This window comes from Mirounga angustirostris, unplaced genomic scaffold, assembly GCF_029215605.1.
Source record: "Mirounga angustirostris isolate CCGP_5_RB_7025 unplaced genomic scaffold, mMirAng1.0.hap1 SCAF_10, whole genome shotgun sequence".
NCBI lineage: Eukaryota > Metazoa > Chordata > Mammalia > Carnivora > Phocidae > Mirounga > Mirounga angustirostris.
This window is the reverse complement of record NW_026991718.1, coordinates 70119066-70191154: the sequence shown is the minus strand read 5'-3', so window position 1 is coordinate 70191154 and position 72089 is coordinate 70119066.

The following is a 72089-nucleotide window of genomic DNA, read 5'->3' as shown; positions in this document are numbered from 1 at the left end:
CTTCCATGCTTTTTTCAAGCCCAGCTAATATCTTTATAATCATCATTCTGAACTCTAATTCCAACATCTTACTAATGTCCATATTGATTAGGTCCCTGGAAGTTGGTACTGCCTCTTGTTCTTTTTTTTGAGGTGATTTTTTCTGCTTTGCCATTTTGTCCAGAGGTGAATAGAGGAATGAGAGAACAAAATGCTAACAGATAACAACGACCCCAGAAAAATATACACTAAACAAATCAGAAGAGACCTGAAACCGGAGGAATAGAAAGGGAAAGAAAGAAAAAAGAAAAAAAAAAGATTAAAAAAAAAAGAATAAGATCAAATATGATCAGGCTGGTGAATAGATCAGTGCCACACACTAGATTTTGGGTGTATTTTGGTCTGTTAGAAGAAACTGCCTCTCAAAATTTTAAAGAAAGAAAAGTTTATGTATGTTTAAAAATAAGGGTAAATAAGAAGGGATGGAATATGACTGTAAAGGTGAAAATTATAAGAGATTTTATAAAAGGAATTGATAAGAAGTTGGTTGAAAAAAGACAGAGGATTAAAAAAAAAAGGGAGAACATGTGATCAGGCAAGAGACTAGGACAAAGCCATACACTAGAGATTTAGGGTATATTTTGGTGTGTTAGAAGAAACTGTATCCCAAAATTTTAGAGAGAACAACTTGTATATATACCAAATAAGGTTAACTGTTATGAAGGGATAGAATATGACTCTAAAAATGAAAAATGAAAAAGATTTTTTAAAAAAGTGATTGATTAGATGTTGATTGAAAAAGTGAAAAATTAAAAAAAAATAGAAAAAGAATAAAATGAAAATTAAAAAAAAAATAACTTTGAAAGACTAAAGAATCGGGGAAAAAAGCCATGAATTCTATATGCAGTATTCCCCTAGCGCTGGAGTTCTGTCGTTCTTGTTGATCGGTAAACTCGGTCTTGGCTGGCTGTTCTTGCTGATCTTTTGGGGGAGGGGCCTGTTGCCATGTTTCCCAGATGTCTTTGCTGGAGGTGGAATTGCCCCACCCTTGCCGGGTCCGGGCTAAGTAATCTGCTCGGGTTTGCTCTCGGGAGCTTTTGTTCCCTGCAAGCTTTCCGTACAGCTTTGGAGGATGAGAGTGAAAATGGCGGCCTCCCAATCTCCACCCCGGAGGAGCTGAGAACTTGGGGCCCCACTCCTCAGTGAACCCCCAGAGAAAGGCAGTCACTCACTCCTGTCTCCCCGATGTCCGGCCGCACTCCGTGCTCACCCCGTCGCCTGTGACCGAGCGTTTCTATCTCTGGCACCCGACCCCAGGTGGAGTCTCCAGACCCAGCAGATCCCTGTGGTGAGCTCTCGTGCCGCTTCTCCTGGGGGAAGAAGGGGGGTATCCCCACATCTGCCGCTTGTTGGGTCCCTGCTAGAGGAGCAGTGGCCCGACTGTGCTGCGGATCACGGTTTATGGCAACCCCGAGCTGAGAGCCCGCGCCTTGGCTCCGTCTCTGTAGTTGGCTTCCCCGCACTGATACCTGGGAGCTCTGCCACACTCAGGCACCTCCGGTCTTTCTGTGACCCCGAGGGTATTGAGACCACACTGTCCCGTGAGGGTTCCACCCCCCACTTAGCCCCTGGAGCAACGTCCCTCAGCGGAGCAGACTTTTAAAAGTTCTGATTTTGTGCTCCTCTGCTCTATCACTTGCCAGAAACGGAGGCCCCCTCCCCCATGATCTATCTTCCTGAATATCACCTCGGATTCACTTCTCCGAACATCCTACCTTCCAGAAAGTGGTCGCTTTTCTGTTCAGAGAGTTGCTGCTATTCTTTTCTTTGATGTCCTGTTGAGTTCGTACGTGTTCAGAGTGGTTTGATCCCTATCTAGCTGAATTCCTGGGACAAGATGAAATTTAGGTCTTCTACTTCTGCGCCATCTTGCTCCTCCTCCTCATTTATGTATTTTGAAATATATATATACCATGGATCTTTTGATATAGTAGACTGTTGTATGAAATGTTACTTTGAACTAATGACCTAGTCCAAATACTCTCCTTCCTCACATTCACTACCAAACAGAGAGTTGATTGAGATGATTTGTGTGAAGTGTACATAATTAAATGACAGCCATGCCTGGATATGGATATAGTGTCTGGTACAACATCAGATATTTTAGAGTAAATAATATTGATGATGATGATCCCTGAGATGAGCAAACTGCCAAAATTTCAGATGCCTCTAAAGGAGACTGAGGCCATGATTCAAAAATTTGTAATTAAATTTGATGTCCCCAACCGAGACACAGTGGGTCAGATAAATCATAGGTAGGTAATTATAGACCCTAGGTTATCCAATAGTTTTCTCTGTTACCCCACCATGTAGAAGAATAAGGAATTTGGGTTTCCTTTTTCTCCTTATTGTCTTTACAGCCTACTTCTGAACCTACAGTTATGTGTAAAAGTTAGTTATTAAATAGAAATGGTGAATAACACCCTCAAATCATAGAAATAAGTGATTCAGACTATAGAAAATGAGCTCCATTTTTTTTTTCTTTCTATTTTGCTTAAGGAAATAGGAGAAAAAGTTGATCAAGAAAAAGATAGAAATAAGAGTCCTCTATGCAGGACAGAAGAAATCTAAAAAGAATTTTGATCCCCACACAACTAGAACAATTGCTTAGTGACAATGTGGATATTGCTGTTTTGCAAACCAGATTACTTTTTCCTTTCATTTAAGCAACATAGTTGTCTTCATTTAAAAATGGAATTGAAAACTGGAGGAAGAGATTTTTAGTTCTGAATGTATAACAAATATCAACTGGAATATTTTTTTTATAGATTTTTTATTTGAGAGAGAGAGCAGAGCAAGCGAGAACATGAGTAGGGGGAGAGAGGAAGAGGGAGAAGCAGGCTCTTCACTGAGCAGGGAGCCTGATGTGGAGCTTGATCCCAGGACCCTAGGATCATGATCTGAGCTGAAGGCAGATGCTTAACTGACTGAGCCACCCAGGAGCCCCATCAACTGGAGTATTTTAATATCCCACCCATTATGTAGAAGAAAAATGACATAAGAAAAACCAGGTAACTTCAAGTATTTATAAAGACAAAAATGCTGGTCATCTTAGCCAATCTGCTCTCTGAACTACCTGAATCCTAATCATACCATTTTTATATTTACATTAGTGGTAGCAATAACTGATTTCACTCCATTCAGTAGCCATTTTCCTAAAAAGTAAGCTTTTTGCAAATGAATGCAATATTTTTGACCATCAGAACAACAACTTAAAACTCAGGTTTTAGGATTATTGTTCCTTTTAGCTTAGAAGAGTGTTATCTATCTTGCTTTTTTTTTAATTGTAAAAAAAACCTTATCCAGACTCTTCTGGAAATAACAGATGTCACAGACAAGGAGAAACTCTTTAAGTCATGTGTCACAGAAAGAGCAGGTATGCCCTCAAGGAAAAAAACAATCTTGTTTTCATGCAATTATCTTTTTAAATGAAAATAAATGAAGGAGAAAAACTTACAAGACCATATCAACATCAATATCTTCTCTTTTTTCCCCTCCCAAGCAATTTTCCCTGAAACTAAAGCGGCTCTTTAACCTCATCAATTCTTGAATCATCTACTAAGTAAGCACTCATCATGATAAGTACTGAAATCTGAAAAGAATCTTACTGATTGGATTTCAAAAGCAGCCATTCAACCTCACAAGAGTAACTAATTTTTAATTAAGAACTGAGCAGTAGGTAGATTACAAGAACATGGTAGAACAGATAAAGGAAGGCATTAGAAATGCAAAGAGAATCTTAGATAATAAATGTGAGAAGGCATTCAAAATACAGTGGCCCCAAATGTATTTTGTGCTATAAATTCAAGTGATCAGATGAGGAGAAAATTAGAACATTATAATCCAGAATAAAAAATTAAGATACTTGGATCAGAGAAGGGGCTGAAGTATTTCATAATTGCACTCTTGTTCCTTTTCTATAAGAAAGAACAATGGGAAGATTGCAGTGGTTTGGAGAAAAGTGTAAAAACAGCAGCTTTGGAAATAACATGGCTCATACTATGGGAAATTTAAGTGTCAAAACCTCAATGAATCTAACTGTCCATGAGTGGAGTGAGTGGTAAAGTGCTAAGAATTGCACTCTTCATTTTTTTTCTGTACATTTTAAATGGTTTTACCTTTGCTTATTTACTCTCCCATCAGGAATACTCATACCCCTCTCTGCAACACTTATTTATATTCTACTATTCTACACTTCCTATCTTGGATCTGAATACTACTGGTTTTCTCAGGCAATGGTGTCAAATGCAAAGAGAGGGACAATGACCAGGAATTCATTTCTCACTCATTGAATGAAACACTCAGGTAGGTGTTTTAGGTAAGCAAGCAAATGCTATTAGCCTGACCTGAAGACAAGCATAAATGTTCTTTTTAAGTGTAAGCATGCAAGTTTTAAATTGTTAAGTATTATAGAAGTCAGAAAAAAAGGGAGGGTGTCTAGAGTGATTAGGAAACACTAGTGAGAAAAGATGGGCTCGAGCTTTGCGCTTTGTTTTGAAGAGTAAGAAAGGCACATACAAGAAGAAGAGGGATGGAAGCGTGAATCAAATCAGCAGAAAGAAAAAGACCAAAGGCATAGTAACTGGGGTGTGAGGTATTCTTAGGCAGAAGATAAAACTTACCTTCGGAAACTATAAGTCAGATCATGGCCTCCTCTGCTTAAGACTTTCACTGGCTTCTCATCATAAGATGATGAAAATGTAAATTACCTCACAACTTTCAAAGCCTCATGTGACTTAGTTGCTATCTACTGTTCAGATATTACTTTGTATTGCTTTCTTTCTTGTTTATTCAAATTCATCCTCTAATGTTCTTTTATGTTCTGGGCCACACCAAGTTCTTTCCACTTTAAGCCTCTGTATTAGCTTTTTCTTCCAGCTGGAGTTCTCTTCCTTCTCCCTATCTTTGCATGGCTGGCTCCTTGATATCACTCAATCCTCAGCCCAAATATTACACCCTGTGGGAACCTTCTTCTAGATTTTCTCCATCCCATTAATTTTACTTTCTTCTTAGCAGTTGTTACTCTTGAAATGTACTGATGTGTTAACTTGGTCAGTGTTTCCTTCTCAACTCCAAGCTCAGGTAGGACATGAGCCATATTAGAGAACATACCTCTTCTGTCTTTTTCTGTGTTACATCTCTCTAAGATCTAGCACACGTTCTAACTTGGTGCTACACAGAGGAGCTGGTCTGTGAATTTTGCCAAAATGTGAACCAACATAGTGCTTCCTTCATCAAGAGAGGTTTTCTAACAACAACAACAACAACAATGAAGTCAACTAAACTATATGCCTAGTGACAGTTGATTTATATACTGGTACAAGCTTCCTGTCTGCTCATGGATCACTAACAGTTTGTGGACTGTGACAGTCTGTACACCATACTTTGAGTAGCACTGGTAGAGCTTGGAAGGTTTTTTTCCAGCAGAAGCTAGAAGATGACAAAATGTGAATCATTTACTAAAATATTTGATAGTTGTGGCAGATCATTCATGATTGTCTTGCAGGTATCATAATCAGTGATAATTTGTTTGTATGAAAGAAGTGGGAATTAGAGTGATGTCATCAGAAAAGTTGATGTGGCTCCACTAACAGGCATTAAAACCAGGAGAAACCAGAGCCTGGGAGAAAAGGACAATTCACTAGAGCAGTTTGGCCAAGCTTAATACCAGAAGTCATTAGGGATAGGATTCTCACTTAGTACACACAAAAGTTACTAGAAGGTAGAGAAGACATGGGAACATTCTAATGACATCTAGGGAGAGTGTTATTTTGTCTTCTTAAGAAAGATTTCCAAGTATGAATTAGAAATTGGACACTATACTCAAAGAAGTTAGGGTGCTTGGGAAACCTTTTCTACATTTCAATAATCAGAGGTGGTGAAGACTTGCAAAAAGGAAAATCAGAAGTTTAAGATTCCAATAAGTCTTTAAAATACAATCACTATAATTACATTTATGGAGTGCTATAAATCATTATAATTACATTTATGGAGTGCTTCTTATATATCAGATACTGTGGCAATCCATTACATCAATGACTCTTCTCAACGATCCTTGGTAGGTACTGCTGTTACCCATTTTAGCTGAGGCTTAAAGACATGGCAAGTGGCAAATCAGTATTTGAACACAGGAAGTCTTAAATGAGAGCTGATGCACTTAACATCTGTGCATACACCTTCCTCATATAAGAAGCTCAACAGAGAAGATATACACACACACACACACGAGAGAGAAGGGGACCAGAAAAATCCTAAATACTCAGATATCATTGGCCAGATAATGGATGAGGCATAAGATTGAATACATAGTGATAAATGATACAAAACGATTTTCCACCACACGACTGTCAAACTCTAAATGTCTACAATCAGGGATTCCTTTCTTTGGATCTTGAAAGCTTTTCAGATCACCAAGGTGTCAAAGTAAGAAGAGAGGGATAAAAACTTGCCAAACTTGAGTCATACTATATCAGACTCTCTGAGGTTGGGAATCTGCATTTTTTTTAAAGATCCTCAGGTGATCCCCAATGAACAGATAAGTTCAGAAATCATTGCCTCAAGCTAATCTCTTATTAAGAAGTAGTTGGAAACCTGTTCAATGCCAGACTGATTCTTAGTGTCAGAAAAGTGAGAGAAAAGTAAGGGAAAATGAAAACATTAGAAACATTTTTCTAATGTTGTAACCCTGTCAAGTAGAATTCTTAACACTGCCTTACCTCTTCTAAGGCTCAGTGGGGTCCAACTTGGTCCCTTGGAGGAAGGAATGTCTTGCGGTAGATAACCTGAATGAATACAACGAATACAATGAATTAGCCTTTGGACAGACTGTTGGAAGCCAACTGTAAGCATCATCACAATGTCACATTAAAGTGAATAGATGTCACCTCATCATTAAGTTCTTCATATCAAAATCACATGTATTAGTGATTTTTTTCTGATGATGAGTTGATATTCTGCCTGATATTTTGGCATGTCACAGTGACTCTTGCACTTGTAAAACAGAAAAATGGAACTTGAAATAGGAACCAATACTGAGAAAATCTCAGAAAGCAAGTAGATCTCAAGTCAAGGATCAGCTCTTCATGCTTTCTATTTGCACATTTGTTGCTTTGTACACAGCTTGATTTCATATCATCCTGTGTTCATGGGTCATATATATCTATTAAAATGTACCTATGCCATGAGAATCATGATACTTTATATAATATTATCAATATCCATTATCTTAAAGTATTGTTTTCAAGTTAATTTAAAAGAATTTAGGAGGAGCATCAAGACTATTTTAAGAAGTCAACATAATAATTGTAATATGATTTATTTCTTTATTTTTAGAACTGGATGCAATGCAGGACATCTTGGGTCATTTACACCAATAGATAAGGGTGATGCTGATAATAACCACTTCACATTTGATGAAAGTAAATCTTAAATGGAAGTATTAAAACAACAGTCCAGAATAGTTGTAGTTTCTACTGAGTTTAAGAGTATTTACACAAAAATTCCTCTGTTACTAACTCATGATTATAAAAAGTATAAATGAGAGGAGGCTGGTGCCAGATGTTTGCTTAGGGTTGGTGTATATTCATTGGAGGACTATGAGGCTTGCTTACAAGTCTATTATCTGTTTAGTGTTTTTTAATGGTAAGGGTCAGAAAAGTTTACTTGTCTCAGAAGATGTCAAAATCTTATTATGTGTACTATACATGCAAGGGAGCAAGAAGATTTAACTGTGAACAGTTGGTAAGAAAGGATAACATTAAGATACATACATATGGGGAAGGTGAATGAGGATATTTCCATGTAATAAATGTGCACACTATTATGTTGCATGATCCTGAATGTACAAAATGTGAGATTCATTATAATTAGTGTGAGTTAAATTCAGATATCGATACTCGGTGCCATTAAAGTTTGGATGCTTATCTAAAATTCATGTGCACAATCTGTGCTTCCTAATCAGCAAAATGGTGAGAAAAAACTCTAATCAGTTTCTTTTGGAACTGCTGATACATTTGCTTCACCACAGATGAGAAAGTAGAGGTAAAGTCATCTACCAAATGAGAGGAAAGATTGACAAAAAAATGGATAAACGTTTGTAAACTTGGCAAGTTTGTTTGGGGTTTGGTGGAAGTGAAAGACAGTTTAAGGTCATTTCTCATTTCATCCAAATAAATCCCCTTAGTCTGGGTTATACATTTTGGGGGACAGAATCTACAAAATGCTGCAAATCACTTAACTTTCTTTCACCTAGATGAATTTAGTGTGGCCAGGAGGCTCTGTTCAGGAAATGAAGGTTTCCAAATTGTGGCCAGCTTTATCAGAGGGTAAATCTTCCCTGAGAGAGGGGATTGGAGATGTGAGAAAAGGTTCTGGCCAGCAGCAATAGTCAACTCTGTGTCACAATGCTAGCAGTGGAAGGAGAATTGAAATCTAAAAATGAAATGTGCTTTTCACAGGATGCATCCCCTTTGTCTTTTTCCCAGATGCAGTCTGTTCACATTGGTTTAACATACTCCCTTGGCTTGGCTTCCCACAGCTTAACATACTCCCTTGGGTTGGCTTCCCTCTAGAAAGGAAAACTGAAATTTTGAGCTAGTTCATTAAATGTCTAATTATTAATGAGGCTCTTTGGGTCTTAGTGCTTTTTTCTTTTTATAGATTTATTTATTTACTTATTTTAGGGAGGGAGAGGCAGAGGGAGAGAATCTCAAGCAGACTCCCCACTGAGTGTCAAGCCTGACATGGATCCCATGACCCACGAGATCATGACTTGAGCCGGCAGCAAAAGTTGGATGCCCAACCAACTGAACCACCCAGGTGCCCCAGTTCTTAGTGCTTTATATAGGACTTCAAGGAAGATTTTGGAGACAATGGGTCTCTGTTCCTTGTATCTGAACTCACTGACTAAGCAAGCATTCCTCTCCAAACCTATTTGGGAGCAAGTGGAGAAATGGAGTCAAAGGTGAAAACTAGCATGAAAGTGATTTATTCTAGTAAAACCTGGGCTATGCATTCCAGTCACACTGTCAGCTGTCAAAATGCCACTGCCCCTTTAATCTGCTTGTTTCAGTACCTACTCATGGAAATCATCCGTCTTTTTTCTTAGGTTTTTTTTTTAATTTTTTATTGTTATGTTAATCACCATACATTACATCATTAGTTTTTGATGTAGTGTTCCATGAATCATTGTTTACTTATAACACCCAGTGCTCCATGCAGAACGTGCCCTCTTTAATACCCATCACCAGACTAACCCATCCTCCCACCCCTCTCTCCTCTAGAACCCTCAGTTCGTTTCTCAGAGTCCATTGTCTCTCATGGTTCGTCTCCCCCTCCGATTTCCCCCCTTCATTCTTCCCCCTCCTGCTATCTTCTTCTTCTTCTTTTTTTTTTCTTAACATAATTGCATTATTTGTTTCAGAGGTACAGATCTGTGATTCAACAGTCTTGCACAATTCACAGCGCTCACGATAGCACATACCCTCCCGTGTCTATCACCCAGCCACCCCATCCCTCCCACCCACCCCGCACTCCAGCAACCTTCAGTTTGTTTCCTGAGATTAAGAATTCCTCATATCAGTGAGGTCACATGATACATGTCTTTCTCTGATTGACTTATTTCGCTCAGCATAATACCCTCCAGTTCCATCCATGTAGTTGCAAATGGCAAGATTTCATTTTTATTGATGGCTGCATAATATTCCATTGTATATGTATACCACATCTTCTTTATCCATTCATCTGTTGATGGACATCTTGGCTCTTTCCACAGTTTGGCTATTGTGGACATTGCTGCTATAAACATCGGGGTGCACGTACCCCTTCAATTCCAGTTAGTTTACATACAGTGTAATATTGGTTTCAGATGTACAATTTAGTGATTTGACACTTCCATACAATACCCAAGCTCATCACAGCAAGTGCCCTCCTTAATCCCCATCACCCATTTCACCCATCCCCCTATCCACCTCCCCTCTGGTAATCATCAGTTCTCTATGGTTAGAAACCTGTTTCTTGGTGTGCCTCTCTCTCTCTCTTTTTCCCTTTTTCTCATTTGTTTATTTCTTAAATTCCACATATGAATGAAACCATATGATATTTGTCTTTCTTTGACTGACTTATTTCACTTAGCATAATACTCTCAAGCTCCATCCACAGAAATCATTAATCTTTGGAATTGGCACTTTAATTAAAATCAAAGGGAAGTGGTTGGCATAAATTTATGCGTGTGTGTAAGTGTGTATGTGTGCACTTGTTTAGATTTTGTGTGTGTGCATATATGTTAACATATGTAAGGTATATACAAGTGTCATTATATTTTATGCACTTTGGGTTTGCTTAAAGTCATATTTGTGGTTTTAGAAAAAACTTGTAATCACATGGAGACACTTCTGAAATTGTAATAGATGAGTGTATTTTTGAAAGGACACTTATTGCAAACCCTTTCAAAAACAAATATTTATTAAAAAAAGTGAATAATATACCTTTTTGTAAGTTTTGTAAAGCTTAGATGTTTATAGATTATATTTATTTTAAACAAGAAAACTGCAGATGATAGTACTGACTCTGGACAGGGAAAAGAGCAATTAGATCTGAGGATACTCTCAAATATACCAGTGCCTAGAAAACCAGTGTGTGTGTCTCTAGCTATCTGAGATATCTGGTTAAATTTTTCCACACAGGCCACCTCCTTCAGCAGGATGGTAATATTTCTCATTTCCCTCCCATTTTCCTTATCAGTGGCATTCTCCATCTTCAACCTGATTGCCTCTCTTCTGCTATCCCCTGGATAACTAGTCAGATCCCTCCCTTCTGGCATCCACTTGGACATGCCACCTTCTGAAAGGAGCTTCTTTCTATAAACTCCAAACCCCATTAGACATCTCCTTTCAAGGAACCATCTATAGTTAACTATCATGTTGGATAGTGTTAATCACTGCAAAGGTTAGATGAAGTATTTTAAGAGGAATTTCCTTTTAAGTAGGGCACAGGGCATGACTGCACAGATGATTGTCCAGTGAAATGTCAAGTTCCAGCAATATAGGGATACACATAAAGGAAAAAACTAAGCACTGTTTCTAGGGAGCTTGTACTCTTGTTGCGTTCTCTCCCAACAATGCAAAGAAGTATGTGATGTTTTCTACAACAGTGCAAAAAAAGCATGTGGTTGTAAAGATTGTGTTCTGATTTCATTAAGTTGAAAGGCCAAGTTGACTAGTTGTCCCCACTGTGCAGGGTTTATACCATGAAATTCATCCAGCAAACTCTCTTATGCCTGCTGTACGGGACCCTTTTTCAACAAGCCATAGTCACCTTCACATATGGGCAGAAGAAAGGGTGAATCTTGAGAGAAAATTTCCAGGCCAGTTTCTTGAGCCAGGAATAAATAAAGAGAGCTATTTATGATTGCCAAGAAAGGGATAATCTGCAATCAAGGTCTTTTGGACAGCAGAGTGTTACAAAGATAGGGATATGTGTTACTTGAGGAACATCAACAGAAAAGATAACTCAGAAGTAGCAATGAGAAGTGATAGACTGTTTTACTCTGTATTTCTAGGTTGAATGAGGAAAAATAAATATATGCTTGGTATAGTCCCTCAGTCTCTATTCTTTGTCTCTTAAAGATGGATCGTATTAGGTAAACTGTGGCATCTTGGCAGTCACCACCTTGCAAAAAGATGCAAATAGGTTGGTTTGGTGAAGACTGAGGAGTGGGGAATGTATCCCTGGCTGTGAGACTGGCTTGCATGAGAGTGAGAGATGACAAGTGAACATGGCACTTTTCAGTTAGAAGAAAGTGAGAGAAAAATCTCATAAAAAGCTTAGGAGGAGACTATTGTAGGGGCTCCACTATATTGGTTTGCTAGGGTTTCCCTAACAAAATGTCACAGACTGGATGGCTTAAACAACAGAGATTTATTTTCTCACAGTTCTGGATGCTGGAAGTTCAATATCAAGATGTTGGCATTTTTGGTTTCTTCGGAGGCCTCTCTCCATGGCTTCCCTCTTGCTGCCTATTCCCATGGTCATCCCTTTGTACACGCATGCCCCTGGTGTTTCTTTTTCCAAATTTCCTCTTTATGTAAGACATCAGTCAGATTGATTAGGGCCATTCTAATTGCCTCATTTTAAATGTATCACCCTTTTAAAGGGCCTATCTCTGAATATGGTCACATTCTGAGGTACTGAAGGTTAGGACTTCAGCCCATGAATTCTGGGAGGACACAGTTCAGCCCATAACACCCACGTTACTATATATTCCAAAGTGCTATTATCAAACCTAAAGCCTAGCTTGGTCTTGGCTATCTACACAGACTGTCAAAGCTCCATGGTTCATTTTTGTATTTCTCTCTTTCAGCATTTTTCTACTATTGCTTCTAAGATTTCTGGGATATTATTCCATGAATCTGCCATTTCCTCCCATTGTACTACCTCTACTTCCAGTTATATGAAGCAATTAATGATAACCATCTCTGGAGTATAGCTTTCCAGTCAAATTTGCATGTCCCTTTGCTACTTGGTTTAGAGCAGGAATCACAAATTAAATGCCTAAGAGGAATGAGTAGGCAACACAAATGATGAAGCTGGCCCAGCACAGGGTAACAGGAGCGTCAGAAACTTTGGTGAACTGGAAATCAGAAAGCACATGACTCTTTTAAAGGGGAATGTTGCTGGAGAGCTCGAGCTGATTGAAGCCATGTGAAAATCCCTGCAGTACCACGTTTTCTGATTTTCTTCAAAAGGCTGAGAATACAGATATTAATTGAATGCTTACAATTTTTAAATGTTGTGAACTGTTTCAAATAAAATACTATGTATTTCCCTATTCTATATGACCTCTTCAAGATTGTATCTTGCATCTATTAGAGATGCTATTTCAGAGCCGATGATAAAAATAGAAATTTTCATGGAGACCAGGAAAGACTAGAATAGGGTATTCACTCACGGAAGGAGATGGAGACATTTTTATTTTCCAGAATCCATCTTAGGTGATGTACTATGTGTGCCTCATTGAAAAATCCTGCTTAGAGTAAAAGGAAACCTACAAGGCATTCTCAAGCAATAAAAAAAAAATATTGCTAACCCATAAATCACAAGAGGAAGGAAAGTTAAGGGAGGAGGAGGGCAGGAGAAAGTAAGCAGAGACAAGTGAGCTAGTGAGATGGAGGGAGGATTGTGTTTCAGAAGTGGGGAAATGGTCTAAACAATTAGAAGCAATCAGAAAGGCCTCATGGAAGTAGGGGTATTTGAGCTGGGTTTAATAAACAAATAAACAACTTTTAATTTTAGGATGTGGTAAAAGTAGGAACAATATGTTGTTATATTTGAGACAGAGTAGGGATTCTTAATAATCTTAGAATGGAGGCCATCCTTCTGTAAAGTTAAATGAAATCATTTGGCATCTCTAGTTTGGTATTATTTCTGGTTGAGTTTCCTAACCTTAGGATCTTTGTGTAACTAAAAAGAGCAGGCAAGAGAAGAAAGGAAATAAACACCAAAAAAAAAAAAAAAGGCTTTTTTTCTAAAAAAGAGGTCCACAGTCTTTTTCTAAGGGTCATACCATCTCTAGGCAAGTACTAGGTCACTGCGTGAAAGCAGCCAAATACAAATCATAAACAAATGAGTTTGGCTGTGTCCTAATAAAACTTTATGTATAAAAAGAGGTGGCGGGCCACATTTAGTTGGCTGAGTCCTGACCTAGAGAGAAAAGCCACAGTACTGTATGCTAGGGGTAGGAGAGGAAGGAGGAAACTTCCAGAGAGGCACCCTAAATAGTGCAAAACACAATACTGGACACCCTCCAAATGATTAATACCTTGTTAAAACCCTATGGAAGTATAAGGAAGAAAGGAAGGAAACTGTGTGGGAAGGAAATGATGGATTGGTAATATTTTTAATGCAGATAGAAATATGTGGCACTATATAGGAAAATGAGTTCTAAATGAAATGTGAGACCACGCCTCTTTGAGAAGGCTAACCAAAGAAGAAAAGCCAGAGCATGAGGTCAAATCATTGAGAGAAGTATCAAACATCAGGGTAGAAAGGATCTAGTGGTGTAACAATAGGTGATGGTAGAAATTCACTGCAATAAAAGGGCTGGCAAAGGGGATTTGGGCTCTTAATTCTACTGAGGCTACTTCTTTGAACCAGGAGCCCCTCAGCCTCAGTAAGGTCTGATTTTTCTTTGAGGAACCATTCCAGATTTCTTGCTTTATCTCTAATCTCTTCCCCCAACCCTGAGAGGCAGATGAGAAAATGAGAAATGCTGAGGGAGAATGGGCCTCTACTGATATTTGCACACCCCTCCTCAGCACCAGGCCCAGTGGACGTGTTTCCTAATTTCTGAAAGCTCTGTCTATTCCCACGAGGTGTGGACAATCCCATAGGCACAGTGTGGTGTCTATAGAATGTCATGCCGTACAAATGTCATTAAGGCAACATTCCCAGCTGATAAAGTGAACGCAGCCAGCAGCAGACCCAGAGAATTGAGTTTATCAAGGGGATTATAGTACTCTTGTTATCTAGTTTAACAGTTTGGGGATCACCAAATCCCACATCACCATCATTCCCTTTCTGCCAGTGTTTTCCCCATCTCGTTCAAGACCTGCCACTGAATCATTTCACAGTGTGCTTTGATGACAGTGGATATGGGATTCACTGTGGTTTCATAATAAAGCTGCAGCTGCCAGGTTTCTCTAAAGAATTACAAGGTTTCTTTTCCAAGCACAGTGAAAAGGATATCACGTCAAAAATAACACCTAGGATTTAAAAATAAAGGTTACTTAGATACAGCTTACAAGAACCAAATTCTCTTTTAGTTTTTCTTCCGTAGAAATTCCTGAGCCCTGAGATGCCCTTTGAGTGAAGTAGAATGTGAGGAGAGGATCTGCTTAGGGTAGATCTAATTGTACCTGTGGCCTCCATCTTCACCAAAGCCATCTGGCCTCTTCCTCACATCCATGTGGAGCCAGTACCTGGTGCGATGCCTCAGCATAGGAGATGCTCTGTAACTGGGAGGCAGGTTGGACAGATGAGTAATTACAAATGTACTTTGTGCTCCTCAGGTCTTGGGAGGGAGCTAGCTGGTTAACATTCTCTGCTCTTATTTTGTCTTTACTTTGCAAATTACCATCAGGCTTGGGATGCATTCCAAAGAGGGATTTTTTATTGAGCAATATGAAAACTAGGCAACCTACTTTCTTGTTTTCAGTCAACTGTGAACCATTTTTGAGGAAGTATTTTGAATTGGTAGACAGCTGGATATTATTTCTGTAAACCAGCCTATGAACTGGAACCTTGAGTTATTTTTCCATCAGGCCTGTTAATGTCTATGCTGTGGCTGGTGTTAATCACATCTTTAATTACTTTATAATTACACAAGAACTACCATGTGGTTAAATGTTTTCTCACACTGAGAAGCACATGGGATCTTCATGATCATACCTTCTCTGTGCTCCTCCTTTGTCACCTCTCTGCTTTTTTCTCCAGGTAATTAAAATCTATGAAATTCGGAACTAACTCCAATAGTTAAATAATTTATTGTATAGTTAATAGACAAGCTGTACTCTTCACTTACTGAAAGTACAATTAAAAACACATAAACTTTAATTCATATAATGTTTAATTGGTAGGTTTGATGCCAATTATGGTACCAATGTATGTTTACCCCAATTTTAACTCCTATAGTATTTTTCATTAAAAATGTTAAATTAAAAGAAATTGTTACTAAGTATCAGGAAAGCTGTCACTGAACCTAGCAGGTGGTATCTGTTAGCAAAGCTAAGTTCACTTAGGGAAATGGTTCCAATGGAATTATTTCTTAACAAACACTGTCAGGCAACACACACACACACACCTGCAATATTCAATATTAAAATCTTACACAGATATCCAAGAGAGAACATTGGAAGGTAACAGAATATTTAAAAAAGTCCATAATGAAATAAACATGAGTTAACACAAGACAAGAAAATTTGTACTCTTAAACTAAGATAAAAATGCCCCCAAGACACAGGATTACTCAGCTTAAAATGTGTCTGGAAAAGAGTATGGAGGTTCCTCAAAAAGTTGAAAATAGAGCTACCCTACAACCCAGCAACTGCACTACTGGGTATTTACCCCAAAGATATAAATGTAGTGATCTGAAGGGGCATCTGCCCCCCCATGTTTATAGCAGCAATGTCCACAATAGCCAAACTGTGGAAAGAGCCTAGATGTCCATCAACAGATGAATCGATAAAGAAGATGTGGTGTATATATATATACAATGGAGTATTATGCAGCTATCAAAAAAATGAAATCTTGCCATTTGCAATGACATGGATGGAACTAGAGGGTATTATGCTAAGCAAAATAAGTGAATCAGAGAAAGACAATTATCATATGATCTCACTGATACGAGAAATTTGAGAAACAAGACAGAGGATCATAGGGGAAGGGAAGGAAAAATGAAACAAGATGAAACCAGAGAGGGAGACAAACAGTAAGAGACCCTTAACCTCAGGAAACAAACTGGGTGATGGACATTGGAGAGGGTGTGTGCAAAGGTGAGCACTGTGAATTGTGTAAGACTGATGAATCACAGACCTGTACTCCTGAAACAAATAATACATTGTATGTTAATAAAAAAAGAAAAAATAAATTAGACTACTCAAAATTAAACACTTTTGTGTGTCAAAGGGGATTATAAAAAAATGTGAAAATACAATTTAAGGAATGGGAGAAAATATTTACTAATCACATATTTTATAAGGGGATAATATCCAAAACACATAAAGAACTCTTAGGACTGAACTACAAAAGACAACCATATAAAAAAATGGGCAAAAAAAATCAGAATAGACATTTTTGCCAAGAAGATATACAAAGTGGCCAACAAGCACATGAAGATATTCATCATCTTTGGGCATTAAGGAAACTCAAAACCACACACTCGCTTCACACTCACTAGGATGGCTATAGTGATAATTTTTTTTTAATGGAAAATAACCAGCATTGGCAAGGACATGGAGAAAGAGTAACTCTTGCACATTGTGGTAGGAATGTAAAATGCAGCAACTTCTGTGGAAAACCGTTCAGCCCAAAGGTGTAAACAACCCAAATGTCCATCAGTGGATGAATGGATAAACAAACTGGTATATATCTACCATGGAATATTATTCAGCCTTAAAAAGCAATGAAGTTCTGGCCCAAATGAATGGATGAACTTCAAAAAATCATGCTAAGTGAAAGAAGCCAGGCACAAAAGGCCCTATATGGTCCTGTATTGTAGGATTCCTTTTATATGAAGTACCCCAAATAGACAAGCCTATAGATGCAGAACAGAGATTGCTAGGGAATGGGAGGAAGGGAAAATAAGTGAGTGACTGCTTACGGTACAATGCAATTTCTGGGGTGATAAAGAATTTTTGAAACTAGAGAGGTGGTTGCATAATATTGTGAATACACTAAAGCCACTAAGTTGTACTCTTCAAAATGATTAAATGTATGTTATATGAATTTCAACTCAGGTAAAAAAAAAAAAAAAAGCGGAAGGGGCACCTGGGTGGCTCAGCCATTAAGCGTCTGCCTTCAGCTCAGGTCATGATCCCAGGGTCCTGGGATCGAGCCCCCCATCAGGCTCCCTGCTCAGCAGGAAGCCTGCTTCTCCCTCTCCCACTCCCCCTGCTTGTGTTCCCTCTCTTGCTGTCTCTCTCTCTCTGTCAAAAAAAAAAAAAAAAGCTGAAAAAAAATTGTATATGCTTGCTGTCCCTATTCTTGGCCTTGCTTCCTTCCAAAGAAGTCTTTCACAGATAAGGAAAAGTTAAAAAAAAAAAAAAATCAAAGCTGTTGGTAAGTTTGAACCCCTTGCCTGAACCATAAAACTTCTCTCTGACCCTTTCAGTTTAAATATTTTACAGAAGGGGGCTGTAGTTACCATGTACAGTCTTAATCAAAGGAACTTTAAAAATTATAATCCCCCCTCGTTTTTGTTTTACTCCTTTTATCCAATTTCTTTACTTTCTATACTTCTTTAATTAAAGCCCCTGGAGAGTGAAGACTGTGCACAGCTGATGTAAAATGGGGTAGCAATCATGCTGTCCCAAGGAAAAAAATCAAACTTATCTCATCATGCTGTGGGCATCTATGGGACAGTGTTTTCTAATAATTTGTTGCTAATGGATCCAAGAGTTGTATTAGAACTTTATTGCATATGACTCAGTTCAACTCACCTTTCAGGGCTTCCTATCTCATCTTTCTTTGACGAGAGTTGCATGTTGCAAGGAACCCTAAGTATTTTACTTTATATTTCTTCCAAGGTGGAGATTGTCTCCCAACAGCCCTGAAACGTCATCATTTGACTTCTGTTTGAAAATTTCCAGGGAAAAAATGCTTGCTGTTCAGCAGGCATCACATTCCACTTAGAGACGTCTTCAATTTTAAGGAAGAGCTTCCCTGCAATTTCTAGCCCTCATCCTGGTTAGGGGTCTGGTTATGGAAATAGGGCCAAGGTTTTGTTATCCTGGGGTAGGGTTTCTCAATCCTTGCAGTACTGATGCTTTGGGTGGGATAATTCTTTGTTTGCAGGGATGTGCATTGCACCGTAGGAACCCTGGCCTTTTCCCACTAGATGCCAGTAATACATCTCCCCTTACCTGCTCACTCCCCTCATTATTTGTAACAATAAAAAATGTTCCTTTGGGTGGGGGAGGAAGTTACCTCTGGTTGAGGTCAACTGTCTAGAGAATGCGAACATAGCTAGTTTATAGCACACCTGGGCTTCTATTCTTATTTTTATTTCTGTACTCAGCATAATCATTTAAAAGAGATTACTTTAAATATATGAAGAGGACAGGGATTGGATTTTCTAAGTGGGTGTGTGTGGTACCATGTGGTATCACTCAGTGGGCCTATTTCTACATTTTCATGACATGAAGCGCTCCCCAGAGTAGTGAATTGGACTAAATCTATAAGAATCTCTTTTCACTAAAATTTTGTGAACTTAAGTATTACATAATGAAAAGATTTAAAGATGAAACATCACATCACCTCTGCCATGGCTTGGCGTGGCCCACTACTTCTCAGACACCTTGGATTCTGGCTTTTCATTGGACATTTTGCTCATTTCACACCCTGCTGTCCTATACCCCATCACTAACTTTTATTAGGATTTATACTGGTGTTTTTTGTGCTTTGATTAACCAATTTCCCTCAGTTTTGAGTAGTCATTCTCATTTTTCTCCATGAACACTATTACTTTTAATGATCAGTTTTGTGGAATGTAAGGCTTCTTGAGATTATAGATACTGTGTTACAGCTTTATGACTTACAGTTGTAAGAAGTCAAATAGTATCAAAAAACCTATAAAAATAGCCCTGAATTTCTGTCTCAAAACCTTTAGAACCTTTTCTTCATCCCTGGTGTTCCAAGATTTCAGAATGTGCCTTTCTGTGGGTCCTTTTTTCATTCATTTCATGGGGCACTCAGTGGGTACTTTTAATCTGGAGCTATATGCCTTTCACTTTGGAAAATTTTCTAGTATAATTTCTTTGATAATTCTTCACTCACCATTTTTTCTAGAACTTCTATTAATATAATGAAAGCAGAAGATTTAAATGAAACTTCCGCAGTTATATAATACAAACTATAAAAATAGAAGTGAAAGGAGGCTGATGCCAGGTGTTAGCCTAAGAGTTGGCATGTATTGTTGAAAGTTCATTGCAAGTAAGTCTTGATGTTATTTGTTTAAATTTTTCAAAAGCTAAAAGTCAGAATAGCAAAAAAAAAAAAAAAAAAACCCAAAAACCTTAGATCATTTCAAAAGCTTGTTATTTGCAATGTGTTTGAGCAAGAAGAAAGAAAGAGTACTAAGAGTTACTAGGAAATGATCAAATTACACTGCCTAATGAACATGAATAAGAACGGTGCATTAGGGTAGTATTCTCCTAACCAGCCAATGTGGCTATTCTCTAGTTGCTGGGGGTGCAGGCTAGTGAGTCACGGCATCCCCTTCTCTAGAGACTTGTCCTGGCCCACTAGGAGCTGCCTCTTCTGATGGCTATGCACCTACATCTCCAGGCTCAGACCTCAGACAATAACTGACTGACATGGGGGTAAAAAGGCTGGACTTGTGCTCCAAAGTCAGATTGATTTGGTGGTGCAACGTGTACTCTAGGTTTTTCATAATGGGACCAGACTGAAGGAAGTATGCAATTGAGACCAGGGTCTTGGGTATGTTTTGTGCCCTGTGCTATCCTGCTTTTCTACTCTCTCCTGAAAGCTTCCCCTCAATCTATCATTTGAACAGGATTTCCCATCTCAGGCTCTGGTTTTGGGGTACTCAACCTAAAATAGCAATTATGCCTTTAAATTAAAAGGGCTCTTTTTTCCCCCTCTGAGTATCCTGTTCTTGATACACGAATGTGACATTTTTCAAAGGCTTGTTCTGTTTTCTGCATCCTCTGTATTTTATCTGTTTGCATTGGTCTCTCCTTTATAATAAAGGCTTTCTTCAAATATCTGGGTAATTTTTGTCTATCCATTATTCTTTTAAGTAGGGACACCAAAAATTGGTTTGCAAGTTCTGTGTGCATGGTGGACTTGTCTCTGGTGGACATCATTTGGTAGAAAGCTTAATCGCCACTGGCTTATCATTAGATATGCCCAAATATTTTATCTTTTGCATGGTTCATTTTCTCTGGAGAATGGTTTCCTTCTCTCTGGCCTAGGTAATGTACATTTGATTGCATGGTAGGTATTCTTGAACAGTAGGCAAAAGCCTACAGAGTCATTTTTTAGTGAGAATCTTTCACTCTATCTCTGTGTTAAAATCCAGTGGCTCATTCTTGTCCATTTTTTTTTTAAATTTTTAATTCAATATGTTACCTAATAGAAAATAGCCAAATTGAAGCCAAGGCTAAAAAAGTGGGGGGGGGGGGTGAGTGGCAATAACAGAGTACCTAAAGCTTCAGCACCTTATAGAGGAGTACCCGGATAGCTTAGTTGGTTAAGCATCTGACTTGGTTTTGGCTCAGTCATGTCTCATGAATCGTGACATTGAGACCCCCCCCCCAAAAAAAATCAGGCTCTATGCTCAGCGTGGAGTCTGCTTGAAGATTCTTTCCTTCTGCCCCTTTCCCACTCATGCACACACACTCTCTTTCTCTAAAATAAATAAATAAATCTTAAAAAAATAACCCCAAACCCTCATTGAATGGGTTAACATGTTTGCTCCCAAAATTCTTCCATTGCCTTCACTTTTATTATTGAAGTATAGTTATATTAGTTTCAGGTGTATAACATAGTGATTCAACCATTTTACACCTTACTCAGTGCTCACTACTGTAAGTGTAGTCACCATCTGTCACCATATAATGTTATTACAATATTGACTATATTCCCTATGCGGTACTTTTCATCTGCATGATTTACTTATTTTATAACTGGAAGTTTGTACCTCTGAATCCCTTTCATTCATTTCACCCATCCCCCTGCTCCCTTTCCCTGTGGCAATCACCAGTTTGTTCTCTGATTTGAAGCTGTTCTGGTCTTTTGGTTTTAGATTCCACATATAAGGGAAATCATACGGTATTTGTCTTTCTTCATCGGACTTATTTCACTTAGTGTTGTAATATCCTCTAGATCCAACCATGTTGCAGATGGCAAGATCTCAATTTTTAAATACTTGAGTAATATTCTATTGTATGTATAAACACCACATCTTCTTTATCCATTCATCTATTGGTAGATACTTGGGTTGCTTCTACATCTTAGTTATTGTAAATAATGCTGCAATAAACATAGGGGTCCATATATCTTTTCAAATTAGTGTTTTTATTTTCTTTGGGTAAATACCTAGTAGTAAAATTGCTAGATCATATGTTATTTCTATTTTTAATTTTTTGAGGAAACTCTATCCAGTTTTCCACAGTAGTTGCAACAGTTTACATTCCGACCAACAGTGCAAGAAGGCTTCTTTTTTGCCACATCTTTGCCCACACCTGTTGTTTCTTGGGTTGTTGATTTTAGCCATTCTGACAGGTGTGAGGTCATACCTCATTTTGGTTTTGATTTGCATTTCCCTGAAGATTGAGGTTGAGTATCTTTTCATTTGTCTCTGGCTATCTGTATATCTTCTTTGGAATAAATGTCTATTCAGGTCCTCTGCCCATTTTTTAATCAAATCATTTGCTTTTTGGGTGGTTTTTCGGTAGTGAATTGTGTTTTTCATATATTTTGGATACTAACCCCTTATTGGATATGTCATTTGCAAATATCTTCTCCCAGTCAGTAGGTTGCCTTTTTGTTTTGTTGATGGCTTCATTTGCAGTGCAAACCTTTTTTATTTTTATTTATTTTTTTTAAATGTAGTCCCAACAGCTATTTTTGCTTTGGTTTCCCTTGCCTGAGGAGTCCTATCCACACATATGTTGCTAAGGCCAAGGTCCAAGAGATGATCGCCCATGTTTTTTTCTAGGGGTTTTATGGTTTCAGATTATATATTTAGGTCTTTAATTCATTTTGAGATTATTTTTGTTTATGGTTTCATTCTTTTGCATGTAGTTGTCTAATTTTCCCAACACCACATATTGAAGAGACTGTCTTTCCCTCATTGTATATTCTTGCCTCCTTTTTCATAAATTAATTGACCATGTATGTATGGGTTCATTTCTGGGCTTCCTAACCTGTTCCATTGATCTATGTGTCTATTTTTGTGCCAGTACCATACTGATTGATTATTGTAGCTTTGTAATATTTCTTGAAATCTGGGATGGCAATACCTCCACCTTTTTTCTTCTATCTCAAGATGGCTTTGATTATTCAGGGTCTTTCTTTTGTCATTCCACACAAATTTTAGGATTGTTTGTTCTAGCTCTGTGAAAAAAATGTTGTTAGTATTTTCACAGGGATTGCATTAAATGTGTAGATTTCTTTGGGTAATATAAACATTTGAATAATATTTGTTCTTCTAATCCATAAGCATGGACTGTCTTTCAATTTCTTTGTGTCGTCTTCAATTTCTTTCCTTAATGTTTTATAGTTTTCAGAGTACAGTTCTTTCACTCCTTTGGTTAGATTTATTCCTGGTATCTTACTATTTTTGGTGCAATTGCAAATGGCATTGTTTTCCTGATTTCTATTTCTGATGCTTCATGCTACAGTCTTTTGTTTTTTAAGTCTATTATTTTGTCTGATATAAGTATTACTAGCTTGGGTTTTTTGTTGTTTTTGTTCCATTTGCATGGAATATCTTTTGTCATCCCTTCGCTTTTAGTCTGTGTCTTTAGGTCTTAAGTGACTCTCCATAGGCAGCATATAGATGGGTCTTGTTTTTTTATCCATTGAGTCCCAGTATCTTTTGATTAGAGCATTTAGACCATTTATTATTTTCTAGTTGTTTTTGTGGTTCTTTTCTGTTCCTTCTTCTCTTGTAGGTCCCCTTGTAGTTTGATGGTTTTCTTTATGTTACGCTTGGTTTCCTTTCTCTTTATTTTTTTGTGTATTATAGGTTTTTCATTTGTGATTACCATGCTATTCATAATCTTATGTGTATAGCAATCTACACGTAGTTGGTAGTCACTTGAGTCTGAACACATTATAAAAGCACTAAATTTTACTTGCCCCTCCACATTTTATGTATACACCATATTTTTCATCTTTTGTGTATCCCTTGACAACTTTTGTAGATACAATGGATTTTACTACTTCTAAGTTTTAATCTCCATACTGGCTTTGTAAGTGATTAATCTACACTTAATATATGTTTGCTTTTACCAGTGAAATTTTTCCCTTTATTATTTTCTTCTTGTGGTGGCCTTACCTTTCCAGTGAAAGAAGTTCTTTTAACATTTCTTGTTAAGCTGGTTTAGTAACAATAAACTCTTTTAACTTTTGTTTGTCTGAGAAACTCTTTGACTTTCCTCCAATTCTAAATAATAACCTTGCTTGGTAGAGTATTTTTTAAGTACATCATGCCACTCCCTCTGGCCTACAAATTTTCTACAAAAAAAAAAAAAAAAATCAGCTGATAGCCTTGTGGGGTTTCCCTTGTATGTAACTGTCCGCTTTTCTCTTGTTGCTTTTAAGGTCCTTATCATTAATTTTTGCCAGTTAAAATACTATGTGTCTAAGTATTCATCTTGTTTGGGGTTCTCTGTACTTCCTGGACCTGTATGTACATTTCCTTCCCCAGATTAGAGAAGTTTTCTGCCCCTCCTACTAGGATCCCTAAAATGCAAATGTTATTAGGCTTGATGATGTCACAGAGGTCCCTTACCCTATTATCATTTTTTTACTATTCTTTTTGCTCTTCAGCTTGATTGCTTTTCTATTACCCCATCTTACAGATCGATCTTATGCATCCTCTAATCTGCTGCTGATTTCCTATAGTGTATTTTATATTTCAGTTATTGAATTCTTCAACTCTGAATTTTTTATATTTTCTATCTCCTTGTTGAAGTTCTCACTGAATCATCCACTCTTTTCTCAAGAGCAGTGAGTATCTTTATGATCATTACTTTGAACTCTTTGAGATTTTGTCTTGTTCTTTCATTTTGGACATATTCCTCTGTCTCCTCATTTTGTCTAACTCTGTTTCTATGTCATCTGTGTCTCCTGGTCTTGAAAGTAGTGGCTTTTTGTGGAAGATATCCTGTGGTGCCCTTTAGGGCAACCCTCCCTGGTCACCAGAATGAGGTACTCCAGGGACATCCCTTGTGTAGGCTGTGTGCACCCTCCTATGGTGACTGAGCTAGCTGAATGACCTGCTTCATCTGCTGCAGGTATACGGGGTAGGGTTTGCTCCTGGTGCTGTTGAGAGGCCTGGCTGTAGCCACCATGGGCTTGCTGGTGGTTCTCCCTCTCCCTGCTGTTTCCCTGCTTGTGCTCTCTCTCTGTCAAATAAACAAATAAAATCTTTAAGAAGAATCAGAGCCTACCTTTAAAGAGCCAACAGGTTAAATAACTCAACCTGAGACACAGCATGGAAGCAGCAGTTGAAAAAACACCTATAATATACTTGGACATTTCTTGACTAATTTTAGGACATGTGCCAGAGGGGCAGGGATCTGCAGATCTCTCCAGGAACAAGAATGCTGGTGAATACCATTTTTCTTGCCTTCCCACAGCAATGATAGCCAGACGCTTGATGGAGCAGGTTCTAACACTTACCCTGCTACCACCACGTGCCTGCCCCACTCAACCCACCTGCCTTAGCAGTCACCCCTTCAAAGCAGCTTCTGCCCTACCATACCTGGTAGGCAGCCCTGGTCAGGATGGGTATCCTTCCAAAGTGACTCCTGCCATAGGGAGAGAGGGAGATAACACCACATACCAGTGCACCCACAGGTCCTGTAATGAGGCCTTTTAGGTAGCTGCACAGTGAGCAAACCCTGCCCTTCCATAAGCCAGCAGTTGTCACAGAGGCTAATTATAGATAGCAGCCTGGGTGCTGGCCCCAAAAACCAGCAAGGAAAGACTTATTTTTTATTATACCCATCATTACACATTTTGTTTAGAATAGATCTTTCTACAATATTTTATTTGCTTGCCAAAAACTTAGGTGCTCCTTACTGTATGCTAGTGCAGGCCTAAGTCCTCTGCAAATAAAACTCATTTCAATAACACAACAATCCTATGAGGTAATATTACTATTCCCATTTTATGAACAAGGAAACTGAGCACAAAGTCATTTGCCCAAGTTATATAGCTACTAAATGGCAGTGCTAGATTTTGAATTTAGGCAATTTGGCCCCAAGGGTTTTGTTCTGAGCCACTATATGACTGTTGGCTCTGATGTTGGGTCACCTGTGGCCTGGGGTTATGAACAGCTGAGTTTTACTGAAGGTAGAATCTGTTTCCAATTTTGTTGTTTTGGGGTAAATTCCAAGAGGAGATAGCAAGGTTTTTTGAGTTCCTCCTATGGTTAAAGTTTTAGAGTGGACATAATTACTTTCCTTAAAGTCCTCACAACTGGTTAGAGGGACAATAGTATTAGAACATCATAACTTGGCAAAAATAGCATGCAGCCTTCTCAATGCATGTTTAGTTTCTGGGGATTTTGATATTCTCTAAGCAAGCCATCTGATACTTTTTAATAACTTTATTGAGTTATAGTTGTACTTAAGGTTACATAAGTAAATAAACTATATATTTAAAGAGTAGGATGTGATAACTTTTGACAGATAATGGTGAAACCATCATCAAAAATACCAATAGTTCTCTGCTCTCTTTTGCAATCTCTGCTCTGACACCTTCCCCAGGAAACTGATCTGCTTTCTGTCACTAGTGATTAGTGTGCATTTTTGAGATTTTATAAAAATAGAATCATGGAATCATAAAGTATGTCCCCTTTTATTTTTCTCATATATCAATAGTTTATTCCTTTTGTCGCTCAGCAGTGTTCCATTGTATGGATATACATTTGTTTATCCATTCACCTGTCACTGGATATTTGGTTAGTTTCTAGTTTTTACCTATTACAAATAAAGCTGCTTTGAACATTTGTATATAAGTATTTTTATGAACATCTTTTTATTTCACTTGGATAAACTCCCAGGAACAGAAGAGATGAAACATAGGATAGATACACACTTAAACTACCAAGTTGTTTTCCAAAGTAATGATGTCATTTTTCATTACCATCAGTAGTGTATGAGCATTTCACTTTCTCCATACCCTCATCAACATTGGTATGGTCAGTCTTTTAATACTAGACATTCTGACAGGTGTATTTCATTGTTTTACTTTTCCCTAATGACTTGAACACTTTTTAAAATGTGCTTTTTTACTATGTATCTTTTTTTTTTTGTGAAGCATTGGTTGAATTATTTTCCCCATTATTGAGATTTGAGAATTGTTCTTTGTAAATTCTGGATACAAATCTTTTATAACATACATGATTTGCTAATATATTTTTTCTCACCTCTTTTGATTACTGGACCTTTATACTACCTCAGGTGGTATAATACCTCAAAACTTTCGATGATAATTTGATTAAAATAGATTCTTTGCATTTCTGTGTAAGTTTTGAGGAAATCACACAAAGAACTTTCTTCTATCTAGTCCTAAGTCCCCTCTTGGGCCCTACTTGATAGTACTTTTTTTTCTTCCTTTTCTGTTGGCTTCAAGGACTCAACCCTCTTTCCTCTCTGGAAATTGCTAATGCCCCTCTACCTCTTTGAGTCTTTATCCTTGCAAGCCTGCCTGCAGAGTGAGAAGCTATATTTCTGCTTTCTTCTTTCTTAACGTCCTGAAGATAAGCACAGAGACCCTTTTTATTTTAAGAAGGTTAGTGCTAATCACTATGGGGAGACAGATGGTAATAGCAAAAATAGCATTACCAGGAAAGTTAAAAAGGTTCTAGAAATTTTACAAAATTCTTACAGTTGTATTCTCTGGTCCATGGTTCTTGGTTCCCCATAAAGGGATAACAATCAGCTGTTTGTTTACTATTTTTATTGTTTGTAGGTGGAGCTCCTTATCCACTTTAAGCAATCTTTCTAATCAGAGAATGCAATAAAACTGAAGATTCCATAAAGGCACTGTATTCCCTCAAGTGGGAAGTTTATATCTCTGTAGATACTCAAACTTGGTGATAGCTATAGTCTATCACCTGATTAGGGTATCTCACCACAAGGACTCTGGGGTTGCACAGGTGAATCCATACCAGGAAATCCTTGGAAATAAAATTCAGAATCACAGTTTCATTAGTGAGTTTCCCGAGGTTAGGAAAACAGACCAACTCTTAGAGTTCTCAGAAATTTGTGGATAGTTTTAGGGTCTCTGGGAGTTGAGTGATGGAGAGCAGGTGAGGAGTGGGAGCCATTCCAGGGTTAAGACAACCAGAAACAAAATGTCCTACATAGTAGACAGTGATGGCTGGAATTAGAAAGGAAATGTTGACTGGAATTAGATAAAAGCCAGTCTCAATGGTAGACTGAGTTGAATAGCAGTGAAGGCAGAAGTCATTTGGTGTCACTAATTGTAAAGAGTAGCATCAGAGAGCCATGCCAGCAGCATGGCACAGGGTCCTTGAAGGTTTTTGAGGTTTAGCTACATGTGGTTCTGACTTTTCTTTCACCGGGTCTTTCTTGAAGATGACCTCCTTTGTTAATTGTCTACTTCCTTACATGGCCTCAGCTCAGTTGAACCTGCTGTGTAAGTTCATAGACAGCTAGAGGTGGCATAAACACTGCGTGATCTTCAACCCCCTCATTTAACACATAATGAAAAAGATGAACATGAATTTTTTAAAAATATGAGACGTTGTGTCGGTCCATGAGGTATCAGGGAAGAGCACCCAAACAGATGCCGACAGACCTTGAGGCGATTCCTACTCAAGTCCTTTCTGCATTATGAATTTATCCTCTATGACACCCTGTCTCCTTGTGCAGTTGCATAGTTTCAATATCAAATGAGATGATGTTTGTGAAAGCTGTTGCAAATTGGGAGGACAGCAAAAAAATAAAGTCTGAGGCTCAAAGATGCATTAAAATCACAGACTGAGTGGTCCCAGGAACCAGAATTTGGAAAATTTGTGGAAGATTATATGTAGGCACACATAAGGAAAAAGAAATGTCTGGCAAATATCTGTAAGCTAGGGGAAATGGGACACAACTAAATATCAATAATAACAATTACCATTTGCTGCGCATATACTATATTCTTATCTCATTCTTACAGTGACCTGATTCCCTCTATTTTAAGAATGGGGTGATGGAGACTCTGAGAGGTTAGGTAATTACACTGTCCTACCTCCCTAATAAAAATAAATGTTCCTGGAAGATGTTTGGGCACACTATGTTGTAATGTGATAGCCAGCCTACCACAATAGGTCTGATTTTATTCCATATCAAGAGATTTCTGAGACGTGGGTAGGTACTTACCAAGGGTGATACCCTAGGAGAATGTGAGTATTCAAAGAAAAAAGTAGGCACTCCAGGGGAGATTTCAGTCAAGGGATGAACTAACTACCCAATTACCTGCCATCAACAAATTTAAGAGGAAGACTTCCTCTGACCTACTGTTTGGAAAATAGGGTATGAAATTGCCTCATTAAAAGGGGACAGTAGAGCCTTCTTTTTTACTGATAATGCATTTATGAGGGCTGCAGAGGCACTGGCCCCATTGTCAGTCCAGAGAGCTAATTCAGCTTAGAAACGGCCTTAATGGATTGAAGAAACAGAGAAAAATCTCTTCTCTTTCCTGAGCTCCTAACTCTTATGAAGGAATATCTCATTAACATCAGGGTTCTGATTATATAAGACCCAGGGATTTGCTGTCCAAGGGAAGGGAGGAACTATTTTGAGATTCCAGTGACAGTAAAGAGGAATGAAAAATTCCTGCAGGTGGGCCTAAGTCTGCAAACAGCAGAAGCTGGAATTAACAGATTTTTTGACAAAAACTGATTAAGACCCCATTACCAGATTTACTGAAAGGAGATTGAAATGAATCTTCTGGATGCCTGAAGAACCTAGCTTGGGGCTTGCACCTGGGGTTGGTTGTGAATATTGCGTGACTTAATGCAGGGATTCTAAACAAAGGGCTCTTTTGCCCTTCAGGGGGTGTTTAACAATGTCTCTAGACATTGTTTATTGTCACATTTTTACTGCCAGTAGAGTGCTGCTGGTATCTAGTGGATAGAGACCAATTAAACACCTTACAATACACAGGACGGCCACCCCCATGACACACACACGTATCCAGCCCCAAATGTGAACAGTGCTGAGATCGAGAAACCCTGCACCCTAGGACGGTACCTGGCACAGAGTGAGCTCTCAGTAAGGAACAGCTGTTGCTTTTATTCCTACAGAGCCAACACAGCGCAAAACTGCGCTGGCAAGGAAACTGAGTAGTTTCCTGCTGCCATGAAACAGCTGACTTTCCAGTGGTCCCAGCTGTCGAGCCAGGAACTCAGTCTGGCTGTAACTACTCCTGCTTCCAGAGACAGACTCCTACGAGGTTTCTGATTCTTGGCATCATTCACTCCTGGGTCAGCGTGGGTTGGTGTAAATGATTGATTGATGAAATATGGATCATGTCTGAGCTGCAAGGGAGGATGGAAAAGAGAGTATCCGAGATTTTCCTCTTCTGTCATGGGAGGTGGGACGTGCTGCCCACCAAGCTTCCTAAGATGGAGATGCCCCAAACAGAGGAAGGAATTCAGTCAGACAAAAATAAGAAATACCCATTACATTGCAGTATTGAAGTCTGATTCTGAGAAGGGTTAGAGATTCATCATCCTGAAAACAGTTATCTTCCTATGGTGTTTTACAACAGTAGAAAGTTTAAGGAGTACAACTAGAAGAGAAAGAGAAACTTCTCTTGTTCTTTCAATCCACTGTAATGATTAATACACAAGCCATTCTCAACACTCCAATGTCTTAGCAACATCAATGTAGCTTTTGACTCTCCCTGTTATTTAAAATTCTTTAGTCTTTTGATTTCTGCATTACTCTTGTTTATCTCTTTGGGTTCTCTTCTTCTGCCTCTCTCTTAAATCCTAAAGTTACCTAGGTTTTCATCCTTGTTTTTCTTTTTACTCTGCGCATTCAGTAGTTGATCTTGTCTGTGTCCGTGGATTCCGCTACCAGCTCAGGCTGAACGATATTTACACTTAATGCCTTGCCACAAGTCTCTCCCCCAAACACGGATCCATTTAGCCAACCACCTACTTATCATCTTCATTATCCCAAGGAATCTCAGCATCAGTCTCTCTAGGATGGACATTGTTCTGTATCTTTCTCCTCCACCTGTTTTTCCCCATATTTTCTATCCTATCCAGCATTGCCAATATTTGTCAAAACACCCAAGGAAGAAGGAAAACATTCTAGATTCCTCCTTTTTTACTACCCATATCCAATCAGCAATTAAGACCTTTTAACCTTCTCTCTGAAATATATCTGCCCCTTCCTCTCTAACCAAACTCTATGCCCAACATGGGGCTTGAACACATGACCTCAAGATCGAGTATGCTCTGACTGAGCCAGCCAGGTGCCCCTCCAACTAAAATTATTTGTTTACATGTATCATCAACCACATTAGACCATAATTTCCTTGAGATCAGGAATATGTCTTATTTATATGCATATATAAATTTATTCAAATTTATATATGTATAACTGAGAAGTGAGACCACCTGTCTGTATGACTTAACTATAAAACTCAAAATGTAAACTGATAAAAAATTGTTTCAGGAAATTTTGGCAAACCATTTTATTTAGGAAACCAATGTGCTCATCAGGGAAAACAGTTATTGGACAACATCCTTCTTACTTGGGCATATAACCCATTTACCAGACAACTGTTTTCTCATCAAGAACCTTAAATTTAGGGGTGCCTGGGTGGCCCAGTCAGTTAAGTGCCTGACTCTTGGTTTCGGCTCAGCTCATGATCTCAGGGTCATGAGACTGAGCCCCGTGTGGTACTCTGCGCTCAGCACAGAGTGTGCTTAGGACTCTCACTAACATAATAATAATAAAAAAAAGTAAAGATAGATGTATTTGCTCATTTATACTAAAGGGATTCTGTGTGACCTGGCAGAAGTATTTCATGGTTCTCATGTAATAAGGAAATGTTGATGCCATATTAGCAACAAGAAACCCAAGTGCTAAAGGTATTTGGCATTTCCTATTGCTCAAGCTGAAATAATTATAGACATGATTACTCAGTATTCCTGATTTTCACTTTTCCCTAGGCCAGACTGTAGCAAGCAAAATGAGTCCTTGTTGTTCTTAGGATTACATTTTCTACTTTATTCATCTGTCCATCCCTGTGCTGCTAAGAACCTAAACTTTTCACCTACAGCGAGGATTGAAAATTGTTCCAATAGGCTCATCTACACTACGGTATTACCTTTAATAGGTGTTTTTATGTTTGGAATGAATGAATCAATCAATAAGCTTTTTTGAATGAGCCAACAACGAGCTTTACAGAGGGTAGGGAAAGGGAGGTGGATAACTTATACATGGTTGATCCTTGATATTCTGAAAGGGCTTATCACGAGACCCTAAATCTCTGAATTCACAAATATAAGCAGGCCTTACTGTTCCCTCAAGGTAACAAATACCTGTCAAAGCAAATTCCCACTGGATTGCAGATGTGGGGAGTTGATGAGCAGTCAGCTTGACTAAATTACTAGCTACAAAATTAGTCTTCCACCCCACTCTCCATATACATCCCCAAACCCCATGCGTCAGCAAAATAACAAATTATGTTATAAATTTTTGAACACACAGTAACTATTGAAGCCTAAATATTAAATCTGGGAATGACATATTTTTAATGCATAGGACTTGCTCTCATTTACTCAATTACTTGATAATTTTTCTGAAATTAGAATCCTGAACTTAAAATGGTTTTATTTTCACCTTGACAGAAGGCATGATGCCGAACAGAGTAGGTGTTCAAGTGTTTACTGAAGACCTAAATTAGTTTCCCCTGGTGAAGTGAAATACAGAACAGAATAATAATTTGCCTTGGGTCATACAAAGAGTCACTGGTGGTCCCTGATATGGTGACTACACATTGATTTTCCCAGGGAAGCCCCTCTTTATACCCATTTTTCCAATCAGTTCTACTTAACATTTTCTGGAACAAAAGTATCCAAATTTGGATGGTAAATTATAAGATCACCCACAGTCTGACCCCGATCTTTTCTCTAAGTTTGAAACTTATTAATTGGTTGTTTTCTTTTTTGTTTGGAAAATATCTTTCCTGGAGTTTAAAAAGCAGTCTTGCGGCTGACTTTTTCCCTGTGAATAAGAAAGTATAGAGAACTAACTCATATTGGTCAAAGTTCTCTGAACTTAATCCAGTGGGTATTTGCCCTGCAATTCAGGAACTCAGTATGTCATACCCATGAAATACTAGAATATTTAATCTTGAAAACACACTCCCCCCCCCACACTTGCCAATCTTCCCTGCAGATGTTTAAAAAGATGATCTTCCTTTATTATCCGGTGAAGGGAATGGAACTGGCCCTTTAAGAATGTCCTGACATTCTTAAAGCTCAATGAGATGGTCAATCAGTATTGTGGACATATATGTGTGATTTCTGTAGGGTCTCACATAGAAGAAATATGAAATTACCTGATCTTGCAAGACATCAATGTTTTCTGTTTTAGAGGAATAGCTTCTTCTGAAATTTGAGTTTGTGCTGAGCCTCAAGATTTGCCTGCATGGGCCAACAGAAGATAAACATTTATTCATTCATACATGCAGTGAGTATCTATTGGGTATTTGCTGTGTAATAAGCACAATTCCAGTTTCCAGCAGACACTGAGATGGATAAAACATAGTATCAGTTTTCAAGTATCTTTTGATATACGGATAGGGCTGAAAAGCTAAAGTTTTATTTTCTCACAGAGAAGTAAATGAAAGGAAATAATATTTGAGAGCTATACAATTTTAAAAGGGCTTATGTTCCTAAGTTTTCAGATCATCTCCTGTTGACCTTCAGAGGTACCTACCGAAGGCAAAATCATCTTTCCTGGGAGGGTTCTCTTTACTTTTCACACAGATTTATATTATTCATAAATATTGTAGCTTAGAAATTAATGTAAATTGCACTTACGTTCAGAGGGGGGGAAAAACTGTTTCAAGGAGTAGAACGTCAAGTAATTCTTGAAGTGGAAAATAACTCTTCAGATATCATTTTGGCATAATTATGGCCTTCATCAAAGACTATATCCATCGAGCCAAATTATTAGCAACACTCTCCTGTGTGGTAAATCCTAAATGCCACTTGGTCACTTACTCCAGTGTAAACAGCTTTTAATAGCACTAAACTCCTTTTTCATGTGAATGGTAGGCCTGATTCTCTCGTTTCTGACTCCAAAAAGAGGGAGACAGTGTGACTGCTCTCCTAGGAAGAACAGTCTTAAGGCTTCTGCTAATGGAACCATTGGCACATTATTGAGGCTCATAAGACACTGAGTATACCTTAGGAAATAAAACATGCTTGAAACAGAAAAGGAACAACTTCAGGCTATATAAAAGCCAAAAGTGTGTCAAGGCAAAACAGTGTCATGAGAAGAGGGAGCCAGAACAAGGATCTTAGAGAAAATGAGACTGTTGTTAGGTAAAACAGTGTCATGAGAAGAGGGAGCCAGAACAAGGATCTTAGAGAAAATGAGACTGTTGTTAGGCACTGACGCACAGAGGAAAACTAGACAGAAAGGGGAAGTCAGGAAGTGGGCAGAGACGGTTTCCTATAAGGATGATTTTGTATGGCAGGATTTAACTGTAGGCTGCAAAAGATCCCTGTTAGGATTAAAAAAAAGATATTAAGTAGGAATAAGTAAAGATATTTCTTAAGTAATGAAGGTAAGAATAATACATTTAAGATAGAAAGACCAACCAAAATTACTTCTCATTACACCATCCCCTCCCAGCCACTATGGATATTTAATCTGGGTATTTTAAAAGCATGGTTTCAATCAAGTCTGTATCATGTGGATTTTTTAAATTTAACATTACAATAATAAGCATTTTCCACATTAATTATGCATTTATTTTAATTCATCAAGTACATCTACCATAGTTTCATTTAATAATTCATATATAATTAAACCTTTGAATAAGCTCACATTCATTATTATAAATCATTTTGCTATTAACATCTTTGTACTTAACACTACTTTTCCATCATATTGGCACTTAGAGGGGGAGGAGACAAAACACAGACTGTGGATGTGATAAGATTTCAAGTTCTGCCCCTTACAGCTTTTGATCCTAGGCAGTGTGTCTGACTCCTCTTGAGCCTTGGTTTCTTAAAATATAAAATGTGCATCACTATGATGACTTTGTAGTACTATTTTGAGAACTAGTAAGTATGAAGTGCTTAGAACAGTTGTTGCCACATAGTGGATGCTCAGTAAATTCTGGTTGTCGATATTGTGATCAGTATTAAGCTTGATATTATATGGCTCTTCTGGAGATAATGGGGACTCCTGAATAAAACTGTCTCTTGTAAGGTAGGGGAATCCTGTAAGGAAAACATGAGAAATAAGTTCAGATATGTTTGTTACCTGACTTAGGAAATTGGAAGATCTGTTCAAATTGACCCTAAACCTCTAGAGGTCCTCCTTTTCCAGGAGTTGTTTAGGATTCTGGAGCAAGAGCATTTAATTACTGATTTCCGCAAAATAGTGTTGTCATTAAGTCCTTTTTTTTTCTCCAGGTTAAATAACCTCTCCCTACCAGACCTAATGTTTCTCAGACTAATCCTTTAAATTCTCCCTGTCGCTTTCCATTTATATAGAAGTTCTTTTTAAGGCTGTGATGTGACCCCTGCCCCATCCCCACATAAATAACTCCTAATTTGGGACAGAAAATAAAAATCTGAAAAAAAAAACTTTAAAAAAGGAAAGAAAGAAAAATTTGAAAAACAGAAACTGTATAATTGAATCCTAATTCCAAACCTTTTTCTAGCACAATGCATTAAATGGCCAAGAGCTGAAGGGAGACCACATAAAAATACTTTGGTAGGTATTTTATGATGGAAATCTTAAGATATATATATATATATATATATATATATTTGCATTCCTGTAAGTCCTTCAAAGATTCTCTCAATTATCAATCAAAAGAACTCATAAAGGTAGAGCCAGTGGACCAGGCAGGATTAGAGCTGCCGGGGAAGACAGATGCATTTGCTACAGCATCTGAGCTTTAAACAACCTTACTCACTGCTCATTCCTGGACCAAGTGACAGCTGACAGAGTGGCTCATGATGAACGGTTTAGATTTTTTAAAAGCCACAGGCTCTGCTTCTTAGGCTTAATTAAGATTGAGACTAAATGGCTTGATTCCTAAGTCCTGTTTGTGAGAAACCCGCTTCCTTGAAAGAAAGAAAGAAAGAAACTAGCAAATTGAGTGCTTAAAAAGTTATTGGGATGTGTTTTCTTTCATTTTTTTTTTTCTGAAAAGTAACAAAGAAAGGACATGACCTTACTCAAATTTTGGCAACTTTGCTGCATTGTTACAACCTGCTTGGAATTGGATATTATTTTGCGTCCTTCCTAGGAATGAAGGGCAGTTGTGAAGAGGTTTTGAGTTGTGTAAAATTTTCGATGGAGATGTTGGAAGGCCTTATCCTCGCTGTATCGATTTGCTTTCCCATGGGCATATCACAACTGTCATTGACATAATTAAAATATTTACAATATTTTATTTACACATTAAAACTATTATTAGTTTAGGAAATTAATACAAAAGTGATATATAATACTTCATAAAAACAGAACTTCATCATTTTCTTCTCAAACTCATGTTCCATTGAAGGTGTGTCCTAAAACTTTAGATTTGTTTTCCTATTTTCCAGTTTATCCTACCATCTATCATTAATTATATGTAAACAAACATTTAATACAGTAAAAGAACTTCCATTTAAGGCATTCAGTATTGACTTCCTTTATAATGTTTAGCTTTAATAAAGAAAGTGAGGGAAAGGAACCAGGACCCAGGTTATGTAAGGTGAGTGAGGGAGGGGGCAGGTGTTGGTTTGGGGGTTTAAACTTGATGTTGAAAAGGAGCCATTGTTAGGGGCTGGAAATGCTGTGTGGGTTTTTCAACACCGTAGATATGCTGTATATCTGTTTTGCGCTATAAATATAAAAAGATTACAATTTTTTTTAACCTCCCTTTCTCGTTTACTCCCTTGGGGATGATGTATTGCTTCCATTGATAATCCACGTTCTGTGTGACGTTACTGTGGCATAAGAGGAATTGTGTATAAAGAATTGGCAGGAGTGCCAATTGCTACAAGAGTTCTTTGTTTTAGACCATACAGAGGAGGAAACTCCAGTGTTCTTTCAGCAGTGTGAGGGTGGGATTGAGTTCATCTCCTATCCACAGAGAATGGGATTTCCATTACTCATGAGCTTTTCCATGTTGGGGGTTAAGGTAGTGTTTATCACCTGGCTATGGAAAAGTTGACACTTTCTGTAAAATGAGAAGAAACATGTTGGGTATTGGTATTGTTAATATCGTTTTTCAAATTAGGCTTTTGTTGGTGTCTCTTCATATGATCCAGGTCAATTACGGCAGAGATCTTTTCAGTACTCTTATTCCAATTTCAAAAGTTAAACTTTTTCCAAATGGACGGTTCCTTAAAGAGTTAGAGGCTTGCTTCAGACCTGGTGTGTATTATGGGTTAAATTGGGCTCCCCCCTCCAATGATATGTTAGAGTCCTAACCCCCAAAATACTTCAGAAGGGAACATTATTTGGCTATAGAGTCTTTACAGTTAAAATGAGGGAATTAGGATAAGCGCTAGTCCACTACGACACTGGTGTCCTTATTACATAGGGAAATTTGGACACTCTATCAGTCTGCTGGGGCTACCATAATAAAATGTCAGAAACTGAGGAGCTTAAACAACTGAAATTTATCTTCTTACAAAGTTGAAGAAAAGGTGCCATCAGGGTTAGTGTCTGGTGAGACCTTTCTTCTCATTGTTCCTCACACAGGTTTTCTTTTGTACACATGCAGAGAATGATAGAGATCTCTCTCTCTCACTCTTCTTGTAAGGACACCATCCTATCAGATTAGGGCTCCACCCTTATGACCTCATTTAACCTTAATTACCACCCTTTAGGGCTTATCTCCAAAGATAGATAGTTACCCCCGTGGGTTAAAGTTTTAAACATAAGAATTAGTAGGGGGCACAATTCAATCCACAAGAGACACACATAAAAGAAGATATTAAGAGGGAGAAAGGAACACAGGAAGGAACCTACCCTCTCGACACCTCAATTTCAGATTTCTAGCCTCCAGGACTATGAGGCAATAAACTTCTGGTGTTTAAGGCAGCCCTAACAGAATAATCTTGCATGCCCTTCATGATCTTATAAAATAGAAATGATCTGTGTTAGCCTCATGATCATTACACTGAGATATTTGAGGCCTGCTCAAAGGAGCAAAAGAAAAGTAAATTAAGCCTGTCTTCTAAAACAAATTTTGGAAGCTTTTATATCTGGTACATCATTCTCTTTCAGGCAAATACATTTAGGCTTTGCTGTTATGTGAATAATTAGCCACCTTGCAGGCATTTTGAAGCACCTGCTCTGAGGGCAAAAAGAAATTGTGGAAACCTAAGTGAGCATCAACAAAGCCAGGGTGGATATTTCTGAGGGTCTAAGATGGTGATGTAGGAAGATCCTGAACTCAAGCCCTCCATGGAGACAAATATATACCTGTTTAAAGAGCACTTCCTCTTAAAGAAGAACTGAGGTATGACTCAACAGCTTCTGCACAACAAAAATAGACCGCAAGAGAGACATGGTACCAGAAGGAACCCAGCCTCTGACAGTGAGAACTGCAGGGGGCAGGGATGGTACAAAGAGATGATGAGCAAGTTCCTCTGCCAAGGGGCACAGAAAAAAAGCCATGATTTGTACGAGCAACTAGAATAGAACTCCACCAAATGGCAGGTGAGAGCTGGGAACTCCTTCCAGGTTGGTAAATGCCATAGTTTACATTTTACTGCCACCTTAATAGTGTAGAGGAGGTAGGCCTACTGCTTCAGTGAGCCCCAGACTCCTAGCACACACCAGTCCTAGCCACTCTACTGTGATGCACACTGGGAGACCCTTGGTCAGTACTTATTACTGCTCCAGTCATCTCACCAAGGTGACACAGGTACAAAGCACTCTGCAACACTCCAAGTCCATCTCACTTTGGTTCCAGATGACTTGCCAGGGCATTCCAGTAGAGAATACCCTGGAACTCCCCTAGTGTGTGCCCACTTCCGCTCCAGTCATCCAAAGTAACAAGGCACACATAAGACCATGAAAGAAGATAAAACCTCAGGAGAAGGAAAAAAAGAACATAAATGAAATGGAAATAAGCAATCTAGTTGATTAAAAGGGTCATAAAGATAATCACCAGACTGGAGAGAAAAGCAGATGAACTCTCAGAACTTTGCAACAGAGATGGAAAAATGCATGAGAGGGAATCAACAGTAGATTTGAGGTTGCAGAAGAATGGATCAGCATCTGGAAGATGGAGTGATGGAAAGCAAAAAAAGGAAAAAGAAATTTTAAAAAATGAAAGCAGGTTAAGGGATCTATCAATTAGACATCAAGCATGCAAACATTTGCATTATAGGGGTCCCAGAAAGAGAAAACAGAGATAAAGGGGCAGAAGAAATAATAGCTGAAAACTTGCCTAACATGCATAAGGAAATACACATCTAAGTTCGGGAAACAAAGAGAATGAGCCCAAAGGAAGGCCATACTATGACACATAATAATTAAAATGTCTGTCAGAAATCAAAGATTAAGAATTTTGAAAGCAGTAAGAGAAAACTAGTTACATACAAAGGGAACTCCCATAAGAGTATCAGCTTATTTTTCAGCAGAAACTATGCAGGCCTAAGGAGAGTGGCATGATATATTCAAAATGCTAAAAGGAAAAACCCTACAACCTCATTCGGAATTGAGGGAGAGATGAAGAGTTTTCTAGACAAGCAGAAGTTAAAGGAATTCATCACCATTAAACCAGCATTACAAGAAATATTAAAGGGACATTAAACTGAAAAGAAAAGGCCTTAATTAGAGAAGAAAGTTAGGAAAGGAAGACATTTCCTGAGTAAAAGCAACTGTGAAGATAGTAGAGCAATCCCCTATAAAGCCAGTATGAAGGTTAAAAAACAAAAGGAGTAAAATCAATTATATCTAGGTAAGGGGATTCAAATAATAAAAAGATGTAAAACATGACAACATATACATAGAACATGAAGAGGGGGAGTAAAAGTGAAGTTCTTTTAGAATTTGTTTGAACTTAATATAAACTGCTAAATACTTAGGATGTTATATGTGAACCTCATGGTAATGGAGAACCAATAATAGACACACAAAAAATAGAAAGCTAAGCATAATCATGATGAAAGAGAGCAGGATAATAAGAAAGGAGCACAGAAGAACTACAAAGACAACCAGAAAACTGAACAAAATGGTAATAAATACAAACTTATTGATAACTACCTAAGATATAAATGGACTAAACACTCCAATCAAAAGACATAGGTCTTTTTTTTTAATCCTGTCACCCTATCTATATGCTGCCTACAAGAGATTCACTTCAGACCTGAAGACACATATATACCAGTAGCCCAGGGTATCAATGCTGCATCTGACATAATAGACTTTAAAACAAAGACTATAATGAGACAAAGGACTTATGTAATGACAGAGGGATCAATCCAACAAGAGGATGTAATCTAAATATCTATGTACTCAACATTGGAGCACCTAAGTACATAAAGCAAATATTAACAAACATAAAGGCAGAATTGACAGTAATACAATAATAGTAGGGTACTTTCATGTCCCACTTACATGACTGGATAGATTGGCCAGACAAAATCAATGAGGAAACAGTGTGCTATGAATGATGCATTAGACCAAATAGACTTAACAGATCTATATAGAACATTCCATCCTAAAACAGAATACATATTCTTTTCAAGTGCACATGAAACACTCTCCAGGATAGACCACAGGAAGCCACAATATAAATCTCAATAAATTTAAGATGATTGAAACATCAAGCATCTTTTCTGGCCAGTAGTATGAAATTAAAAATCAATTACAAGAAAAAAACTGGAAAAAACACAAACACGTGGAGGCCAAACAACCAATGGGTCAATGAAGAAATTAAAGGTGAAATTTAAAAATACATGGAGAACAACGAAGATGGAAACATAATCTTTGGGATGCAGCAAAAGCATTCCTAAGAGGGATGTTTATAGCAATACATTCCTATCTCAGGAAACAAAATAACAAACAATCTAAACTTACACCTAAAGAACTAGAAAAATAAGAATAAACAAAGCCTAAAGTTATTGGAGGAAGAAAATAAAGTGGAAATAAATAAAATAGAGACAAGATCATGAAACCAAGAGCTTTTTAAAAAAATAAACAAAATTGATAAACCTTTAGCAAGACTCATCAAGGAAAAAAATAAAAGGACCCAAATCAATAAAATCTAACAATGGACACCACAGAAATACAAAGGATTATAAGGGTCTACTATGAAAAATTATATGCTAACAAATTGGACAACCTAGAAGAAATCAACAAATTCCTAGTAACATAATTTTCCAAAACTGAATCAGAAAGAAAGAAATAATCCAATCAGAAGGATTCTTAGTAACAAAATTGAATCAGTAATTAAAAAGCTTCCTACAAAGTACAGGACCACATGCCTTCACCTATGACTGCCACAAAACAGAGAGAAGAGTTAATAGTTATTCTTCTTAAGTTGCTATTCTCCTTAATAGCTATTCCTTTATTCCAGAAAATAGAAGATGAAGAAAAGCTTCCTAACACATTCTATGAGACCAGCCTTACCTGGATACCAAAACCAAACCAAAACCACTATAAAAAAGCCTACAGGCGAATATCCTCAATGAACAAAAAATAAAAATCCTCAACAAAGTATTAGCAAAGCACAATCAACAATGTATTAAAAGGATCATTCACTATACTCAAGTGGGATTTATTCTCAGGATGAAAGGATGGTATTTACCAAAAGAAAATCACTAATTTGAATAAATATATGCACCTCTATGTTTTTTACAGCATAATTTACAATAGCCAAGTTACAGAAGCAACCTAAGTATCCACTGATTGAAGAATGGAGAAAGAAGATGTGGTATACATATACAACAGAATATTAATCAGCCATAATAAAGAATGAAGATCTTACCATTTGTGACAACAGGAAGGATCTAGAGGCTATTATGCTAAACTAATTCAGAGAAAGACAAAGACCATATGACTTCACTTACATGTGGAACCTAAATAAACAAATCAGAAACAGACCCATAAATACCCTGAACAAACTGGTGGTTGCTGGGAGGCAGAGGGAGATACAGGCTTGCAGCCATGGGATGAATACATTATGGAGATGAAACGTACAGCATAGGGAGTATAGCCAACTGGTATTGTAATAGTGTTACATGGCGAGAGATGGAAGCTACACTGTGGTAAGCATAACATAATGTATACAGTTGTTGAATCACTATGTTGTACACCTGAAAATAACATTGTGTGTCAATTATACTTTAATAAAAAAAAACCCAACAAGTTGGAGAAGAAAGGATGGTACAAATAATGAGGCTACATGAACAGAGTGGGAATTGAAGATAAGGTTGACTTAAGATAAAGAACCTTTGGATGGAGAAATGAATGAGTCCTGACAAGTAGTGAATTACCTAAAAGGGTGGAAGTAAGAGGAAAATATTTTATTTGTAGAAAGTTTCCAGAGAGCATAGGGATCTGGTGGTGAGAAATGGGAAAATCAGAGATGAGCAAGTGAAACACCTGTTGAACATCCCCAATAAAGATTATTTATCTCTTTGAAGAGCCAAAATTCCTAGCTGCCCATGAGGCTAAATTACTGGGATTCTTAATCTCCCTTTAGCAAAGTGTCTGCTTTTGCACACTTTTTGGTTAAGCGACAACTTCTTTAATAATAAATCATGGAGGCAGAATTGACTGATGTGATAGTGTAGGATTAACAGAAACTGACATAATATCACATGGGTTCAAAGATTTAAAGAAGAAAGCAAATGACTTTTAGTCATCTTAATACAACTCATTTTTTGTAGTAATCTTTAGAGGTCTTTCAGAGGTCTCCTAATTCCATTTTTCTATGTCTGGTAGGAAATATGTCACTTTTTTTTTTTTTTAAACATTTTGCCAGAGATCCAGATGTCTGCATCTGATTGTGTTGTCAGACAGCAGGTTTTTAGCCTTCTATTTCAACATGTTCTATTTTCAACACTCAAAGTAGCTTTTTTTTTTTTTTCTTTTTATGATGGTTGTTGCATTAGGACATAATGGAACTTGTTTGCTTTTGTTAAAGTAAGAGAAAAAAAAATGGAGTGAAATGAACCCTGTTTTTTTTAATGCCAGTTGTTCCTATGAAGATTGTTACTGATGAGATGGCAGAAAACATATTGCTGTATTAACAAGGTCACTCAGTCACAAAATCCTATTAATGTGGAAAATGACAGAACCAAGCTATGTGATGACAGATAAGGCAAATTCTCACCTTGTATTCTTAAAATTCCTTGATCAAATTCAAATATATAGCAGGGAAGCTGAGAACAAATTCAGGAAATGTGCATGACTCTGTTAAAAAAAAAAGATAATTCATATATCTTCAGGATTGACTATCTTCTAACTTTAAAAAAAATGGTAGCAAATTAAATCAAGAAATATTTTCTAATTTGTTTATTTAAAAGATTTATCTACAGAAGTATAAAGGAAACTGCTGAGTAGAAAATTTCAAAATATACATATACATTCATAATATTCCTGACATGTTTACTTTTTTTGGAAGCACCAAATAGTCATTTGCATTTTGAACAATAGCAAACACATTTCAGATTTAGCTGTCAATTTAATGAAGCCTCAAATATTGATTTTAGCAGAACAGTAAAGTAGGAAATGAAAATAAAGAGGATCATTATAATGGTACCCCAGAGGGAATAACTATGGTCACTTCAGTCAATGATAAACTGATTCTAGTGGTATGGACTAGACAAATAAAAATAAAGATTGCCTTGACTTATCTTACACTGAAAAAAAAATCTTTCAGGTTTATGGCTTCATAAATTGTTCTGAATGTTTAACATCCCATGAAAAAGAAGCAAACAATGAAGATACTTCATTCAAGAATGCAAAACCAGTATACTCAGGCAAAGACTTGTAATTCAGATTTAGCATCTTATCTGTGTTTGCATTGCTGAAGGGCCTCCTTTGACTATGCTCAAAGTGTTTCCATGAACGCGTTACCAACAATTTTACTTTGGGTTTTATTTATTTTGTTTAAGTATATATATATTTCTTTTTTTAAAATTTTATTTTATTATGTTATGTTAATCACCATATATTACATTATTAGTTTTTGATGTAGTGTTCCATGATTCATTGTTTGTGTATAACACCCAGTGCCCCATTCAGTACGTGCCCTCTTTAATACCCATCACCAGGCTAACCCATCCCCCCACCTCCCTCCCCTCTAGAACCCTCAGTTTGTTTCTCAGAGTCCATAGTCTCTCATGGTTCATCTCCCATTCCGATTTCCCCCCCTTCCTACTATCCTTTTTTTTTTTCTTTTTAACATATATTATTTGTTTCAGAGGTACAGGTCTGTGATTCAACAGTCTTACACAACTGACAGGATAGGAGAAGATATTTGCAAATGACATATCAGATAAAGGGCTAGTATCCAAAATCTTTAAAGAACTTATCAAACTCAACACCCAAAGAACAAATAATCCAATCAAGAAATGGGCAGAAGACATGAACAGACATTTTTCCAAAGAAGACATCCAAATGGCCAACAGACACATGAAAAAGTGCTCAATGTCACTCGCCATCAGGGAAATCCAAATCAAAACCTCAATGAGATACCACCTCACACCAGTCAGAATGGCTAAAAATAACAAGTCAGGAAAGGACAGATGTTGGCGAGGATGCGGAGAAAGGGGAACCCTCCTACACTGTTGGTGGGAATGCAAGCTGGTGCAGCCACTCTGGAAAACAGTATGGAGGTTCCTCAAAAAGTTGAAAATAGAGCTGCCCTATGACCCAGCGGTTGCACTACTGGGTATTTACCCCAAAGATACAAATGTAGGGATCCGAAGGGGTACATGCACTCCAATGTTCATAGCAGCAATGTCCACAATAGCCAAAGTATGGAAAGAGTCAAGATGTCCATCGACAGATGAATGGATAAAGAAGATGTGGTGTATATATACAATGCAATATTATGCAGCCATCAAAAAACCCGAAATCTTGCCATTTGCAATGACGTGGATGGAACTAGAGGGTATTATGCTAAGCAAAATAAGTCAGAGAAAGACATGTATCATATGATCTCACTGATATGAGGAATTCTTAATCTCAGGACACAAACTGAGGGTAGTTGGAGTGGTGGGTGGTGGGAGGGATGGGGTGACTGGGTGATAGACATTAGGGAGGGTATGTGCTACTTTTAGTTTTAAACACCTGGCAGTCTGTCTGACTTTAGTATACTAGATTATTTCTTTTAATGCTTTATGACTTTTGGTTGATTATGGATAAATTGTACACATTTTGAGAATAAACTAGTCTTACATGTAGTGGTAACTTAACTGCTTGAGTCCATCAAACATTTCCATCTCATTGGACAACCCACAAAGTCCAGTTAGATGGTTATTAACTATGAGGCTGACATAAAACAGGATAGTGAGAAAACTAAGTTTTATATCTCTCTCCCAGTCAGTAATAAGCATGCTATGTATGGAAAGCTTCTCTTGAAACCTCAAAATGCTTCAATCCTGTCTTTATATTGAACTGGAAATTTCTCAATAAATGCATCATCATAATAGCCCCTATGTAGGTTAAGCCTGTTTCAACCCTGTTCTCTCTCCATATTTAAATAGAATTTATGGAAGGAGAAAGATGATGTTAGAGCTCTGGTTATTTTACCTATCTCATAACCTCAGTTACGGATTTACCCACTCTCGTTTGTCACATAAAATGTGTAGCACATCTTTTTTTTTTTCTTATATTTATGTTCAGTTAGCCACTTTATAGTACATCATTAGTTTTTGATGTAGTGTTCAATGATCCATTAGTTACATATAACACCCAGTACACATCACAACATGTGCCCTCCTTAATACCATCACCCTGTTACCCCCACCCCCCTCCCTTCTAGTACATCTTAATAGAACTCTTGTTATTGCACCTATCTGGAATATTCTTACCATGATAGTAAACTTACCTAAAAATATAACCTTCCCTAGAGATCCATGTGTACGTAAGTGACTCATGATACATTTTCTACTAGCAGGGCCAGCAATGACTTGCTCTATTTCCTTAGGCCACTTATATTTGCCCTTGATTTCTAGAGACCCCCTTGATTTCTAGCCTACCATATGTTCATTTCAACTTACATGTTCTTTTCCTCAAAGCAGCATACTCTACATACTCTTGACATCAAGCATTTCAACTTACATGTTCTTTTCCTCAAAGCAGCATACTCTACATACTCTTTTAATGAAGTATTTCAATTATTCTTAAATTTTTGCTTTAGTTATTGAGAGGCCCCAAACTAAATATCTCTCTTATATTTTATAAATATATATGGATTACCTTGCCTCTAAAATTCCAATCAATTTTTCCCCTGGATTTGTTTGATTTGTATTTTTCCTGATGTGACATTTTAACCTATTAAAAACATGTTATCTCTTTTTTAATCAAAAGATAGATGACTAAAGTATAAGATTAATATATGCTTGTCAATGGCTCATTTAAAAGCCTGTTGACTACTGTGCCAAGTTGTTACAGAAGTTGGTTCCTGTTTCTAATAAATTCAATTTACCAGAAGAAGCTAGATATATACAAAGGTCAGATTAAGAAACAGTATTATATATGAAAAAGTAAATGATTATACTAAATGGATTCAGCCTGAGAAGAATGGTTTCACTGGGTCATGTAAAATGGGCCATGAAGGAGTATGGGAATTTGCCTAGGTGAATTTTAGGGGGAGAATTTTTGAGATGGAATTAGCATAAATCAAGAAAAAGAGAAAAGATCCTATTTACAGTTTAATGAATTAGAACCATCCCCAAAGAACTGAGAATAAATAGGATTGGTTGAAACAGATATTATTTAAATAAAAATAGTTCAAATAAACCATAAAATTGATGAATAAATTTAGGAACTAGTTCTTTGAGAACAATACTGTAGATAAACATCTTAGATAACTGAAAAAAAGAGAAATTTGAAAAAAAAAATGCTAGAATGAGGAAGTGGATACAAAAGAGCTTATTTCAATGAAAATAAGATACCATCTGTTCAACTAGCAAATAAATAAAATGAAAAAGTTGCAATAATTAAATGGAGATAAGTTAGCACAGGAATAAACATATAGACTAACGAAACTGGGGAAAAGAGCCATTAGGAAGTCTATACACCATATAAATCTAATACATGATAAAGATGGCAGTTCAAATTAATTAGAAATAGAACAATTACTCAATAAGTAGTCAAGCAACTGGCTGATCAACGAAAAAAATATAGTTAGATACTTTTTCTCACACATACACCATGTAGAAAAATGAATATGATTTTTAAAAAATCATTCAGAGGGAACATACCTCAACATAATAAAGGACATATATGAAGAACCCACACCTGACATAATCCTCAGTGGTGAAAAACTGAAAGTTTTTCCCCAAGGTCAGAAACAAGACAAGGGGGGGGGGGTGCCTGGGTGGCTCAGTCGGTTAAGCGGCTGCCTTCGGCTCAGGTCGTGATCCCAGGATCCTGGGATCGAGCCCCACGTTGGGCTCCCTGCTCAGTGGAGAGTCTGCTTCTCCCTCTCCCTCTGCCTGCCTCTCTGCCTACTTGTGCTCTCGCTCTATCTCTCTGTCAAATAAATAAATAACATCTTAAAAAAAAAAAAAAAAAGAAACAAGACAAGGATGTCCATTGTCGGGGTGCCTGACTGGCTCAGTCAGTTAAGCATCTGCCTTCGGCTCAGGTCATGATCCTGGGATCCTGGGATTGAGCCCCGCATCGGGTTCCCTGCTCAGCAGGAAGTCTGCTTTTCCCTCTCCCACTCCCCCGTTTGTGTTTCCTCTCTCGCTGTCTCTTTCTCTGTCAAATAAATAAATAAAAATCTTTAAAATAATAAAAAAAAGGATGTCCACTGTCATCACTTTTATTCAACATAGTATTAGAGTTCTAGCCATAAAAATCATACAAAAATAAAAAGCATCCAGTTAAAAAAAAAAACCTATCACTATTTGCAGATGACATATAGAGAGAACCTTAAAGACTCCACCAAAAATTATTATAATAAAAGAATTCAGTAAAGGTGCAGGATATATAATGAATATACAGAATCTGTCATATTTCTATACACTAATCACAAAGTAAGAGAAATTGTGAAAACAATCCCATTTATGATTGCACCAAAAAGAATAAAATACCTAAGAAAAATTTTAACCAAGAAGGTGAAAGACCTGCATGCTGAAAACTATAATTCATTGATGAAAGAAATTAGAGGGCACAAATGGCAACATATACCCTGCTTATGAATTGGAAGAGTAAATATTGTTAAAATGTCCATATTGCTCAAAGCAATCTACAGAGTCTAAGCAATCCCTATTAAAACAGCATCATTTTTCACAAAACTAGAAAAAATAATCCTAAAATTTATATGAAACCACAAAAGACCCTGAATAGCCAAAGCAATCTTGAAAAATAACAAAGCTGGAGTATCACAATCTCAGATTTCAAGATATACTACAAAGCTACAGTAATCAAAACAATATGGTACTGGCAGAAAAGTAGACACATAGATCAATGGAACAGGATAGAAAGCCCAGAAATAAACTTATGCTTATGTGGTCAGTTAATCTATGACAAAGGAGTCAGGAATACACAATGGGAAAGACAGTCTCTTCAACAAGTGGTGCTGCAAAAACTGTACAGCCACATGCAGAAGATTGAAACTAGAACACCTTATTAACCTTCTACAAAAATAAACTCAAAGTGGATTAAAAACCTAAATGTGAAACCTGAAGCCATAAAAATCCCTGAGGAGAGCACAGGCTATAATGTCTCTGACGTTGGCCATAGCAACATTTTTCTAGATATGTCTCCTGAGGCAAGGGAAATAAAATAAAAAATAAACTGTTGGGATTACATAAAAAGCTTCTGCATAGTGAAGGAAATAATCGACAAAACTAAAAGACAGCCTATTGAATAGAAGATAGTTGCAAAAGACATATCCAATAATGGGTTAGTATCCAAAATATATAAAGAACTGATACAACTCAACATCCTCAAAACAATAATCTGATTTTTTTTAAAATGGGTAGAAAACAGGAACAGACATTTCTCAAAGGAGACATCCAGATGGCAAACAGACACATGGAAAGATGCTCAACATCACTCATCATCAAGAAAATACCAACCAAAACTACAACGAGATAGCACCTCATACCTGTCAGAATGGCTTAAATGAAAAACACAAGAAACAGCAAGTGTTGACGAGGATGTGGAGAAGAACGAACCTCTAACACTGTTGGTGGGAATTCAAACTGGTACAGCCACTGTGGAAAACAGTGTGGAGGTTCCTCAAAAAATTGAAAACAGAATTGCCATGTGATCCAGTAATTCCACTAATGGGTATTTACCTAAAGAATACAAAAATACTAATTCAACTGGGCACATGGACAAGTATATTTACACGAGTTATTATATCTTCATCCTACATAGAGTACACTTAGTGAGTTGGTTACTACACTGTATGTAGCTCAGGTCATGGATGGATTCAATTTTTCTCAAATAGTCCACTGATTATTATGGTAAGATCCTGAGCTAACTTAATTCCAATTATTTTATAAATAAAACTTTTAACAGGGTATAAATTATAAATGTCTACAACCTGATAAATCTTCACAAGCACAAAGATTAGGAACATTTCCACATCCTAGAAGCCCCAGTTGTGCCCCTCCTAATCACTGCGTTTGCACAGATAACCAGTATCTTGACATCTCTTGCCAGTTTTTTGTTTTTGAACCTCACATAAATGGAACCATATGGAATATTTAACTTTGTTGTAGTTTCTTACAGTCAGAATTATATTCATGAGATTTATCTATGCTACATTAAACAGTGCTTATTTTCCCTCATCACTCTGTAGCATTCCATTATAGGAATACATCACCAATTATTTATCCATTCTGTTGAGTTCATGTTCAAATGTTTCCAAACTTTGGCTCTATCATTACTGGTGTTGTGAACATTCTTTTTGTGAACATATGCATGCTTATCTTTTTTTTTTTTTTAAAGATTTTATTTATTTATTTGACAGAGAGAGAGAGAGATCACAAGTAGGCAGACAGGCAGGCAGAGGGAGAGGGAGAAGCAGGCTCCCTGCTGAGCACAGAGCCCAATGTGGGGCTCAATCCCAGGACCCTGGGATCATGACCTGAGCCGAAGGCAGATGCTTAACCATCTGAGCCACCTAGGCGTCCCTGCATGCTTATCTTTTAAGTAAACATTTAGGAGTGAAATTCCTAGGTCATAGGGTATGCATGTTTTAAGTTTTAACAGATATTAACAAATGGTTTTTAAAAATGTCTGCTTGGGGGCGCCTGGCTGGCTCAGTTGGTTAAGCGACTGCCTTCGGCTCAGGTCATGATCCTGGAGTCCCTGGATCGAGTCCCGCATCGGGCTCCCTGCTCGGCAGGGAGTCTGCTTCTCCCTCTGGCCCTCCCCCCTCTCATGTGCTCTCTCTCATTCTCTCTCTCTCAAATAAATAAATAAAAATCTTTAAAAAAAAAAAAAATGTCTGCTTGGGGCACCTGGGTGGCTCAGTTGATTAAGTGTGTGACTCTTGATTTCTGCTTAGGTCATGATCTCAGGGTTATGAGACCAAGCCCTGTGTCAAGCTCTGTGCTGGGTGTGGAGGTGGAGCCTGCTTAAGATTCTCTCTCTCCCTCTCCCTCTGCCCCAACCCCCTCCCCCCCCCCAAAAAAGAGTTTACTTGAATTTACACTTCCTTCATTGTTTGTGAGGATTCTGGTTTTCCAAATCCTCTCCAGGGCTTGATATAGCCATTGTTGTTTTTTGTTTGTTTTGGTTGTGGGTTTTTTGTGGGTGGGTTTTTTTTTTTTTTTTTCTGTTTTAATATTTACCATTCTAGTGTTTGTGTAGTTCCTCACTATGGCATTAACCTGGTTTTATCAGGATAATTAATGAGTTAAACCAACTTTCCATATGTGTATTGCACATTTTCTTTACTTTTTTTTTTTGTGAGATTGGCTGTTAAAGTCTTTTGGCCATTTTATTATTTGCTTGTCTGTTGTTATAGTGCTTTCTACATTCTGGATGAGTTTTCTGTTACTTATATTGGGAATATTTTCTACTTTCTACTCACCTTCTCCCTCTCTTAACTGTGCTTTCTGATTAATAAAGGTTTCAGTTTTGTTGAGGTCTAGTTTATCAATCTTTTATGGTTGATGCTTTTGTATGTATGTCCTACTTAAAACGTGGATATCCACTTGACCAAGCATAAGCTATTGATAAAATGATAATCTTACCTATGTACTAGTGGATTTTTTTCACAAATCAAGTGACTGGATTTTCTGTGGGTCTCTTTTTAATCTCTCTATTCTGTTCACTGGTCAGTTTGTATATGCTTGCTGATACAGGAAACAACCAGCCTCTGTGATGGCAATGGATGGTAGAGAATGAACTTCCAGGCAAAGATCAAATCCAGCACACTCCCACGGAATATGGTCTAAAGATAACACTAAGGCATGGTTGTAGAGTCACTCTCACTTTTCCCTCCAATCAGTTGCTAAGGATCTCAAATTTGTACTAATCTTCATTCTCATTGACACAGTTCAATCCCAGTTGAGTTCTTACCTAGGTTATCTCAATCCTTTGCACTTTTTCTCCCTGCCTTCTCCACTGTTACCAGGATAATCATTCCTCTCTTTCACTCCTTCCAGTTACCTCCTTTCCTACAGGTGTGGCCCAACTTCCCAAGATGAGAAGCAGGGCCACTGGCCAAATCACTATTTTACCTCTTTCCCCTCTTGCATTTACCTTCCAAAAGAGTCCTTAGCAGTTGCCCAAACCTTAAAGTTTGGTTACACAAACCTGTGGATTTACCCTTGCATTTCTTTGTGAAGAATTTTCCATTCACCTTCTGACAAGCTCTTACTCATTCCTAAAGCCCCAGCTTAAATTATAAATTCTATATGAAGCTATTTCTCATTCCATCTGACAGAAATTAATCATTTACTTCTATTTACTGGGTACAAACTGATATTATTTCTCTGGTATCATATCCATCTTCATATCCCAAATACCTGGGAAAGATTAGGTGCTTAATAAATATTAGTTGAATTGAATCAAGTTGATGAATTTCGATCATCCTCTAACATTACTCACCCCCTTCCACACATACACACAAAACCAAATGGGTTGGAGTTAAAAATTAAACATTAAAGCTTAGACATAGTACAAGATAAAACTGACTATTAAACTTCAGTATTTAGAATGTCTACTTTTTAGAATACTTATTATGAAAGTATTGTAGTAAATTTTTTTTTTCTTAAAGATTTTTTAAAGTAATCTCTACACCCAACATGGAGCTTGAACTTAAAACCCCAAGATCAAGAGTCACATGCTCTACCAACTGAGCCAGTCAGGCATCCCTTTAGTAGAGCTTTCTAAAGGGAGCACATTGTACTTTCACATAACCATCACCCAGACACAATTATCAACATCTTGTAACATTTACTTCATCTATCTCTTTTTTACATTATTTCCTTTGCTGAATAATCTTAAAGCAAATCAGTGATGGTGGGTCATTTTACTTTTATGTATATCAGTATGTGTTTTTAAAAATATATCCATGTTCTTACAAAATTATATTGTCATTATCATACGTGACAAAATAAACAATTCTTTTTCAATGTCACCTAGTGTCCAGTCTATAAGCAAATTTTTGTAATGCCTTATTATAATGGTTTGATAAATCAAGGTTAAAGCAAGTTATCTTCATTGCATTTGTTCTGTACGTTCTGTATGTCTGTACGTCTCTTGAATCTTTTATTCTCTTTGCAGTCCACCTTCTTTTTTTTCCCCCTCATGCTACTGGATTTTTGCAAAAACTGGATTAGTGGTCCTAAAGACGTGTTTATTCACTTCTTTCTGGTGTTACTTAACTAATTTCTATTTATCTCCTATAAATGAAGTTAGCTGTGGATCTTGGTTAGATTTAGGCTTAAGGTTTTTATTTTGTTTCTTTGTTTTGCAAAAGCACTTTATAGGTACTGTTGTGTGTCATGATGCATCACATTTCAGGACCACAATGACTGCTTGTTATGTCATTCGTGATGTTAAGACCAATCAGTAGATACAGGTCCTGGCAATTTAATCCTCACTATGAAATATCTCATAACCTTTCATCTACTGTTTTCATTAATTTATTGTCATTAACTGAATCCATTATTTATTTCATTAGGACTTGCAAAACCAAGATTTCCTATTTTGTCATTCCTTCTACATCTTCTAGCTAGAATTCCACAACAACTTCCCCCAACAGTTAGAGATAGTTGGTTATCTTGAAATATGCTGAACACAAGGGCTCCTGGGTGGCTCAGTCAGTTAAGCTGCCTTTGGCTCAGGTCATGATCCCAGGGTCCTGGGATCAAGCCTTGTGTTCTTGCTCAGTGGAGAGCCTGCTTCTCACCCCCCCCCCCTTCTTCCTGTAGTGCTTTCTCTCTATCAAATAAATAAAATCTTTTTAAAAAAAGAAATATGCTAAACACAGGAAAAGCAGGATAATTAAGGTCCTTCTTTTTAATGGTCCATGTTCACAGTTGCCTTAGTTACTTCCAGTGATGTCCAATGAGACTTTTTTTTTTCCCTTTCTGTTTTGTATCATTCTGAACTCTAGATTTTTGTATTTTCAATGTGTTTTAACCAGTTGTATTCTTCAGATTATTGGTGCTCAAATTGCTCTTCCTTTGACCAAAGGCTTTGAGCGTGTCTCCTGTTTTTTGTTTGTTTGCATTAGCCCATTTTTCTTGACAACTTCCTCGCTTTCTGGCTCAGGATATATCAGCATAATCCTGCTCTAGACCTGGAATCAGCTATTCCTCCAAGGAGCCCTGGGTACAGAGTTACTCATTGTTAATGGGTTGTCATTGATTCCAGGCTTTTTCAGTGGACAAAGCTTGAAAATATACAGTTTTCAAAACAAGACAAAATAATTGAGACTCCATACTGGTATTTCCAATTCATATGTAACATCACAGTATTTTTACTTGATTTCTTTGATTTTACCCTTATATCTATTTTGTACACTTAAGCTTCTGACTCCTAATAGCAGTAATGTGATTTCTAACTTGCATTTTTCTACACTCTACATAAAATAGATTTTAAAATTACAATAGCAATAGAACAATTATATTGCATAATGAAAGTTAGCATCTAAATACTATTAATGTAAAAATTAAGTACGAATATATAGCATAAATACTGTGTCCTAATGTCAATTGAAATAATTCTCATCTGTGTGTGTTTATATTGCAACTTGATTGAACTCCAAATTCTCAATCAGGTAGGAAGGAAGAATAGAGGCATTCTTGATAGAAAATGACTCAGGAAATTTACTTCCTATACAATATATATTAAGGAAATTCTTGAAGATATCCCCCCAGTAAAATAAAATCAATTAAAATAAATTAAGCCAAAAATGACTTAGGAACCAGAAAATGATGCATTAACTTTAAGAGCACAGAGTGGAGACTTCACCAAATGGCAGACAGCTGGAATCCTAGCAACCAGTACAGAGAGGGAAAGGATCAGCAAGGCCTTAGACAGGGAGACAGTGAAACAAAAGTATCTAGTCCATGAACAGTTCCAATAGAATGCTTGAGATACTGAAATAATTTAAAGATATAATAAAGACACCATACAGAAGAAATTGAGAAAGGAACTTAGGGAAACTAAAAGCTCTGTGAGAAAGAAAATATGATTATAGAACTTAACAGTGGTTCTGCAGTGAGCCTCCCCAACTCATACTGATTTAATGTTGCTTAATGATTTTTAAGTTTTAGCATCTACACATGGATTAAACACATGAGATTTAATTATGGTTATGAAGACTATAAATGTTAGCAGCATTGACTATATAAAAGTGCATGTAGTAGAATTTAGAAGGTGAAAAAGGGGAAGACTGGCAAAGGAAAAGCAGGTGCATTCATATCCTTATTGTAAAAAGAATGAAATCAAGAGATACTACCTCTGAAATAAAGATTTTAGTGTATTATTTAAATACACAAAGGACAGAATCATAAAAAACTGAAGCAAAAGCTATTAAAATGTGTGCCCTTTGGGAAAGCAGGATGAAGACTGAGAAGTATAGGACTGGCACAGATAAGGGTTACTTTTTTTTTTTCCCGTAAACCATTCTGTAGTAATGGGTTTATTTAATTATGCGATGGAATACATTGATAAAATGATATTAATATTTATAGTAGTAGTAATAGATGGCAGAATTTTCACTTCAAGTAATATATCTCACCATATGAAGCTGGGGATTATCTCCCAGGATGCCAATTTAAGTTTAAATTATGAAAAGTAGTAAAACAAACAATAATGTTCAATATGGAGGCTGGAAAATAGAAACATTACCTGTCAGTAATTAGTGTAACCAAGTAAAGAGAAATAAATAATATAAATGAAATAGGATCTGTATTAAAAGAAGAAAAATGTCCATACCTGATAGAACTGTGAGTGCAAAGAAAAAAAATTGGCTTCCTCATTATGAAAAACAAATTTTATAAAAAGCAATACTTAGACATATCTATAGATCTGAACAAAGATGTGAAATTTTAAAAAAGAGAAAGAGATTACAACAAGCATCCAGTCAGGCTTCCTTCTTAGGTTGACTCGCAGAGACAAAGAAATTGGGCTGTCCTAAGACTTCCCTTTCCTGACATTTGGTGAATATGCATGAACACCTTCCTAGGGTTGAATAAAAAAAGTAGTGATTCAAGAATTTGAGGTGGAAACCAGTTGTTTTCTCCTATGAAGAAAACAACAACAACAAAAATTCTCAGATATTCAAGTATTCAAAAAGTATCCCACCAATGAAATCTACATTTTGAAAAAACCCTTAAAGGGAAGATAGTGTAGTGTGGACATTAAAAGGAAGGGTTTGAAACCATTATCTCCTGGTTCAAATGTTGATTCATTTCAGTTCCTGGTTACATGAGACTGGTCTTGCATTTCTAGAAGTTCTAGTTATCTGCCAGAAGCAAATAGAATTCCTCCCTGCAAAATAATCACATAATACTGAGCCATAATTTATCTCTACTTTATATGAAATATTAAACACATAATGAGGAATAGCCAGAATGAGCATGGAAACACATATACCCACACAAATTAAAATTTCAGAAGAAACTGTAAGAGACATAGGTCATAATGAAGAAGTCACACACGTAACTAGAATTCCAGAAAGAGAACACAGAAAGAATGGGAAGACCAGTATTTGAATAAATAACAGCTGTATATTTTGTTTAACCTGCAAAAGACATCAAGTCACAGAGTCAAGAAGCATTACAAATACCAAACAAGATAAATACAAAGAACTCTTAGGCTGATCATACTAAAACTGCCAAAAGCCAAAGTAGAAGGGAAAATCATGAGGCCAGAAAAATGACAAGATACGTAAAGAGAAGAAATAATAAGCCTATCAGGTGATGTCTCAAAAGGAACAGTGGAAGGCAGACTGTATCCTCAAAGTAACTGATAAAAAATAGCTGCCAACACAGAAGTCTGTGCCCAGCAAATACACCCTATAAAAATGATGGTGAAAAGACCCATTTTCAGACACTAAACTTTTGAGAATAAATGACCAGCACATCTCTAAGAAAGAAAAAGACTTCAGGCAGAAAAAAAATGGTCCCTGGTAGAAACGTGGAGGTGTAAGAATGAATACAAGGCAATAAGGGTAAGTTTAGATTATTATAAAGGAACATTAAATATATAAAATAATAGTCCTGTTTTTGGAAATTTAAAATGTAGAGAGAATTAAAATTCCACAAGCCATTACCATTACTGAAATGAAGCTGGTCCTTAGTTCCTGAGAGAGTCAACCAATTTTTTCTTTACACTTATGCCACTCATCAGCACCTCCCCTTTCCTGGTGAGGACTGCACTCCAGTTTTTCCCTCCTAGGAGCCCTAATTCTGTTGAAACTCTTTTCTTCTCAGCCTCTTGGCCACATCTTCTAGATCAGTAGGTTCCCAGAGGGTACAAGTGGTCTCAAATGCTGCAAACCTTCACTCCCTTGGTAGCTATCCCAATTCTTCATTTTATTTTCCGAAATTTGGTCCAGTTTTTCTAGGTGTTTTCCACAGGCAGTTTGGTTCAAATCACATAGTCTGAGATTCCCACAAATGCTATGTACATTTGAAAACTCAGTAATTATCCTATTATTAGAATTTCTCTTTTCCAAATCACTAGAGTGTAAAGTAAATACAGAATACAATCATCGAGAGATACAAAACTAGAGAAACAACGTAACATAAGAATAAAACATAAAGCAAAGCGGTTGAGGTAGCAAAATAAAAAGCCTATCTGATAAAAGGACCAATATAAACGGAAAAACTTGCAAGAGTAAAGATAAGCAGACTGATTAAAAAAATAAATCCATCTAAATATTGTTTATGGAAAGTACACATGAAGTATAATTCAGGAAGTTTACAAGAAAAAAATGAAGAAATATAAAGCATACACGTACAATTAAAAGACAGGAGAATTTGAAATATTTTTTTCTTAACGTAAAATATATGATTAAAAATAAAGCATTAAATCAATCCACATGAACGATTTCTCTATAATAAATATATAACTGTCAAATCACATAACTGTGCTGAAATATTTAAGGAAAACTGTATGACTGACAAGAAAAAGTTGTAACATAAAATAAGTGGGAGATGCTTTCCTGTTTTTAGCAAAAAAGAAAAAAATAGACTAACACAAAAAAGAATGTACATCAGTGGTTCTAAAACCTCAGAGAGTATCTGCGTCTCTTGGGGAGCTCTGAATGTGTAGATGCTCGCTGCACCTCCATAGATTATTACAACTGGCTGAGGTAGGTCCCAGATATCTTTGTTTTATAAAAACCTCCCAGGAGATTGCAATATATAGCCAGGACTGAAAGCTGATAATGTAGAGGTAGAGAATCTGAGTATTATTTGAATAATGTTAATATCATCACTATAAAATTCTGCATCCTGTAGAGGATACCTCTTTAAAAGAATACTCACAAATTATTTATAAAAATTGCTCATAAAGTCAAAAGAATCTTCAGTAAAATCCATAATGTAAAAATGGTATAGTGTACATTCTTTAATATGTTAAAATGACATTGGGAATAAAATTAAAAACATACTTTAACAACTTGACTCAAAGCAAAAATTTAAACTATTATTTAACATAATATTTAGAAAATAGAGATAAATTATAATTAATCATATAATTTTGATTCATTATAATTGTTATGAGCATATATAAAATATATGGTTAACATTTTTCTCAGAAAAATTATTAGAGTTATTCATTACTAAATGAGAGAATGGAGAGGAAAGAATTAAAACATTTGGCTTCATTCACTCCATTTAGTGTAGAGACGCATCCAGAGGGGCAAAAAAGGCAAGTGATTTGGTTAATCTTGTCAACTAGACCTCTGAGTAAACAGACTAACAATATTTGCCAGGAGGAAGAACCTTATCTATAGAATTCCCCTTAGGAGAATATGACCAGAGGAAGGGTTACTTAGAGTAAATAAAGACAAACATCTATGGAAATATGATGGATGGCTCACTGGGAAATGACTTATAAGCTAATAAGATTCTTTGGGTATAAAATATCTTGCCTAATATAAATGCTCCTCCTGCTATGTGAAGTAACTTGTGAACTCTGTTTAGAGACATCATCTACTTTTTGGACCAGAAGTATATGTTTGATGTGAGATGAAAGTGTAGAAATTGCCCTTAATGTCTCAGACCTATCTACTTTGTCCCAGTCCTCTGGATTCCCATATCCCTGAAATTGCTAGTAAAGCTTGGTAGTGAGCAAGACCTTTGATTTGGGTACATCAGATGTGGCAATCCAATTATTTGTATTAGCTCAGAAAATAAATGAAGAGAAAATAAATGAAATAATATTATCTCCTAGATATTAGAAATAGAGTAATGTAATAAATTTATGGAAAGTAAGAAGAGTAATGATGAAAATTTCTTTTTTAAAAAAAGATTTTATTTACTTATTTGAAAGAGAGAGAGAGAGAAGCAGACTCCCCACTGAGTAGAGATCCTGATGCAGGGCTCCATCCCAGGACCGCAGGATCATGACCTGAGCCGAAGGCAGACCCTTAACTGACTGAGCCACCCCGCCACCCCAGTAAAGATGAAAATTCCTAAAATTTGTGAATAAGAAAACAAAAATTAGCTGCACGGATAAATCCAAGAGCTAATCTCTGAGGAAAATAACCAAATTAATGAATGATCCATTTACAGACTCAAAGGGATGACTGTGGAGCTCTTTTTCTGTGTTGTTCTCTTATCTCTGGCACTTGGATTTCAGATGCCTCAGTTTACCCAAGCTGTGATTTCTCTCTCCACAATTCAGCTAGTCTGTCATACTCTGCTTGGCTTCTCTGTCTCTGCACTGGGATCTGGAAAGCGCCCCCCATACAGTAAACTGGGCTATCTTGGGGCTGGGCTCCTGTGCTTCCTTTTTTTCCCCAGAACTTAGTCCTGCTGTCCAATGTCTTAAAAAGTGATCATTTTCTTTTCCAGTTTTATAGTTGTTCATGATGGAAAGACCTCTTTGGTACCATTTATTTACTCATGGCATGAGAAAGTATACTAAAAGCAAGAAAAACATAAAGAAGGGAGCAGGAGAAAAGCATTCTTTTGGAAAAAAGGAAAAAAGGCAAGAAAACCCCTCAAATCTAGTAATGAGTTAAAGGATAAAATCTTATATTGTTATGCAAGTAATGGAGTAATAAATGCCCTCAAAAACAAAAACAAAAACAAAACCAGAACGGATTTAAAAATTCAAGTCAAGGGATACATGCACTCCTAGGTTTATAGCAGCATTGTTTACTATAGCCAAACTATGGAAGGAGCTCAAGTGACTATCAATAGATGAATGGACAAATAAGATGTGAGATAGATAGATAGATAGATAGATAGATAGATAGATAGATAGATATGCATGCACAATGGGATATTATTCAGCCATAAAAAAGAATGAAGGGGGGGCGGAGCAAGATGGCGGAGGAATAGGAGACCTGGATTTCGTCTCCTCTCAGGAATTCAGCTGGATAGGGATCAAACCATTCTGAACACCTACGAACTCAACAGGAGATCGAAGAAAAGAATAGCAACAACTCTCTCATCAGAAAAGCGACCACTTTCTGGAAGGTAGGACGTGTGGAGAAGTGAATCCGAGGTGATATTCGGGAGGACAGATGGCGGGGGAGGGGCCTCCGTCGGCCGCTTCTGGCAAGTGATAGAGTCGCGGAGCACAAAATCTGAACTTTTAAAAGTCTGCTCCGCTGAGGGACATCACTCTGGTGGCTAAGCGGGGGGTGGAACCCTCCGGAACAGTGTGGTCTCAGGACCCTTGGGGTCACAGAAAGACCGGGGGTGCCTGAGTGTGGCAGAGCTCCCAGGTAACGGAGCAGGGAAGCCGGCTGCAGAGACGGAGCCCAGGCGCGGGCTCTCAGCTCGGGGTCGCCATAGACCGTGATCCGCGGCACAGTCGGGCCCCTGCTCCTCCAGCAGGGACCCAACAAGCGGCAGATCCGGGGAGACTCACCTTCCTCCCCCGGGAGGAGCCGCGCGGGAGGGCACCGCAGGGATCTGCTGGGTTTGGAGACTCCACCCGGGGTCGGGGGCCAGAGAGAAACGCGCGGTCACAGGCCGGGTGAGCACGGAGTGCGGCCAGAGACCGGGGAGACGGGAGTGACTGACGGCTTTTCTCTGGGGGCTCACTGAGGAGTGGGGCCCGAGTTCTCGGCTCCTCCGGGGCGGAGATTGGGAGGCCGCCATTTTCACGCTCCGCCTCCAAAGCTGAACGGAAAGCTCGCAGGGAACAAAAGCCCCGGAGAGCAAACCCGAGCAGATTACTTAGCCAGGAGGGGGCAAAGGCGGGGCAATTCCGCCTCCGGCAAAGACATTTGGAAACCACGGCAACAGGCCCCTCCCCAGAAGATCAGCGAGAACAGCCAGCCAAGACCAAGTTTACCAATCAATGAGAACGGCAGAACTCCAGCGCTAGGGGAATACTGCACATAGAATTCATGGCTTTTTTACCATGATTCTTTAGTCTTTCAAAGTTAATTTTTTTTAACTTTTTTTGAATTTTTCTTTTTCCCCTTTTCAATCAACATCTTATCAATCCCTTTTTTTAAAAAACATTTTTATTTTCCATTTTTAGAGTCATATTCTATCCCTTCATAGTAGTTACCCGTATTTTTGGCATATATATATAAGTTGTTCTCTCTTTAAAATTTTGAGATAGTTTCTTCTAACAGATTAAAATGTACCCTAAATCACTAGTATATGGTTTTTTCTACTCCCCTGCCTGATCACATTCTCTCCCTTTTGTTTTCTTTTTTCTTTTTTTAAATCCTCTTCTTTCTTTTTTCAAACAACTTATCAGTTCCTTTTATAAAATTTTTTTATAATTTCCATCTTTACAGTCATATTCCATCCCTTCATCATATCAACCCTTATTTTTGTACACATATAAGTTTTTCTTTCTTTAAAATTTTGGGAGGCACTTTCTTCTAAAAGACCAAAATACACCCCAAATCTAGTGTGGGGCACTGATCTATATACCAGCCTGATCATATTTGATCACATTCTGGTTTTTTTTGTTGTTGTTGTTTTGTTTTGTTTGTTTTTATCTTTATCTTTTTCTTTTTTCTCTCTTTCTGTTTCTTTTTCCACTGCTTCAGGTCTTTTCTGATTTGTTTAGAGTATATTTTCTGGGGACGTGGTTACTCTGCTAGCATTTTGTTCTCTCATTAATCTATTCTCCTCTGCACAAAATGACAAGACGGAAAAAATCACCTCAACAAAAAGAAGAGGTAGTACCGACTGCCAGGGACCTACTCAATACGGACATTAGTACGATGTCAGATCTAGAGTTCAGAATCATCACTTTAAAGATAACTAGCTGGGCTTGAAAAAATATGGAAGTTATTAGAGAAGCCCTTTCTGGAGAAGTAAATGAGCTAAAATCTAACCAAGTAGAAATCAAAAAGGCTATTAATGAGGTGCAATAAAAAATGGGGGCGCTAACTGCTAGGATAAATGAGGCAGAAGAGAGAATCAGTAATATAGAAGACCAAATGATGGAAAATAAAGAAGCCGAGAAAAAGAGAGATAAACAACTCCTGGATCACGAGGGCAGAATTTGAGAGATAAGTGATACCATAAGATGAAACAACATTAGAATAATTGGGATCCCAGAAGAAGAAGAAAGAGAGAGAGGGGCAGAAGATATAATGGAGCAAATTATAGCAGAGAACTTCCCTAACTTGGGGAAGGAAACAGGCATCAAAATCCAGGAAGCACAGAGAAACCCCCTCAAAATCAATAAAAATAGGTCAACACCCCGACATCTAATAGTAAAACTTACGAGTCTCATAGACAAAGAGAAAATCCTGAGAGCAGCTCAGGAGAAGAGATATGTAACCTACAATGGTAGAAACATTAGATTGGCAACAGACCTATCCACAGAGACCTGGCAGGCCAGAAAGGACTGGCATGATATATTCAGAGCACTAAATGAGAAAAATATGCAGCCAAGAATACTCTATCCAGCTAGGCTGTCATTGAAAATTGAAGGAGAGATAAAAAGCTTCCAGGACAAACAAAAACTAAAGGCACTTGCAAACACAAAACCAGCCCTACAAGAAATCTTGAAAGGGGTCCTCTAAGCAAAGAGAGCCTAAAAGTAACATAGACCAAAAAAGGAACACAGACAATATACAGTAACAGTCACCTTACAGGCAATACAATGGCACTAAATTCCTATCTTTCAATAGTTACCCTGAATGTAAATGGGCTAAATGCCCCAATCAAAAGACACAGGCTATCAGACTGGATTAAAAAACAAGACCCATCGATATGCTGTCTGCAAGAGACTCATTTTAGACCCAAAGACATCCCCAGATTGAAAGTGAGGGGGTGGAAAACCATTTACCATGCTAATGGACACCAAAAGAAAGCTGGGGTGGCAATCCTTATATCAGACAAATTAGATTTTAAACCAAAGACTGTAATAAGAGATGAGGAAGGACATTATATCCTACTTAAAGGGTCTATCCAACAAGAAGATCTAACAATTGTAAATATCTATGCCCCTAACATGGGAGCAGCCAATTATATAAGCCAATTAATAACAAAAGCAAAGAAACACATCGACAACAATACAATAATAGTGGGAGACTTTAACACCCCCCTCACTGAAATGGACAGATCGTCTAAGCAAAAGATCAACAAGGAAATAAAGACTTTAAATGACACACTGGACCAGATGGACTTCACAGATATATTCAGAACATTCCATCCCAAAGCGACGGAATACACATTCTTCTCTAGTGCCCATGGAACATTCTCCAGAATAGATCACATCCTAGGTCATAAATCAGGTCTCAACCGGTACCAAAAGATTGGGATCATTCCCTGCCTATTTTCAGACCACAATGCTTTGAAACTAGAACTCAATCACAAGAGGAAAGTCAGAAAGAACTCAAATCCATGGAGGCTAAAGAGCATTCTACTGAAGAATGAATGGGTCAATCAGGAAATTAAAGAAGAATTAAAAAAATACATGGAAACCAATGAAAATGAAAACACAACTGTTCAAAATCTTTGGGATGCAGCAAAGGCAGTCCTAAGAGGAAAGTATATAGCAATACAAGCCTTTCTCAAGAAACAAGAAAGGTCTCAAGTACACAACCTAACCCTATACCTAAAGGAGCTGGAGAAAGAACAGCAAATAAAGCCTAAACCCAGCAGGAGAAGAGAAATCATAAAGATCAGAGCAGAAATCAATGAAATAGAAATCAAAAGAACAGTAGAACAGATCAACGAAACTTGGAGCTTGTTCTTTGAAAGAATTAACAAGATTGATAAACCCCTGGCCAGACTTATCAAAAAGAAAAGAGAAATGACCCAAATAAATAAAATCATGAATGAAAGAGGAGAGATCACAACCAACACCAAAGAAATACAAATAATTATGAGAACATATTATGAGCAACCATATGCCAGCAAATTAGATAACCTGGAAGAAATGGAGGCATTCCTAGAGCTGTATCAACTACCAAAACTGAACCAGGAAGAAATAGAAAACCTGAACAGACCTATAACCACTAAGGAAATTGAAGCAGTCATCAAAAATCTCCCCACAAACAAAAGCCCAGGGCCGGATGGCTTCCCAGGAGAATTCTACCAAACATTTAAAGAAGAATTAATACCTATTCTTCTGAAACTGTTCCAAAAAATAGAAATGGAAGGGAAACTTCCAAACTCGTTTTATGAGGCCAGCATTACCTTGATCCCAAAACCAGACAAAGACCCCATCAAAAAGGAGAATTACAGACCAATATCCCTGATGAACATGGATGCAAAAATTCTCACCAAAATATTAGCCAATAGGATCCAACAGTACATTAAAAGGATTATTCACCACGACCAAGGGGGATTTATCCCTGGGCTGCAAGGTTGGTTCAACATCCGCAAATCAATCAATGTGATACAATACATTAACAAAAGAAAAAACAAGAATCATATGATCCTCTCAATAGATGCAGAAAAAGCATTTGACAAAGTACAGCATCCTTTCTTGATCAAAACTCTTCAGAGTATAGGCATAGAGGGTACATACCTCAATACCATAAAAGCCATCTATGAAAAGCCCACAGCGAATATCATTCTCAATGGGGAAAAACTGAGAGCTTTCCCCCTAAGGTCAGAAACGCGGCAGGGATGTCCACTATCACCACTACTATTCAACATAGTATTGGAAGTCCTAGCCACAGCCATCAGACAACAAAAAGAAATAAAAGGCATCCAAATCGGCAAAGAAGAAGTCAAACTCTCACTCTTTGCAGATGATATGATACTTTATGTGGAAAACCCCAAAGACTCCACCCCAAAACTGCTAGAACTCATACAGGAATTCAGTCAAGTGGCAGGATATAAAATCAATGCACAGAAGTCAGTGGCATTCCTATACACCAACAACAAGACAGAAGAAAGAGAAATTAAGGAGTCGATCCCATTTACAATTGCACCCAAAACCATAAGATACCTAGGAATAAATCTAACCAAAGAGACAAAGGATCTGTACTCAGAAAACTATAAAATACTCATGAAAGAAATGGAGGAAGACACAAAGAAATGGAAAAATGTTCCAAGCTCATGGATTGGAAGAACAAATATTGTGAAGATGTCAATGCTACCTAGAGCAATCTACACATTCAATGCAATCCCCATCAAAATACCATCCACTTTTTTCAAAGAAATGGAACAAATCATCCTAAAACTTGTATGGAACCAGAAAAGACCGCGAATAGCCAGAGGAATGTTGAAAAAGAAAAGCAAAGCCGGCGGCATCACAATTCCGGACTTCCAGCTCTATTACAAAGCTGTCATCATCAAGACAGTATGGTACTGGCACAAAAACAGACACATAGATCAATGGAACAGAACAGAGAGCCCAGAAATGGACCCTCAACTCTATGGTCAACTCATCTTCAACAAAGCAGGAAAGAATGTCCAATGGAAAAAAGACAGTCTCTTCAACAAATGGTGTTGGGAAAATTGGACAGCCACATGCAGAAGAATGAAACTGGACCATTTCCTTACACCACACACAAAAATAGACTCCAAATGGTTGAAAGACCTCAATGTGAGACAGGAGTCCATCCAAATCCTTAAGGAGCCGAAGCAACTTCTTCCTAGAAACATCACCAAAGGCAAGGGAAGCAAGGGCAAAAATGAACTATTGGGACTTCATCAAGATAAAAAGCTTTTGCAAAGCAAAGGAAACAGTCAACAAAGCCAAAAGACAACCGACAGAATGGGAGAAGATATTTGCAAATGACATATCAGATAAAGGGTTAGTATCCAAAATCTATAAAGAATTCATCAAACTCAACACCCAAAGAACAAATAATCCAATCAAGAAATGGGCAGAAGACATGAACAGACATTTTTCCAAAGAAGACATCCAAATGGCCAACAGACACATGAAAAAGTGCTCAATATCGCTCGGCATCAGGGAAATCCAAAACAAAACCTCAATGAGATACCACCTCACGCCAGTCAGAATGGCTAAAATTAACAAGTCAGGAAACGACAGATGTTGGCGGGGATGCAGAGAAAGGGGAACCCTCCTACACTGTTGGTGGGAATGCAAGCTGGTGCAGCCACTCTGGAAAACTGTATGGAGGTTCCTCAAAAAGTTGAAAATAGAGCTACCATATGATCCAGCAATTGCACTACTGGGTATTTACCCCAAAGATACAAAAGTAAGGATCCGAAAGGGTACGTGCACCCCGATGTTTATAGCAGCAATGTCCACAATAGCCAAACTGTGGAAAGAGCCAAGAGGTCCATCGACAGATGAATGGATAAAGAAGAGGTGGTATATATACACAATGGAATATTATGCAGCCATCAAAAGGAATGAGATCTTGCCATTTGCAACGACGTGGATGGAACTGGAGGGTATTATGTTGAGCGAAATAAGTCAAAAGAGAAAGACATGTATCATATGACCTCACTGATATGAGGAATTCTTAATCGCAGGAAACAAACTGAGGGTTGCTGGAGTGGGGATTGGGGTGGGAGGGATGGGGTGACTGGGTGATAGACCCTGGGGAGGGTATGTGCTCTGGTAAGCGCTGTGAATTGTGCAAGACTGTTGAATCTCAGATCTGTACCTCTGAAACAAATAATGCAATATATGTTAAGAAAAAAAAAGAAGAAGAAGAAGGTAGCAGGAGGGGAAGAATGAAGCAGGGGAAATCGGAGGGGCAGACGAACCATGAGAGATGATGGACTCTGAAAAACAAACTGAGGGTTCTAGAGGGGAGGGGGGTGGGAGGATGGGTTAGCCTGGTAATGGGTATTGAGGAGGGTACATTCTGCATGGAGCACTGGGTGTTATGCACAAACAATGAATCATGGAACACTACATCTAAAACTAATGATGTAATGTATGGGGATTAACATAAGAATAAAAAATAAATAAATAAATAAAATAAAGCAGTAAAAAAAAAAAGAATGAAATCTTGCCATTTGCGACAACATGGATAGAGCTAGAGTGAAGCAAATTAAGTTAGAGAAAGACAAATACTGTATGATTGCACTAATATGTGGAATTTAAAATCAAAAGAGGGGCATCTAAGTGGCTCAGTGGGTTAAGCATCTAGCTCTTTGTTTCAGGTCAGGTCATGATCTCATGGGTTGTGGGAGTGAGCCCCCCATTGGACTCTGTGCTTAACGATGAGTCAGCTTGAAAATTCTCTCCCTCTGCCCCTCCCCCCACTCTCTCTCACTCTCTAAAATAAGGATAATCTTAAAAAATGAATTTTAAGATACCAAAGAGGTCTTTCCATCATGAACAACTGTAAAACTGGAAAAGAAAATGAAACATTTTTTTAAGACATTGGACAGCAGGACTAAGTGCTGGGGAATCTTAAATCTTAAAAAATGAATTTTAAAATTAAAAAAAAAACAAAACAAAGGAAAAAAAGGGAAACAAACCAAGAAACAGACTCTTAAGTATATAAAACAAACTGGATGGTTACCAGAAAGGAGGTGGGTGGAGAGATGGAGGGAACAGGGGATGGGGATTAGAGTACTTATCATGATCAAAAAATAAAATAAAAATTCAGCTCAAAATACATTGCAAAAATAAATAAAAATAGATAATATACCACCTAGTCTCATAAAGAAGCAGAAAAGACTGTGAAAAAAATAGAGGCAAGATATAATAACCAACATATGAAAAAAAATTTTTTTAAGATTTTATTTATATATTTGAAAGAGAGAAAGTGAATGAGAAAGAGGGGGAAAAACAATCTGAAGCTGACTCCACACTGAGCACAGAGCCAGACCTGGGGCTCGATCCCACAACCACGAGATCATGACCTGAGCCAAAACCAAGAGTTAGATGCTTCACTGACTGAGCCACCCAGGTGCCCACCAAAAATATTTTAATTATATATTTTTACAATTCTGTATTTATTTAAAATGTGGATAAAATTAGTTTCTACAAAAATACAAATTTCTAAAATTAACACAAGGGGAGAAATACAAAAATAACAACCTTAGAAGATATTGCAAACGTTCTAAAAATTAAAAATAAAAAAACCAGAAAAGCCTAGTTTCTTATCCCTTCCGCCTCCTTAACATGATGACCTCTGATAATTTTGTAGACAAGTTCATTCATATCTACTGAAGAACTACAAATTTTAATCAATTTAATAGTCCAAATGAATAGGGAAAAAATGAAAACTCCAAAACTTATTTGTGCGAAGCTAGTATTTATCTGATGCCAGATATCCAATCATGGTTGATCAATAAGGCAAAATGACTAAGACATCTAAAATTCATCAAACAGAATAAATGTAAAGGTTTATTTGGGAAACTTTATAAAACAACAACAGGGTACAGACTAAAACTCTTAAAGTGTATTATAATTTTATAATAAAAAATACTGCATATAAATGATGTCAGAATACACAAACTCATCGGTGAATCAAACTTGTGGATCTTAAAAAGACCTAAATGTACTTGTAGAAAATAAAGGTAAAAGTGACATATTTTTAACAGAAAAGAATTTTTATTCAAAACTATTATGAGAATAACTGGGTAACACAGAATTATATAAAATCTCATCTCGCCTCATACTTTACAACAAATTCTTACTGGCTTAAAGATTATATTAAAAAATGGAGTTTTGGAAGCCCTAGGAGGAATGGAGGAGAATATTTACATAATTTTGCAGGCATCTGATAATCCCCACATATTGGAGACATATCTTGGCACTCTGGTTTGTAAAACTCAGTTTAGGAATGGCTGTTTTGGAAACTATTATTTATAGAAACAGTGCCAAAAGGACCACCTCTTGTGAATTAATAAAGCGCAGGACATATTTATGACTTAGACTTTTCTCAAAACTCATCCTAAAGATCAAGTTTTCAGCCAGAGGGGTACTAATTATTCCAGGAAGTAGCGAAACTACTAAACAATTCTGTGTCAGGTCTCTGCATTGCAAGGGTCTTTAGCCTAATACACGAACCGCTGATAGTCCCCTACCTGCCAACTGTGCTAGTGCCAAGTTCAACTGACTAATATAGTTGGGGTGGGGGGGATGGGGAACACCCAACACCTTAGGAAGTTGCTTTTGGTGAAGTCAGTTTTGATAGATGTGCAATTTTTCAATGATTAAAAAGAGAAATGGCAGATGTTGCATAACTGCTTATAGCTTTCACTGTTTATGGAGGCATGTTTAATGGTCTTATCAGTTTAAGTGGTGAAATAAAATACATTCATTATTAATAAATTTACAAAAGCATTAGTATGTACTAGGAATACATAAATAGATGTTATAGGCAAATTTTAAAATAACCAAACTGGGCTCAAAAAAGATACATTCCTATAAATTACCAATACATTTTTTAAAAGGTAATTTCTTTTAATATTTAAGTAGTTTTCATGCTATATAAAATTGCTTTTTCATACACTATATCATATTGTTAAATAATTTCCTATTTGACATTAATCAGTGATTGCCCTTTTTCTTGATAGTCTCAATATTTATACCTCAATTAATGAAACATACTCTGCCCTCAGTGGTTTTTCAGAAGGGGCACGTGGTCAATTTGCTTTAAAGAAATATTATACTAAACCAAACGACATGTGGATAAGAAATAAATGAGCTTTAGTCTTCTCAAATGCTATGTTTATTTAATTAGTGAAGAGAGATATATATTATTATTTTTCATGCTTTAATTATCAGTCTCTTCTTCCTAGGATTAATCCTTAATGAAAAACTCATGAAAGAGATAAATTTGAAATACATAGTGAACTCATTTATTTTGTCTTTGAATAGAGATGGGGTCAAAACACATCCTGTACTCTGGCAGTTGTATTTGTCAACAACAGTATGTTCCTCACTGTTCAGGTCTATTGCCTGTCACTAATAAAATCGTTGTGCATTAAGCAGACTTAAGACTTTTGGTTTGTTATAGCTGAAAATAAATGGTGATTTTCTTTTTTCTCCGCAAGAAACATGCTTGCCACAAGATAGGAGTTTTACAGCAAGAGAAGAAAAATCATTAATTGCTTCCCACCTTCCCTTCTTTGTAACAGGTACAACAGAAAGAGGTATTTGAAAACAAAGCAAAAATAAGGTCCTCTGATGCAGAGTAAGATCAAGTTCAACTGAATTAGGGTGGCTTCTTCTTGTTTTCTATAAAAGTATTTTCCCTTCCAAGCTTATCAAGGAATGCATTCCCAAAATGATCTATCTACTACTTATGTCAGACTCAATGTATTTTTTGCAGTGAGAGATGTGGGAAACATTGAAAGATAGAATTAAAAGGAAGCCACGAGGGAAATTAATATTTTCCCTTTAGGATCATTCATAAAATCTTTGCTTCTTAGCAGAGTTATGAAAAAATAAAGTTTTGTTTCATGGACTAGGAATTCAGTTTCAACTTCTGTTTAATGCCTTAGAAACAACAGGGAGGGCAAAACCAACCATCACATACAACCCATAATTTTAAAATACAACCCAACCTTTTAAAATAATAGTAAGAACTTCTGCTCAGCTAGTCATCTGAATGAGAGCTGAAAAATAAAGAGAAACTTAAAATGACCACTAAATAAGTAAGTAAGGCTAAGTCTTAGACATCAACTTTTTAAATAACCAAATGCCATTTAAATCATGTCTCTGCAAAAATGCTTCAGAATTAAAATCTGTGAAATCAACCAGGCAAGAAACCAGAAAACCCAGACTATGTGAAAAAAAGTACAATTGTAATACTACTACAATGATAATAACTAGAAGTTCCACAAAAGGAACCTTAAGTAAGTCCCTTCAAGACCTTCAAGTCATTATTTATCATGCAGAGTGCATTATACTATCAAAACACTACTCTTCAGAGTACGGACCCTCAGCTTCTACTGAGAGCATTTGGTGATATTTAGAAGAATAATTTCTGCCTTTACATTTTGATTTAGCCATCCCAAATCTCAGTATTTTACCAAGATATACTAGGGAATCTATGAAAAGACTCATGTTCAAGTATTTTATTTTGCCATTACTTGTAAGAGTGGAAGATTGGAAACATCCCAAATATACATGAAATGGACAATGACTGAACAAATAAATGGATGTACATTAACACAGTGAAACACTATGCAACAGGAATGAAATATACAGAAATGAAGATCTCTATGCACAGAATGATCTTTATTATATACCATTAATTGAAAAGAGCAAAGCATAAAATAGTGTATGAAATATGCTACCTCTGGTGAAAGAAAGAAGTTATATATAAATATATAAGCATGGTTTTACAGAAACTAATACTAAAATCATAAATGAAAAATTAGTATGAATGTTAAACTATAGAGTAGGAGGAAAGATGGTACAAAGGGACAAGTAAAAAAAAAATAAGAGTTTCAAAAAATAAAACTTGTTATATAGTTTTGTGTTCGTGTTTTATAACACCTAAAATCTACTAAAAATTTGGAAATAAAATCTAAAAATTCAAAACCAAACCAAAGATTTTAATTCTTATAAACCACACAGAGGTAAGACTTCTTTTTTTTTAAAAGTAGATTCCATGCTTCACATGGGGCTTGAACTCACAGCCCTGAGATTAAGAGTCACGTGCTCTACTGAGATGGCCAAGCAGCTCAAGGTAAGAATTAAAAAGATAATAACTTTAGAATACATTATTTTGACTGTACAAACTTAGTAGGAAATATTCTAAGGACAAATAGAACTACAAAGAAATCTTGGACTTCAGTCAGTAGTCTAATGGAGAGTGATAATTTTGATATTATAATTCTGAAACTACTTTATATATGTATAGATTAATGTAAAAAATTTTGTTGTTGAGAAACACAATTCAGCTTAGAAGAAAAGTGATAACAATTGTAAAATCACAGTGTTGAATAAAAAGTACTGCAATATTCAGGCACCTGGGTGGCTCAGTTGGTTAAGCATCCAACTCTTGATTTTGGCTCAGGTCATGGGATCAGGGTCCTGGGATCAAGCCCTGAGTCATGCTTCCCCCCGCCCCAGTGCAGGGGGGGAGTCTACTCGGATTCTCTCTCTCCCTCTGCCCTTCCCCCCACTTGCTCTCTTCCTCTTTCTCCCTCAAGTAAATAAATCTTT